The sequence below is a fragment of the Phascolarctos cinereus genome, unplaced genomic scaffold, assembly GCF_003287225.1.
Source record: "Phascolarctos cinereus isolate Bilbo 61053 unplaced genomic scaffold, phaCin_HiC Scaffold_3;HRSCAF=262, whole genome shotgun sequence".
Taxonomy (NCBI): domain Eukaryota; kingdom Metazoa; phylum Chordata; class Mammalia; order Diprotodontia; family Phascolarctidae; genus Phascolarctos; species Phascolarctos cinereus.
Window position 1 is genome coordinate 73,863,448 of NW_027555736.1, and position 71,644 is coordinate 73,935,091.

The 71,644-nt window shown below is 44.3% G+C and overlaps 3 protein-coding genes across 7 annotated transcripts in view; 1 reads left to right on the forward strand and 2 right to left on the reverse strand.

The window, feature by feature from the left end:
- The first annotated feature begins 14,617 nt into the window (after positions 1–14,617).
- Positions 14,618–21,137, forward strand: SFRP5 (secreted frizzled related protein 5). Its single transcript, XM_078150936.1, is given in 4 exon segments — positions 14,618–14,864; positions 14,866–15,385; positions 17,584–17,661; positions 19,874–21,137. Coding segments are annotated over 4 exon segments (1,041 nt in total). The 5' UTR covers positions 14,618–14,768; the 3' UTR covers positions 20,221–21,137.
- Positions 21,138–32,587: 11,450 nt separating this feature from the next.
- ZFYVE27 (zinc finger FYVE-type containing 27) lies at positions 32,588–52,227 on the reverse strand. Of its 5 annotated transcripts, XR_002326510.2 has the most exons (14): positions 52,029–52,227; positions 50,790–50,987; positions 48,766–48,836; positions 43,811–43,997; positions 43,418–43,513; positions 42,607–42,719; positions 41,180–41,316; positions 40,758–40,829; positions 40,154–40,174; positions 39,842–39,986; positions 35,720–35,766; positions 34,673–34,754; positions 34,405–34,533; positions 32,588–34,230 (listed from the first exon to the last, which is right to left on the reverse strand). XR_002326510.2 is itself a non-coding variant. In XM_020996878.2 (13 exons), the coding sequence occupies exons 2-13, from the start codon at positions 50,984–50,986 to the stop codon at positions 34,166–34,168; spliced, it is 1,230 nt and encodes a 409-aa protein (XP_020852537.1). In that variant the 5' UTR covers position 50,987; positions 52,029–52,227; the 3' UTR covers positions 32,588–34,165. The 5 variants fall into 5 exon arrangements, 4 of the variants coding, with proteins under 4 accessions (XP_020852537.1, XP_020852536.1, XP_078007063.1 ...); XM_020996878.2 differs by lacking the exon at positions 34,405–34,533 and having other exon boundaries at positions 41,180–41,313; XM_020996877.2 differs by lacking the exon at positions 34,405–34,533.
- A 17,400-nt stretch (positions 52,228–69,627) lies between these two features.
- Positions 69,628–71,644, reverse strand: part of MARVELD1 (MARVEL domain containing 1) — an 8,290-nt gene continuing 6,273 nt past the window's right edge. Inside the window, exon 2 of the mRNA XM_020997024.2 lies at positions 69,628–71,644. This exon is cut by the window's right edge and continues 2,213 nt beyond it. The gene's annotated coding sequence lies outside the window, so the exon portion shown is untranslated.

Here is a 71,644-nt window from a genome sequence, read left to right on the forward strand (position 1 = left end):
TCAACTTGTCTTTGGCTGAAAGAAAAAAAAGAAAGAAAGAAAAGACTTGGAGATGTAGTAGCCTAGTTTAAGGTGATTCTTTATGTTTGCCCATTTGTCTCAAGCTTCTTCAGATCTACACCTGAGCCAGAATTTCCCAGAACCTCATTTCCCATCAGAGTCCCAAGGCTTAGTGTAGAGGCTGATGGAAAGGCTTCAACCAAGTTCTTCCCTAAGACTGGAGTCCTCAGAGGCCACGTTTCAGCAATGAAAGGTTCTCCTCCCTGGCCTAAGAGATTCTAAGGAAAGGAAGGGAATTAACTTCTCATCTCCTCTTACCTCTTCTCCCTTTGGCCCCTTCTTTGGTACCACATCCAGTCTCACATAAGCCAATAGGAAATATGGTTCTTTGGGACCAGGGTAGACTTTCCAGGAAAACAAAATCCAAAGGAGAATAGCAATACTGTCATCACCACCTCTGTGGAGTTACTGGCTCGTTACCATATTTGCAGTTGCCTATGTCCCAACTAGAAATCCACACACACAAACAGAAGCATCTTACGTTTTTATGTGCTCCCACTATTCACCTCCATGCCCTTGTTAAAGATGTTCCCTATGCCTGGAATGCCCCATCCAGTCAACTCTATAGGATGTTGATTCCAGTGTTTGATAGATGCAAGAGCTTATACTATTGGAGAAAGGTGTCTCTTTTTTATAAGAACTCCTAGGAAAACTAAACAGAAAGTTTAGACTAATATCTTACCCCATATGCCACAAGAAGCTCAAAATGGATACTTAACTGTAAATGTTAAAGGTTACACCAAAAAAAAAAGTTAAAAGAACAAAGTGTGATAACTTTCACAACGATGATTAAAGAATTCTTTTTTAAAATTTCAATTCAATTTTATTTTTTCATCTTCAAATTCCCTCCCACTTCCCCTTCTCCAATGAAAAAGCCAAAAGCTTGTTACAAAAATGTGGGGGGGCGGGGCTGGGGGAGAGAGACAGAGAGAGACAGAAACAGAGATAGACAGACAGAAAGAATATGTGCACCTTAATCTACATTCTGAGTCTATAACCTCTTTATCTGGAGGTGGGTAGCCTGTTTCATCATGAGTCCTCTGGAATTGTAGTTAGTCCTTGTGTTGATACAAATTGCTAAGTCTTTCAAAGTTGTTTGTCTCTATAATGTTGTTTTTGTACAAATTGTTCTCCTTGTTCTACTCACTTAATTTTGCATCAGTTCATACAAGTCTTCCCAGGTTTCTCTGAAACCATGCTCTTCATTATTTCTTACAGTACAATAGTATTATATCACATTCAAATTCCATAACCTTTTCAGCCATTCACCAATTGTTGGACACCCCCCCAAGTTCTCCTCCCCTGCCACATATATCACCACCTCCCTTTGGCCCCTTTTTTGGTACCACTTCCAATCTCACAAAAGCCAGTGGGAAATGAAATTCTTTGGGGCCAGGGTGGACGTTCCAGGTGAAAGGGTATGCATAGTTTTGGTTTTTTGAGTATTGTTTCAAATCACTTTCCAAAATGGAAGGCTGGACTAACAGTGGACTAACAGCTCCATTAACAATGTATTAGTGTGTTTATTTTCCCATAGCCCCTCCAGTATTTGTCATGGTCCTTTTCTGTCAACTTTCCAATCTGAGGACAAACCTCAGGATTGTTTTAATTTACATTTGTCAAATTATTAGTGATTTAGAGCATTTTTTTTCATATGGCTAATACTTGCTTGGATTTTTTCCTCTGAAAACTACCTATTTGTATCCTTTGACCATTTATCAATTGGGAAATGGCTCCTATTCTTATAAATCTGAATCAGTTCTTTGGGGAAAATTCTTAATGAAGGAAGATAAACTATCACAAAAGATAAAATAAGCAATTTTGACTACATAAAATTATAAAGCTTTTGCATAAATAAAATTGAAGATAGAATGAGAAAAAATGATAAAGCTAAAAAGATTTACATCAAATATTAATAAAATCTGACATCTAAAATATACAATGAACTGACATAAATATATTATATCAAGAGTCCTTTCCCCAGTAGATAAGTAGCCAAAGGAAATGAATGGTTTCCAAAAGAAGAACTGCAAATACATTTTAAAAAATGAAAACGGGGCAGCTAGGTGGTGCAGTGGATAGAGCACTGGCCCTGAAGTCAGGAGGACCTAAGTTCAAATCCAGTCTCAGACCAGACATTTGACATTTACCAGCTGTATGAGCCTGGGCAAGTCACTTAACCCCAATTGCCTCACAAAAAAAAAAAAAAGAAAACATGATTTAAATCACTAATAGTAAAATAAATGCAAATTGAAACAACTCTGAGGTTTCATTTCATACCCACAAAACTAGCAAAAAAAATTTTTTAAAAGATAGTAAGAGTCAATATTGGAAAGGCTAATGAGAAGATAGGGACATTGATGTACTGTTTGTAAAATTATGAGGCAGTCTGGTCAGTCAGGATATAAATTTGGAATTATGCAAGAAAATGGCTAAACTATTCATAACCTTTGACCCAGTAATTTCACTACTGGGTATATCCCCCAAGGAAATCAAAGAGAGAAACAAAAATCTAATTTATACTGCAAATATTCATAATAGCATTTTTTGTGGTTGAAAGAACTAAAAACAAAATAAGTGCCCATTGATTGGGGAATGTCTAAAAAAAATCACAGCATGTGACTGTAATGGGATATTATTGTACAGTAAGAAATTATGAATATGAAGAATTCAGAGAAATGGGAGACTTGTATGAACTGATCCCTAGAAAAAGGTACGGAATCAAGGAAAACAGGATAGACAATGAATACAGCAACGGAAAGAAAAAGATCACTGAAAGGAAGTTGACCACTGAATAATGGGGGAAAAAACAATGAAGGTCCTAGAGAGGTGATAATGACATGTACCTCCCCTTTCGTGTCAAGAGAAGTGGGGGACTACTAGAATAAAATATTGTATAAGTCAGGCATGGTTTCTCTACTGGATGTTTTTTCTTAATTGCTTTCTTTCATCTCAAGGAGGATTTCAATCTACCAGGAGGGAATGATGTAAAGAGAAAAGGAATATGTGTGTGCATGTATATATGTCTGCGTGTGTGTGTGTGTGTGTGTGTGTGTGTGTGTGTGTAAGTATGTGTGTGTATAAATATATATGAAATTTCCTTATAGTGCTCTGTTGGGATCTCTTTTTGCCCTCATCACATTTTACCTTGTATTGCATTGACTTGTGTATGTCACATCCTGATTACTCAATTATAAACTTCTTGAGGGCAGAGACTATGTTGTTTTATCTTTATATCTCTTCTGGCAATTGGTGCAGTGTCTTGTACATGGTAGGTTTTTAAATATTTTTTGAAAGGTTAAGTTGATTTTCCTCTACTAGAGTGTAAGCTCGTTGGGAGCAAAGATCATATCTTATACATCTTTCGATCCACAGAGCCTAAAACAATACCTCGAACATAGTAGGAGCTTAATCAATGTCTATGGAACGAATGAATGAGCAACTGAATAAACAAATTCTTTCTGGGTACCCATTAGGATCAAAGAATTATTAGTACAAAATCTCAGGATTTGGCCCCTGCTAAAGGGAGGCTCTTTCTGCAAAACTCTGCTCCTTCCACTGGTCCTTCTGTTGCTGCCCCATGGCTCCTGCTCCTGCTACCTCAATATTTCCTCTTTCTAGAGTTGGGCTAAGGAGAGGAGCAGAGATAATTATGTCATTCCTCCAGGCCAGAAAATGGTGGGGTTGGGGAGAGTGGGGTGGGAAATTGATATTTATAGAGACTTTATATGCATTATCTCATTTGATTCTACAACATCCTTATGAGCCACATCATGTGGGAATTATTATCCTCTTCTAACATATGAGGACACAGAGAGACTCAAATAAATCAAGGAACTTGCCCAAGGTTATACTGCGTATGTAAATGGGAAGGCCTTGAACCAAGATCTCCTCAAAAACCTGAGTTCAGTTTCACCCACCAACACCCTAAAGGGAAGCAAAGCTCCATAAGATTAGAGGGGGATGAAAGGAAATGGTGCTAGCCCAGGAGTGAAGATTAGGTATCAATCGATCAATAAGTATTTATTAAGTGCCTACAATGTGCCGAACACTATCTTAGATGCTGGAGATTTTGTCATTGTTGAGTCATTTTTCAGTCGTGTCCGACTCTTTGTGACCCCATTTGGGGTTTTCTTGGTAAAGATACTGGAGTGGTTGGCCATTTCCTTCTCCAAGGTGCTGGAGATACAAATACGCAGATAATGAGCCTGGAAAGTTAGATTGGGACCAGATTGTAAAGGGATTTGAAAGGTAAACCAAAGACCCACTTGTGAGCGGGTCACCCAGCCAGTGGGTGTGTGTGTGTGTGTGTGTGTGTGTGTGTGTGTGTGTGATAAGAACCAGGACATCCTGACTTCAAATCCGGCCCTCTCTTTACTGCTCTAAAAATTGCTCTTATTCAGTAACGATCAGATCTATTCTTTAGTGTTTTCCCATGAAACGAGATTATTATTCTACTTCATGGAGTCTACAAGGCTCTTTCCATCAGACTGGTAATGTCCGTTGAGAGGCAGCCTGGTGTATTGGCTAGCACTCTGGACTTGGAGTGAGGGAGACCTGGGCACCAATCCTTCCTCTGACACCAACTAGTTGTGTGACCATGGGCAAGTCACCAAACCTATCTAAGTCTCAGTTTCCTCACCTGTAAAATAAAGATAATAATAATAACTGCAGTATTTACCTCACAGACTGGTAGTGAGATTCAAATGAATATATATATATATATATGTGTGTGTGTGTGTGTGTGTGTGTGTGTGTGTGTGTGTGTGTGGTGCTCTGAAAATTTTCAAGTTTGCTATTATTACAAGGTTTATTATCCTTATTTTGGAGATAAGAAAACTATGAGCAGCTAGATAATACAACGGGGAGAACTCTAGGCTTGAGTCAAAAAGACCTGAGTTCCAATACTGCCAAGTATGACCCTTGACAAGACACAATTTCTCTTGGCTGAGGGGGATTGGACTTTATGGCCTCTACTATCCCTTCCAGCTCTAAATCCACGATTCTTTGAGGCTCAGAAAGGGTAGGCAACAAGCTCATAATCAAACAGCAATCATTTAAAACAGCATGTGGTAGAGCTATATATTTAAATGTCAGCTATTATTACCCCCCATCCCAAACTGCCTCGTTTCCCTTAGTAACGTACCATGGATCAGTCATCCATGCATTTATTTAACATCTATGCATTTATTTAAATCTTTTTTAAGCCTATATTTTCAGTTTGTGCCACCTCTTGGTAGCACTGAGTAGGAGGAGATTGACTGGGCTGGATCACACTTGGGAGACTGAAGTGATCCTATATGGCTCTTGTCAGAAAAGCCCTGGATTTTAGCACCAGTATTTTTCTGGTAATGCTATATGGCTGTGAATCCAGGAAAGCCGTGATCTTAGAAGCATCAAAATGGCAGCTGACCCACAGGGCAATAGAAAATTGCCTGGGTGTGGCTGCAGCATATTATCAACAATGACTACTGACCCTTAAAGAGTGACATAAAAGGCATCATTAAGGATCTTCAGGGCATTATCAGGAAGAAAAGGAGATGGGCCTGTCAAACAGTGGGAGTTAGAGATAACATGGATAGCCAAAGTGATTGGTTGGTGTCCTAGAGACACTAAAGAAGTAGAGGCAAACCTCAAGCACGTTAGGTGGCTCCTTGATGGAGGATTTACACAAAGTTATCAGCAAGTACAGGATGAGCAGGGCATGATGGTTCATGTCTCTGCCAGGGAAGCTGAGGCTGGTGACTTGATGAAGACCAAGAGTTCTGAGGAGCAGCTGGACTAAAGCCATTAGGGCGTCTGCATTACTGGCACAAATAGGGTGAATCCTCAGGGGGCCAAGGGCTACCAGGCTGCCTAAGGAGAGGCAGACCAGCCCAGATTGGAAAATCCTTGCCGATCAGTACTGGGACTAAGCCTGTGAGTGGGCACTGTGTTTCCAGCCTGGGCAAGATACAGATGAGAGAAAGAGAGAAAGAAAGAAAAAAAGAAAGAGAGAGAGAGAGAGAAAGAAAGAAAGAAAGAAAGAAAGAAAGAAAGGAAAGAAGGAAGAAGAAAGAAGAAGGAAGGAAGGAAGGAAGAAGGAAGGAAGGAAGGAAGGAAGGAAGGAAGGAAGGAAGAAAGGAAGGAAGGAAGGGAAAGGAAACAAAAGGAAAGGAAAGAAAAAAAGGAAAGGAAAGGAAGAGAAAGAGGAAGAGAAATAATGGAGGGTCCATGATCTATATCAGTGGAGGGGCTGCACATCTGAAATCACAGAGCCATCAACATAGCAAACCACCACGGCCCAGGGTCACAAGTTCTATGAATTCTTTCCCCAGTGCATGAAAGAGGATCTGCCATCCCTGTGTTTATCTAAGTCCTCTGTGAGCCAATTTATGCAATCAGTGCGTATTGCCTTTAGGGAAAGTGAGTTCCCTGAGCTTACTATCCACTGTGTCAAACAGATCAATTCAATTTAAGAAGTTAGGCTTTTTATTCTCTCTCTTCCCTCTCTTCTTTTTCTCTCCTCTCTCTTTGTCTTTCTCTCTCCTCTCTTTCTCTCTCTCTCCTCTCTGTCTTTTATCTCTGTCTCTTTCTCTCTCTCTCCGTCTCTCTCTATCTATCTATCTCCATATCTCCCCAAAGTGGTGTCCATTTCGAAGATTTCGAGATTTGGTGAACAAATTCACATTCGCCTCAGATTATAGACTCTGATAACAGCTAACATTTACACAGCATTTTAAAGTTTGCAAAGCACTTTACATACATGATCTCATTTGAACCTCACAATTATGAAGCAGGTGCTATCAGTATCTCCATTTTACAGATAAGGAAACAAAGGTTCCAAAATGTCAAGTGACCTGCCAATGGTCCCACTAATAAAACGTCAGGGTCAGGATTTGAGCCAAAGTCCCACTGATTTCTCATCTAGCCCTTCTTCCACTATCCCATGTTGCCTCTGATGATATACCCCTCCCATGTGAAAAAAGAGTACAATCCCTACTAGCAACCTGATTGCCTTATTTCTCCTCAGGTGCTGAACACTCTGCATGCCTCATTACCCCCGCCTATTGACAGTTTCTCCTCTCTCTTTTGATCTCACCATTGTTAATAGGTCAGTAGTAAAGAACCCAATCATAGCATCACAGGTTTAGAGCTGGGAGGGACCTCAGAGGTCCCCTAGTACCACCTCCTCATTTTATAGCTGAGGAACTCGGGCCCAGGGCAGTTAAGAAAATCAATGACGGCCACACAGAAAAACACAGACTAGAGCCAGAATTAAAACTAAGGTCCTCAGATTCCAAATTTCCTTCCACAGTGCTATTGTACCATTCAATTTACTTAAAATATCAAGTACTGTGATACTGTCAGCATTCAAACTCCCCCCACTGACAGTCCAGACAAGTCCCCTTATTTCCTCCTAACCCCTCTTGGATCATAAGGATGAAGCACGCTATACCCACCTCCTGACAGAGAGGTGAAGGCCTCAGGGCACAGATTGAGACATATATTTTTGGGACCTGGCCAACACAGGAATTTGTTTTGCTTGACTATGCATGTTGGTTATAAGAGTTTTGTTTTTCTTTCTTTTTCTGTGGGGAAGGGGAAGATGGGAAGGAGAGAAGGTGGAGTTTTGTTCATTGAAAAACAAATTTCATTTTAAGTATATTTTTAAAAGATAAGTGATCAGAAGCCCAATCTCTCCCCCAACCTTCCTGCCATTTCCATGAGGGAAGAGAGAATTAGCCTTCCACTGCCTCCACACAAACTCATGAATCTCTCACCCCAGGGAAAAGAGGACGATTTCTCAGTTACTTGTGTTTCTTTCTAAGAAACTTGTCACAGCAAGGTTAACTCAGGAACTTTGGAACTCTTTGCCTCAGTTTTCTCACCCTCAACCAACTGTTGGGCAGAGATCTTGGAAAGTTCCTTCTCTCTGGCTGTTCCCAGTCCAAACCATCCTCCTGGTCTCATGCACAGGACTGCCCTCATGAAGAAGAGGAAATCCCTAAATGCCTATCAATGAGAAGGTAGTCAGCAGGGGTCTTCTTACTCAGACCTCGATTCTTAAGTCCTTGCTTACCCTTCACCTCCCAGTACCACCTTGTCACTGCTGCTCCAGGGCCCTGCAGAGTCATCTGCACCCCACCAGTAAGATCCATATCTTCACCATCCACCATCTACGATGTGTAGTATCAGAAAGAGCACGGAGTTTGAAATCTGGCTCCTCCACCTCGTGCTAACCACTGTCCCTCTCTGCGCCTCAGGTCCCTTAACCTCTGTTTGCCTGTTTCCTCAACCATAAAATGGGGATAATAATAGCACTTACCTCCCAGGGAGGCTGTGAGGAATAAATAAATATCCATAAAGCACTTAGCACAGCGCCTAGTGCATAATCAGTATTCAACAAACGCGTTTCCTTCCTTCCTACTCAAACCCAATTCATCTGCCATTGCCCACCTGCCACTGAAACTCACACCGACCTCTCCCTTCTCCAAATTCCAAGTACACCTACAGGCAGGACCTCTCCATTTGGCGCCTAACTGTGTGTTTGTCTGGCAGGAAGAATCATAGACTCAGAATGCTGGAGTGGGAGGGCACCTTAGAGATCATCTGGTCACCTACCCTCTCATTATACAGCTGAAAAGTGATTCGCCCAATTCAGTAGGACAGCTGGGACTAGGGCACTGAGCTGAGACCTCAAATCCCATTTCATTTTTCATTTGAAAAATAATACACAGACCTTAAATATCATACCAGCTCCCTCACTTTCTACAGCTGACTTTTGTATTTGATTCTGCCTTCAGGGGCAGCTAGGTGGGGCAATAGTCCACAGAGCACTGGGCTTGAAGTCAGGAAGACCTGAGTGCAAAACCAGCCCGACACTTACTAACTATGTGATCCTGAGCAAGTGGCTCAACTTCTGTTTGCCTCAGTTTCCTCATCCATAAAATGGGGACAATGCTAGAACCTACCTGTGTGACCTCCAGCAAGTCACTTAATCTTTGTTTGCCTCAATTTCTTCATCTGTAAAATGGGGATAATAACAGCACCTGTCTTTTAAAGTTGTTGTGGGGAATAAAGTAAGATAATATCTGTAAAGTGTTCAGCACAGTGCCTGGCTCATAGTAGGCACTATGTAAATGTTAGCTATTATTATTAGCATAATATCTAGACCCTAATAGGCACTTAACCAATGTTTCTTAGCTGATTTTCAGCCTGGTTGGTTGAGGTCTCCTTACCACAAGCCTTTTCTGCCCAGCCCCAGTTGTTGGCCCCTTGCTCCCATTTGAATTACTTTGTGTTATACCTATTTGTGTATATGCTAGACTTCCCCAGTAGAATATAAGCTCATTGAGGGCAGGGGCTACTTTGTTTCTTCACATGCTCCACATCTAGCTCCAGGTCCGTAGGGATGCTACAGTCCAGCTAAATGAACCTTCCTATTGTGTGCCTCATACTGAATATTCCTTCATCTGTCTCAGGCTGTGCTGAGTCAGCTAGGAGGTGTAGAAAGGACAGAGTGCTGGGCTTGGAGCCAGAAAGAACTGAGTTCAAATACAGCCTCAGATACTAGCTGAGGGTCTCTGGGCAAGGCACTTAACTTTTGCCTGCCTCAGTTTCCTCAACTACAAAGTGGGGATAATACTTTGCAGGGGTTTATGAGAATCAAATGAGATAATATTTGCAATGCATTTAGCACAGTGCCTGGCATAGAGGAGGTGCTTAGTAAATAATGACTTCCCCCTCCTTCTCAAAATTACCTTGTATTTATTTTATATGCATTTAGTATATCCCTGGGCAGCCAGGTGGCACAACAGATAGAGTGCTGGGTCTGGAATCAGGAAGACCAGAGTTCAAACACATCATTTGTCACTTACTAGCTGTGTGACGCTAGTCATAACTCTGTTTGTGTTTGCCTCAGTTTCCTCATCTGTCAAATGAGCTGGAGTAGAAAACGGCAAACCACTCCAGCATCTTTATCAAGATGGAGTCGCTGAGTCAGACATGACTGAAACGATTAAACAGCAACAGCAGTATTCCTATATACGTACCTATTGTCTCCTTAAATAGAATGTAAGCTCCTTGAGGGTAGGAACTGCTTCACTATTTTCTATGTATCTCCAGAGCCGGCCATGGTGTCTGGCACATTGTAGGAGAACACTAAATGCCTGTTAATTGATAGATTGATTGATAACTACTTAGTGAATTTAATTGAACTGACTTTAGTTCTCCTGACTCTCAGTCTCTTACCCTTACGACAACCTGCCTCGTAGCTAAACTAAGTTCTTGGATTCCCTTAACATGTGCCCTTTTTTTCCCTCTAAATCCTAGTTCGAAAGAGTTCCCTGTGAGTAACTGCAGGCAGTTCCTCTCTGCTAGGATGGGATGAAAAAAATCATTAGATTGTAAGCTCCTTGAGGGCAGGGACTGTCTTTGGCCTCTTTTTGCATCTCAGTATACTGCCTGACACAAAGTAGGCACTTAATAAACGTTTACTTGACTGATCGATTAACTGAAAAATGTATACTGACACCTCCTTCCCTCTCTCCTCCCCCCCCCCAGAAAGCCATAAAGGGAAGACAAGGTCTCAACATTTCATGCCTAACTTTGGAAACATCAATAGCTAATCCAGGCAATCATTCAGTCAACAAACATTTATCAAACACTTTCAATGTGCTAGGCATTAGGAATAAATACAAAGAAAGGCAAAAACGCAGTCCCTGCCTTCAAAAAGCTTGAATTCTATTGGAGGAGACAACATGCAAAATAACTACCTAGACACGGGATGTGTGCACGGTGAAAATGGAAAGTAATCTTGAGGAGAAGCATTAGAAGTGAAGGGAATGGGGAAAGGCCACTTGCACAAAATGGTATTCATGCTGCATCTTGAAGGATGCCAGGGAAAGTACGAGGAGATCAAAGAGAGAGCCACACCTGAGCCCTGGTCTCCACGAGCCTGGTTAGTAGCAGTCTTCCCAAGTGCTCTGTGTCCCAGAACTACACACACCAGGATGGGGAAGGTCTTCCCCTGCAGCCTGAAGGCCCCCAGAGGCTCCATCACTAGGCTAATGAGTGACTTAGACTGAGAACTGAAACAGAGCACAGAGGGGCCTTTCTTTGAGCTGGGGAAAGAAGTCAAGGCCCCAAGTTCAAGTGTCTAACAGTTCCAGGCCATGACCCTGGTTCCAAGGAGAAAGACAATCCCTCCATTGGCCTCCAAGACTTGGGCATCAGCATCCTTGCCCTCAGGAATAGCTCCTCCTCCCCAATTCTCTTATTCCTTAATGAAGCCATTGTTGGCTCTGTGTTCCCTTAACCCCCCTGCCTCCCCCTCACTCTCCTGCCCTCCCTTTCCCTTTCACTTTTTGGCCTTCTCTTCCCCATGAGGTTCTTAATATCTCCCTTGGTCATCTAGAAGAGAACTAACTCCCTGAGTCCTGTGTGACCCAGAGCCTTTCTCCTGGACCCCAGGGCATCAAGTCTGATCGAACAGACCCTAGTCACAATAAAAGGACCCCCCCTTTCCTTCCTGTCCTACTCCTCACAAAGCCTTCCCTTCCAATTGCGAAGAAGAAACAGAAAAATTCTCCACCTTCTGTCTCCATGGAGCCAATATGCTCAAATCGATGTCAGTCACACTACATCCCAAGGTCCACTGAAATCTTTTGAGCTCTTGCCCTCCTCCGCTCTCTGTGGGGCACCTAACCCCATCAGCAACCACCTGGGGCAATCTACACTGGTCTTAGGGAACCAGGACAGCTCAATATCTCCCTTCTATTAGACAGTTTGAATGATTGCTCTGCAGAATGGTTAACAGGAGGGCTGGGCTAACTAATGATAACAATAAAGATAACTAACAATAATATTAATTAATATGAACTACCATGTATATAGCACTTTTAAATTTGCAAAGCAATTTACAAATATTATCTCATTTTATCTTCACAGCAGCTCTGGGAGGCAGATGCTATTATTATCCCCATCACATGATGAGAAAACTGAGGCAGACCTAGATCGAGTGACTTGCCCAGGGCCACATAGCTAATAATCTCTGAAGCAGGCAGGATTTGAACTCAAGACTCCAGGTCACTGTGGCACCTACTGGTCCCTTAAATTACATCTATCATCTCTTCCAACTCAAATATTCCACGTTTTTATAAAACCCTCTCCTCATCCTCTCACACCAGGTTCAATGTTAATTGCAGCACCCTCCTCCCTACCAACTCCTTCTCCCTTGCCAGAGTTATTGGTACTCATAAGGCCTCCACAAGTCAGTAACTGGCATCCACTCAATTCACTCTGTTCTATCCTCATGAGACACTTGAGTGGCAAGGTAGCAGAATGCCAAGGATTTCCACTAAGCCTGGGCATCAGGAGAATTTTGTTTTAGTCCCACTAAGTAACAAGACCTTTTCTGAGCCTCAGTTTCCTCCTCTGCAAAATGAGGAAGTAAGACTAAATGCCATCACACACACACACACACACACACACACACACACACACACACACACACACAAGGTCTAGTCAACTCTACCAGTCTATAGTTTGAAACCTGGATGTTCAAAATTGTTATAAGGGTACTTGCTGCCCTGAAGTGAGGCCCACATCCTCCCCTCCAGGGTAGAGTCCCCCAGAAGTCAGCCTTAGACCTGTTACTCAGACTCCCTCAGAGCTGCCCAGAGCCACCTCCCCATAGAGCATTTGCCTGCACTCCCCTCTGTATTTGCAGGCAGGGAGAGTCAGGGGGGAGAGACTGGTTGGCTCCTCCTACCCCAAAGAGCTTACTGCCCCACAAGGACTGCCAGGTATCCACCCCAGCTGGGGGTGGGGTGGGGTGTTGTAAGCAGGTCTTATGAAACTGCCCAAAGTAACAATGCATCTCTCTATGAGGCCAGCAGGCTAAGAAGCCAAGAACAGCAGAATTGTGGGGCACTGAAGGGCAGCCAGCACCTTACACAAGTACCTGGGTGGCTCCTACTCCCCCAGCTGTCCAAGGCCAAGTCCCCTTGAGGGTGCAGGCCCCAGCTGGTGCCCACCCCTGGGGGTAAGCATGGGCACCTCAGGGGCCCGAGCTACCATCCTGAGCCCTTCAATAGAACCTTGGCCAAAATTCCTGATCAAGGTTGGCAGGACCAGACTTAGTAATAACAACTGTCATTTCTAGACCACTTTAGGTTTCACAAAGCTCTTTCCTCAAAACAAACCTGTAATTCAGTGCAAGTGTTATTATCTTCATTTTACAAAAAAAAAAAAAAGTAAAATGAGATTCAGAGAGGTTGTGGAACTTCCTTATGACTACACAACCAGCCAGTGACAGAGCTGGAACTCAACCCCAGCTGCCATGACTGCCAGGTCTACTTCTCTTCCCATTATGCCATAACAAGCTCTGTTCCTTCATAAAGGCAGAAGGAGCAGTATCTCAGCAGAGGAGAGGAGGAGGCCCATGACCAGAGACTCTTCCTTGCTACCTCGGAAAAGTCATTCAATTTCTTCATCTATAAAATGGAGCAAGCAGTCATAACTAGTAGGAATCTTGCCAATGGCAAAAGAAGCTGGAGAACGGGCATGGAGAATGGCACAGAGGACAGCCAGTCCAACTAGAAGGCAAGGGGATAATGGGAAGGGAGCCACTCATCCTCTCACAACTCCCACCCAGGACCTCATCCCTGCTCATCAAGACAAATGCAGCAATGGAAGAAAGGAATTTCTCTTAACCTATTATGTTGGCATCGTAAGGCAAAGTCCTTATTTCCCATGCTGGTTGTGGCTTTAAGGGGGTCATAATACTTTCAATTCCTACCTCACAGCTCACAAGAACTTGAAGGATCAGGGATGTAAATGGAGATTTCCAAAACTGAAGCCCAAGCATAGGAGATGAGACAAAAAAGATACCCTGAGACATCTATCCAAAGGCAGGCTTTCACTCTGGCAGAGAGAGCTCCGAAATCTGTGCCACAGCAGGACCGAGGCCCAACTCAACCCCACCTCAGGGGCCCATGGATGGCTAATATAAGGATCCCAGGTTAAGTGAAGAAAATGCATCTTCTAATGCTGCCTACTATGACCCAACAGAGGTAAAGAGAACTCAGTAGCAAGGATCCTAATGAAGACCAGTCTAACTTGGACGAGGAGGGTCAGAGTCAGCCAATGCAAGGATGGGGAGAAAAGGGAGGAGGGCAGAGGTGTGAGGGAAGAGAAACCAGAGCGGGAGGAGAGGGCCCGAGGGGATAGAGATAAGAGAGCTAAGTGAGCGAGAGAAGGAACAGGAGGGGAGCAAGATAAGGAGGAATTGATGTTGGGGTGGGGGGAAAAAGGCTCTCAGGGAGACGCACTGGACCGAGGGCAGGAGAATGAGAAGGAGCAAGAGGCAGAAAGGCGAGGGGCCGGAGGCCCAGAAGGGGGGAAGCAGGGAGAGTAGGGGCTCGGGACAGGGCGCGCCCGAGTGTGTGGTGGGGAGGGGGGTGAGGAGGATGGAGTGGGCGAGGGGGGTCAGACCTGCCTCTCTGCTGCCCCGGGGCCATGGGCCGCAGGAGATTGGCTGCGGCTAATCGGTGGGGTACAGCCAGCGCTCCGTGGTGGGTGGCGCCAGGGTTACTCAATCGGGAGCCGAACCTGCTGCAGACACACACTCGGCTCCTGCGCTGCGCTCCGCGTGCCGCTAAGTCACCGCGCCCGAAGCAACGCGGACCACCAGGGTCCCGGGACCCGCCAGCGGGACGGCTCGGATGCTAAGGGGCTGGGGGAGCGGCCCGAGCCCTGGCCCTAGAGGCCGCACAGAGAGAGAGATGCGGGGCGCACGGGCGACGCTGCGGCTGCTGCTGCTGGGGGCTGGGGCTGGGGCTGGGGCTGGGGCTGCTGGTGGTGCCGGGCGCTCCGGCCGCCCGAGCCGAGGAGTACGACTACTACGGTTGGCAGGCGGAACCCCTGCCCGGCGGGGGCGGTGGGCGCTTCTACTCCAAGCCCCCGCAGTGCCTGGACATCCCGGCCGACCTGGCGCTCTGCCACACGGTGGGTTACAAGCGCATGCGGCTGCCCAACCTGCTGGAGCACGAGAGCCTGGCCGAGGTGAAACAGCAGGCGAGCAGCTGGGTGCCGCTGCTGGCCAAGCGGTGCCACTCGGACACGCAGGTCTTCTTGTGCTCACTCTTCGCCCCAGTCTGCCTGGACCGGCCCATTTACCCATGCCGCTCGCTCTGCGAGGCGGTGCGCGACGGCTGCTCCCCGCTCATGGGCTCCTACGGCTTCCCCTGGCCCGAGATGCTGCACTGCCACAAGTTTCCTCTGGACAACGACCTGTGCATCACCGTGCAGTTCGGCCACGTGCAGGCCACCGCGCCGCCAGGTAGCGAGAGCCCCCCGCGGCGCCCCACCCCCACCCGCTCGCTGGGTTGTCGGTGGAACGCAGGGGCGCCAAGGCTTCCTAAATGCGCGCCCTCTCCTGCCTCCCCAGTTCAGTTCCCACTCTCAGTTCTGGGAGCCCCCTCTGCCTCCGACCTTCCCAAAACCTCTCTTTCTCCTGCGCTGAACCACTTTCACGCCAGCTTTTCCCAACACAAGTTCCAATTTCTCTCCACCTTCTCTTCTTGTCCTTTGGAGTAACAATAGGATGCGCCTGAATTCGTGGCTTTGCGCCTGAATTCGTGGCTTTTTGTCCCAGTCATCTCGCAGTCCACTCCCCAAGCCCAGGGCCGGCGTCAGCGAGGCACAGAAATAAGGGGGGAAACTAAGCCAATGAAAAACGAAGCCACCTGGACAGCAAAGGAGCTAGTGCCTTGGCTTGGGTTGGGACTCCACTATCTTAGTTCTCACTCTGGGCAATCCTCCCCAGCTCTCCCCACAACCTTTTTCCTGGGACTTGTGGGCTCAGGCCAGTACTCTGCCACCCACCCCAGGTAGACTCTAAATCCTATCCAAGATTGACCCTGATGGCATGCTAATCCATAAGATCCACCCGCGTCCCAGGCCACCCCGCCCCCATCATTCCTTCACAAGAGCCTAGAAATAACCCTTGAGGTTGAGCTCCTGAGGGCCTTTAATAAAAGTCTAGCCTTAACCTGCCCTGAGGTCGCAGCCCTCTGGGTTGAGACCAGGAGAATGAAGGAAGAGGGCTCTGGGATCAGGGGAGAATAAGAGCAAAGAAGAGGAAGCCAGAAGCAACATCAGTAAGGCATTTTCCCAGCCTAATATCCAAGCTCCCTCCTCTTCTTTCCTTAGAGACCAAAATGCAAACAAGTCCCTCGGCTTAGGCTTCCCTTCTCTGAGTCCCCCTCACTCACCCTCATTGGCCCTGTGGGTGGGGGGAGGGGGAACCCAGATGGAATCCAACCTTGACCCAGAGAAGTTCCCTCCCCTACCCTTTCTCTACCCATCAGTGAAGTCCTATCCTTGCTCCTCTCTTGGGCTAAACCTGGAGTCCTTAGGTATGCCCCCAAGTCAAATCAGTGAGACAATTCCAAGATGGGCAGAACACTCTAGAATGGGCATTCTGCTGGTCGGACTTTTATTTTCCCAAAAACTATTGAAAGGACCAGTCCACTTCCTACTCTTCCTTAACCCTCCTCCCTGGAAGCTCACTGTTATGCCTGACCTTATGCTTTCCAACAATGTCCCCTTAACTGCTTCATAACTCCTTCTAACCAAGTGTAACATTTTTACTGAGCAGAGCTAGGAAGGACCAAGGCAATTCTGTATGTGCTGCCCCACAGTGTTGGGGGAATCAGGTTGCAGACCCAGAAACTAGCCTGGGAGAAGTGGCAGCAGCCAGCATTGGCAGTCCTCGACTCTGCACTGTCTCACTTGGTGCCAGACTCGGTGAACCTGGCTTAAATCCTGTCTCCGATATTTGCTGTCTGTGTGACTTTAGGGAAGTTAACTTTCCCCCTGGGCCTCCACTCCCTCAGATGTAAAATGAGAAGGTTGGATGAAATGGCCTGTAAGGTCCCCTCCAGGTTTAATCTGTGATTCTATGACCTACAGACTAGCCCATGGGGTTAGCCCAGCGACGGTCAATAACAGTGCAGGGAAGCAGTAGGAGTAATAACAAAACCTCTGAAATGGAAGGTGGGGGAAAGGGCCCAGACTGTGCCCCGGGTTAGAGGCTACAAGAGGGATAGCGTGTTGGCAGTGCCCTGCTCACCGTTTCTTACTCACCTTCTCCCTTGGCTAAAGGGATCTGAAGTCAAGTTAAGTCAGCAAGCATTTCTGAAGTGCCTGGTATGTGCCAGACACTGTACTGAGTGCGAGGAATACAAAGGAAGCCAACAATAGCCCTTGCTCTCAAGGAGCTCAGTCTACTAGAGGAGAGACGACAAGCAAGAAGACTGTGTACAAACAAGGCACAGACAGGATAAACTGGAGATCTGCTCAGGGAAAAGGGACTAGCATCAAAGGGGACTGGGTCTCTTTGTACTGTATGCAGTTGTCAGTGCCCCATAGGTCCAGTGATCAGAGGGGACAGCCACGGGAAAGGGAGGTGGTGAGGACGCTCAAAGCCAAGGAATGGGAGAGTCTCACAGCATCAGTTCTTCCTTCTCTCTGCAGTGTCCAAGATCTGTGCCCAATGTGAAATGGAGCACAGTGCAGATGGCCTCATGGAACAGATGTGCTCCAGTGACTTTGGTGAGTATGGCTGCCTCGAAGACTCCCCTCAAATTCAACCCCCACCTGGCTCCCAGCAAGCTCCAAGCCTATATCAGAGATTCACATAGAAGGTATCACATATGCATCTGGCTGGGAGACATATATCACCTACATACAAAGATGGGCATAAAGCCTACTTTTAAATAGATCTGACATTTATTTCACATTTTAAGGTTTCAAAGTACTTTGTATACCCAGGATATCATTTGGTCCCCACAAATCCCAGGAAGTAGAAACTATGGGCATACTATTTCCATTTTATAGATGAGGAAGCTGAGTGCTGCTTACAGAGGTGACTTTATATAGCTCCTAAATGTGAGACACAGGATTCAAATCCAGGTCTCTTCTCACATCACTTTTCTGAGAGGCACTACATAACCTCTCAAAAGTAACCACTGGTGGCATTTATATTAGTTTAGTGTCTGAAAAGTGCTTTTCATTCATTGTCTCATTTGTTATTAACAATTAACCCTATGAGTTAGGTGTTGTTATTGTGCCCATTTTACAGATAGAGAAACTGAGGCTCAAAGATGTTGGAGGACTGAGGGAGCAGCTGGACACCTAGCCCACTGGCCAACTCAATGAGTTGCTCTCTCAGATACATACATACATACATACACACATATATAAATATATATACACAGGTGTGTGTATACACAAAATACATAATGGGTAATTACAAGTAAGGTTTTGGGGGAAGAAGAGAATGTTAAGAATTGAGGAGATCAGAAGTCCCTCTTGTCAGAGGGGGTATCTGAGCTATGCTTTGCCCACTGAGGTGTCCAGGTGATACTGTTAGTTTCTGAGGGTAGGCTTGAACCTTGGTATTCCTGACTGCAAGTCCAGCATCCATCTATATACCACACTGCTTCCAATAACTTGACCCAACCCAGATGTTTCCCACTAGCTACCTACAGATGAAAGGGCTCATATGGGGAAACTGAGGCTTGGATCAGGAAAGTGACTTGGCTAAGGTCCTACAATAAAATAATTCAGTTACCTGAACCCAGCAGGTCTAACTGCTGGCACCTTTGTGCTCTCTACCTATGCACCCCTCCTCTTTGCCTGAACAGCTTTTTGTCTCTTTAGAGTTTCCTTGTACCAGGTTTCCTGAAAGCCCAAGACTTTTCTGCAAGCAATCTACACTTCCCCTAAAACATCCAGGACTTTGGCTGCTCAGTAGGAAGTCCTCTGGAGACTCTCAATTTACATAGGCTTGCCTCTAAATAATTCACCACACCTTCCCCAGAAGCAGTCAGCATCAGAGTTAGATGGGAGTCAAAGCCAGGGCAGTGATGGGCATCTTCAAAATAAATACCATAGGGGCAGCTAGGTGGCATAGTGGATAGAGCACGAGCCCTGAAGTCAGGAGGACCTGAGTTCAAATCCAGCCTCAGACCAAACACTTGACACTTACTGGCTGTGTGACCCTGGGCAAGTCACTTAGCCCCAATTGCCTTAAAAAATGAATGAATGAATGAATGAATGAATGAATGAATGAATGAACAAAGAAACAAACAAAAATGTCATACTTCAATAGGATGGCTATGTGTGTAAACCTGGGCAAGTGACTTTACCCTCTCTCTGCCTCAGTTTTCTCATCTGTAAAATGACAATAATAACAGTGCCTACCTCCCAGGGTTGTATGAGTTAATATTTGTAAAGCACTTGGCAAACTTTAAAATACTATATAAATTATTATATATTATCAATGCTTGAATGGATTATTTCATCAGTGCAATTTATTCCCTCCATCAGTGCAGATAGCAGCCCATGCAATCCCTCATCCTGTATATTTCCTATCCATGATTTCCCAAAAGTCCCCCCTTTTTTTAATAATGGCCCCTGACACTTGTATGGTATTTTACAAAGCTACAAATCACTTTCACATCCATTATCTCATCTGATCCTCATGAGTACCCTGCAAGAGAGGGACAGGACCAATACTATATTCTCATTTTATGGATGAGGAAACAAGTTCAGAGAAACGGGGTGATTTGTCCAAGGCCACACAGCTTACAGCTGACAGAGCTAGGACCCAGGTCTTCTGACCATCAGTCCAGCGCTCTTTCCGATGCACAATGCACAGAACAGCATCTCAGAGCTGAAAGGGACTCCAGACACTTCCAGGATGTAGATTTCCTCCCTCCCATGAGTCCTCCTGACCTCTTCCCTTCCATCCTTCCCACAGTGGTCAAAATGCGGATCAAAGAAATCAAAAGTGAAAATGGCGACCGGAAGCTCATTGGGGCCCAGAAGAAGAAGAAGCTACTCAAGACTGGACCCTTAAAACGCAAGGACACCAAGAAGTTGGTGCTGTATATGAAGAACGGGGCCAGCTGTCCCTGCCCCCAGCTGGACAGCCTGACTGGGAACTTCCTTATCATGGGGCGAAAGGTGGAGGGGCAGCTTCTGCTTACAGCTGTCTACCGCTGGGAGAAAAAGAACAAGGAAATGAAGTTTGCAGTCAAGTTCATGTTCTCCTACCCTTGCTCCCTGTATTATCCCTTCTTCTATGGGGCTGCAGAGCAACACTGAAGGGCAGCCCTTCCTTCTTCCCCACCCAGTCTCAGCTGGTGCCTTCTCCTCCCAGCCCTGTGGACTAGCTGCCTCTTCCAACAGCCCCCAGCCACCACCTTCCCTCCTGCTCTGACTCGCCGTGCCTGATGGAGCCATTGAGTGGGAAGGAGAGCAGTTTCCATGTGGGAGGAAATGACAAGCAAATTGAGGCCCATCTGGCACAATATTACTGCCATGGGCCAATAGGTGATGTCCTGGCCTTAAGGGGAAGGTATGAAGTCAGGGGGTCACCTCCATTGGCCAAGATATACTCTGGTACTCCTGGTTGGTACCAAAGGAATTGGTTTCTATCCCGCTAACCCTGTCTTCTCATGTTGAGAGAGACCTGTGGATCTCAGCAAGCAGGTGGTGTGGGGGAATGAGGAGAGGACAGGTTGGTGAGCAAACTGAGGAAGTTATTTCCAGAGGGAGGTAAGGTGGGGCAGCCTCTCTCACTCTCAGTGATGGAAGCAAGGACTGGGAGGTCTCATTTTGAAAAAGGATAAGCTGCCCTGAGTAGCATCACATTTCTCTGTTCCTCTCCTCAATTTCTCCAGAAAGGAAAAGAAGTTAGAAACATCAGGTAAATGCATTGGGGGGTTATCATTCAAGCTCCAACCTCTCCTCCTTCCCCTTTTACCACTGACCTAGCCTTCCCCCCATTTCCCTACCCTTCCACCTAGGTCTACCTACCATTGGCCTTGACTTAGAGGGGAAGACCAGTCCCCAGATCTATGCAATTACTGCCCCCTACAGAATTTCTCTTGGGGGTTCATTCACCATCCTTAACATTTCCTATAAATTATTGCTGGTGCTGAGATCATAGGGGCTAGAGAATTTATGTCTTTTGTTTTTTTGTAAGTTTCTAATTAAACCAGAGAAACCAACCAGTGGAACTGGACCAAATAGCTTCTTTGCCTGACAGGTGGGAGGGATAGTTTGAAGGAAAGAAGCCTTACTTCGGCTTATGAATTCAGAAATACATACATTTCACCCTTAGCAAATTAAGAACAATAATCTAATTAGCATTTACATGGGCCTTTAAGGTTTGCAAAATGCTGTTCCCATAAAAGTCCTCTGAGTCAGGCACCGGAAGTTATGGGATCTCCATTTTGTAGATGCTCAGAGGTACTAGATGGTCAAGCAGATAGAGCGATGGGACCTGGAATCAGGATGATCTGAGTTCAAATCCAGCATCAAACACTTACTAGCTGTGTGACCCTGGGCAAATCACTTCACCTCTCTGCCTCAATTTCCACATCTGTAAAACGTAATAATAACAGCACCTAACTCTGAGAATTGTCAGGAGGATAAAATAAATTCATACATGTAAGTGCTTTGCAAACCTTAAAGTGCTATACTAATGCTAGCAACCATCATTATTATTACTATTAAACATCTACTACATGCCAAGCACTGTGCCGGATAGTGGGAATACAAAGACAGAAATGAAACAGTCTCCACCCTCCAAGCCACAGATAAGGACATATGAAACCTAGGGCAAAGGCCTGTACCTGTGATTTACAGACGGAGGAGCTCCTGGTGAACAACTTATTCTACCAGGCTGGTTGGCATCTTCTCTGCAATCTATAGTCCTAAAAAAGTACCTAGAGCAGTGGGGTCAAACCCAAATAGAATCAGAGGCAGCTAAGAGGATCCCTGCAGGCCACAGATCGACTGTTTTTAAATAAAATGTTATCTACATTTTACTGTATTTTTATTTAGTCACATTTTTCCCAGTTACATTTTAATCTGGTTGGGGCAGTGCTTAGAAGTGTAGCCCATGTGTCCAGCACTCTCACGTAGAGCACTGCAAAGTTGTCTTACCCAGGGTCATACAGACGCGATGGGTGTGTCAGATCAGGAGGCTCTTGAACCCAAGTCTTCCAGGCTCTGAGGCCAGCTCTGGCCACTCAGCTAAATACGCAAAACACATAACAGGGAATTACAAAGTATTGGAGGCAGGAGAGAACCTTGAGATCGAGTCGATGAGGAAACTCCTCTTTTCAAAGGGGGAACTTAAGCTGTGCTCCCCCCAAGATCACAGTTAATTTAGCAGTAGATGCAAATACCCCAAGCAGGTCCTCCATTTCCAGACCCTGTGCTCTTCTCTTTAAGCCAGCTGGTATTTTTTGTGAAGTCTTTAGATCTCCAAGGCCAGTGCAAATGTCACCGCTTTCATCACACAACTCCTTGGGAAGATAAGTCAGTGTCAGAGGTGACTGTGTAATGGAGTAAATGAGGAGGTTCAGTTACCCAGCGACTGGGTACATGTAATCAAATCCTCCTAATCAGAAGAGCCCTCTTACAGAGAGGCAACACAGTGTAGTGGAAAGGGGGGGAGGACTTGGAGTCAAGAGGCCTGGGTTTGAATTCTCTCTCTGGCACTTCCTAGTCGTGTGATCATAATGAAAATTATTGTTTTGCTATTGAGTCATTTCAGTTGTGTCTGCCTCTGTGTGACCCCATTTGAGGTTTTCTTGGCAAAGATACTGGAGTAGTTTTCCATGTCCTTCTCCAGCTCATTTTACAGATGAGGAAACTGAGGCAAACAGGGTTAAGTGACTTGCCCAGGGTCACATAGGTAGTAAGTGTCTGAGGCCAGATTTGAACTCAGGAAGATGAGTCTTCCTGACTCCAGGCCTGGCGCTCTATGCACTACGGCACCACTCAGCTACCCTATATTATAAAACGCTATAATACAGCTACCCTATATATATAATATAATATAGCTACCCTATATCAAAATGCTTTAAGGTTTTCAAAATGCTTTACATTTGTCATTCCATTCGATCCTCACAACATCCCGTGTGAGAGTTGCAATTAACCCTTTTTTGCGGAAGAGGAATTCATGAGCTAACTATTGACTTACTTCTCTGGGCTCCAATGTTCTCATCCATAAAATGGGGGTAATAATGTGTCTCCTGGCTAACTCACAGCTTTTCTGAAAGGAGAATGTTTCACAAACCTTGCCCAAAGATGGGGAGGACTCATGCTGAACTCTGTGTGTGGCAATGCTGGGCAAGTCATTACTGGCTTCAGGAGACCCTTCTAAGACTTTGGAGACAAGCCCTGAGGGAGCTGTCTGTGCCTGCTGTCACACAGCTAGTCAGTGGCAAGATCTGAACCCAGATCTTCCTGACTCTCAGCCTAGCATTCTATGCATTAGGACACACTGCCTCTACAGGGTAAATAAATATGAGCTATTCTTATTCTGCTTATTTGTCAGAGAAGAGCAAGGGAAGCCAGGACTCAAGCAAATTTGCCCAGAGGGTTTGAACAATGGCCCCTCTCATTCTTGACCTTCAGATCCCGGCATCCCTACAGATGGGGAATTCATGGTTTAAGAAGCACACTGCAGAGGCCAGGATACGTGTGGGGATTTGGGCGAGGGCAGAAATCGCTCAAAGCTAGACCACTAGGTCTAGAGAGCTGAACCTGGGGTTTGGGTCCTGGCTCCCTTACTACTAAGTCAAGTCAAGAGGCATTTACTAAAGTGCCCACTATGCACCAGGCACCGAGGAGACAAAGAGAGGCAAAAACGTGACCTCCAGGCAAGTAACTTCAACTTTTCAGTGCCTCAGTTTCCCCATATATACAATGAAGGGGTTGGACTAGGTGACTTTCAGGCTCTAAATTAACAATTCTCCACCCGACCATGCTGGAGATAACCTCACCGCTGAGAGGGAAGCTGCTCAGGTGTGCAGTGGCAGTAAAGTGGATGACTACTGGGAGACCGATTAGGCCTGGGAGCTTACTTTGAAAGCGGGCGCTGTTGTGCCTGTGAGGGGTATAAGGCGTGCATCTGGGAATTCCAGGGATTTGGCTTGAGGAAATACATTATTATAATGGCTAACATTTACACAGCACTTTGTGATTCACAAAATGCTTTACATAGACCATTTCATTTGAGCTTTACAGCCACCCTGGGAAGTTATTATCTATTACTATTATTATCCTCATTTTGATACAGATGAAGAAACTGAGGCAGAAAGAAGTTGCCCAGGGTCACACAACTGGGAAGTGTCTGAAGCAGAATTTGAACTCAGGTTTTCCTTACTCTAGGTTACTCTATCCCCTATGTAGTTTGCATATAAAAATGTAGGTGGACTGGACGATCACAGACTCAACAAACTTTGAACCAGTGCTCCAAGGTGGACCCTTTCCCACTGGGATTAGTAAACAGAGTAGGGCTTTCTGAGGTTGGCCAAGGCAGAAAGTCTGGCTGGGCATACTTACTTTGAGCTAGCATTCATCTGAGCTAGTACAGCCCTCTTCCACCTTCTCTCCCTGTTCCCAATCCCAAAAGGAAGCTTTGTTGCATGTTCTCATGCCTTTGAATTTTTCCCACCCTCCTTGAGCTCTCGGCCTCCAGGAATGAGCACAGGGAACAGATGGTAGATCTGACTGGGGCTCCTTCTAGAACAAGGGTTCTTAACCAAAGGGTCTGTGGATAGATTTTGGAGAGTCCATGAACTTGTGTGTGTGAAAAAATATATATCTTTATTTTCACTAGCCTCTTATAAATTTAGAATTTCCTTCAACTATTAAAAAACATTATTCAGAGGAGGGGTCCACAGGCTGGCTTCACCACAGTGAAAGAGCCAAACAGTTCTATGACAAAAAAGTCTCATTCTTGGGGATTAATCAAGGAACTGCAATGAAGATGTCTCAGCTGGAGGAAAGGAGAAACACCAATGACCATTCTTCTTCTGAAGAAGAAAAGCCCGGCCTCCATTTTCTTTCTGTCCAAGAGCCTTTTCCACTCCATCCCACATACCCCCCAAAAAGGGGAAAAGCAACTACAATAGGAAAAACATTAAAAGAGGGAGAAGGAAAAAGGGCATAATCCCAGGAATTCTCCCTCTGAGGAAAGACAGAGTTCTCTAAATCCACACCAACAGGTGGGGCATAAAATGCTTTTGGGCTGGCAGCATTAGGGTATAAATCACCCTCCTCAAGCAAGCAGGTGGGCCGGCCACAAAGTAAACACTAGGCAGGGACAGCTTCCCCTTTGTTTCTACCATGGAGGGAGAAGACACTGCCGCCTTCCCCGAAGCGCTGCTCCCGGCCCATCTGATGTGAATCTGCTCCTTGTCTCTTGCCCTTACTCTGGTCAAATATTTGTGGATACCTTCTGGCGAATTGGGGCCAGAGATATTTTTCCACTGACCAGACAAATCGGCCTACCTCTCCTCTTAGTCCCGGCATAGTACCTACCTCTGTTAGGCACTGGCAGCTCAAGGAAGGGCCCACCCAGCTTGCTCCCTCACCCCATCTGACACTTGCTTCTCAAGGAGCCCTAACTAAGCCTTGTAGTCAACATCACCAGTTCCTTATTTGCGTGTAACACTTCAGTCTACAAAGGACTTCACATCTTCTCTCCCACGTGGCCCTTACAACTACCCTGGGAGGTGGCTAATGACAGCAGCTCATGTTTATGTAGCACTTTACAGGCAGCTAGATCGCGGGTGGATAGAGAACTAGATGGGAGGTGAAGATCTGATTTCAAATTCTGCCTAAGCCCCTTATTACATATTATGACTTTGGCCAAGTCTCTAAACCTTTCTCAGCCTCAGTTTCCTCATCTATAAAACAGGGATAAATAATAGCACCTACTTTGCAAAGTTGTTGTGGGGATCAAATAACACATGTGAATTGCTTTGCAAACCTTAAAGTGTTACAGAAATGCTGGCTATTAGCAGTTATTATTGCAAGGCATTGCCCTCAAAATAAGCTTGTGAAGTAGATTCTACGAGTTCTAAGAGCAGGTGATGAAACTGAAGCTCAGAAGCTGGGTACATGGTAATAACTGACACTTTAAAATCTACAAAGCACTTTACCTACATAATCTCAGAACTTCAAACAGTCGTGAGAGACAGGAACTACAGGTAGTCTAATCATCTTTTTATTGAGGCGCAATAAGGCCAAATGACTTGCCCTCAGCCACATAGCTTGTATCAAAGATGAAATCCGAACCCAGGTTTCCTGACTCCAAGGGTACACTCCATTTACTATACCACAGTGCAACCAAGATCCGAGTCCAGGATCTCGTGCCCTTTCCACTATGACACACTGCCTCTGCTGTGTACCTAGAGGACAAGTATAGTTGGGGAAATTGAGGTACGTACAAAGTATTTACGTGCAAACAAAATGGTCTGTCCAAGGTCACATCTAATAAATGGGAGAGCTGGAGCTCACCATCAGATCTTCTAACTCCAAGTCCAATGCTCCTTGAACTATGCTAGGCTTACCACCATTTTCTGGGAAAGTAAATTCAGTCCATAGGCTAGGGAGTTTCTCCTAGCATTGTGTCTTATTCTTCCCTTCCCCAGTGCCCCATCTCTTTTTTAATACTCATGCTACCTTCAGAAGCAGCATGGGAGAATACAAAGAGCTGGATTTAGAGTCAGCAGCGACCTAGGCTCCACACATACCTCTGTCATTTACTAACAGTGTTAGGCCACTGGACAAGTCACTATCTTCTCTGAATCTGTTTCCTGAGTTTCAGAACTGAATGCTTGCCCCAGAGTATTGAAAATTACATAGCATAATATATGTAAAGTGCTTTTGCAAACCTCACAGTACTATATAAATGTCAGCTGTTATTGTTATTTTATTATTACCACATCTGTCAAGGTGGGACTCCTTGCTTGGCTCCTTTCAGCATCTGCGATCAGTTCCTAGGACTGAGCTACTGAACACTTAAGTGGGCAACACAACAACGTTCTCAAGCTTTCTGATAACGGGCCTGGTTGGACCTAGTTCTCCTTCTGCAACATTCAGTAATCAAAAGAGGCATCAAATGCTAACACCAGAAGGGAACTTAAAGATGGTATAGTCCAACTCCCTCCTTTTACAGAAAGAGAAACTGAGGTACAGTGAGGAAGTGATTTGCCCAAACTCATACTGCAAGTCTTGGCAAACTCAGGACTAGAACCAGGTCTCCTGTCTGCCAGCACAATGCTCTTTCCACCACACCCAAAACACTTGGATGGGAGAGCATCCTGTATTTGTGCAGACCCTATGGCTCAGGCCAACCCAAGCCTCCCTGCTGGGGTTCTCAGGGCTACAGATGTAGGGGCCTGAACCCTCCTTCATCCCTGACCCTGTCTGTATCCTGCCTCTGTTCCCAGCAAAGGGGGTCACATTCCTGAACCACTCTGCTGTCTATAATCCTGACGAAAGTTCATTCCTTGGGAAAACCCACATGGGAGTTGTTGTGGCTGGAATGTGTGGCTGGGTTCTAGCTCCCCAGTCAGGGCAGCAGAATACAGTAGGGTAGAGGGAAAAGCTGAGGCTGGAAAAGTGGGGGAAGGGGCCTGAAGGAGTCTGGAATCCCACAGCCCCCAGACAGGCTGGGCGTGAATGGAATGTGCTGCACTCAGTGCTGGGCTTGAGGCCCAGCTAGCTAACCCATCACAATCCCTTAGCTGAAGGAATAAGACTGGAAGGGGCAAACAGAGGGGAGGTTACCAGGGGCCACCAGGAGCTTAAAGAAGATTCATCCCAGAGGACTGGCACTGATCCCCAAGAAGCTAAGTCCAGTCAGAGGCGATCCAAGCCCACTTCTATCTCGTTCAGCATTTGTGAAGTTTTGGGGAAGAAGTTAGGATTACTGTTCAACCACCTCCGAGACACTGAGTAAGACTCAATGCCTTATCTGATTTCCATCAGCCATAAGATGGACGCTTGGTCCGAGCGGTGAGTAAGTCACTTAAAGCCTCTGAGCCTCAGTGTCCTCATCTGTAACACTTGTCCTTCCTGGCTCACAGGACCAAAGTGAGGAAGGTGCCTTGTAAACTGTGGAGGCTCCCTAAGTGTGGGTTGTCATCAGTATTCTTCACCAAAGACAAAACGAAGGCTCCAGAATGGGGCTGAGATTTCAGTAGAGTGCCAGGCAGAGTCAAGGGCATCAGCTCCTTTTAGCAAATGTCCTGACAAGTTATAATAAAAATAACCTATATAGCCCCACAGTGTTTATAAAGCACTTTCTTCACAAACATCCTGAGGAAAGTAATTAAATTATCAGTCCCATCTTACAAACTGAAGTATAGGAGGTTAGGTGACATGCACAGGGTCACACAGCCAGCATGTCAGAATCGGGACTTGGGGTCAGGACACCTAGGTTAGTAGGCATACTAGTTCAATCGCTTACTAATTATGTTGTCCTGGGCATCACTTCCTCTCGTTTCCTCATTCTTAAAATAGCCATATTAATATTCATACTACCTACCCCAGAGTTATTGAAAAAGGAATTCTGCAGCCTTAATACCTTCTGTAAATGTGAGCTATTATTTAGTTTTTATTATTAATTACACTCATTTCCTTCTGTTCATTCTTCCAAACATAAAAAAGATCTGTCCTCTGTGACCTTCATAAAAACCATCACACACCTAGACAGTAATCAGATAAACCCTTCACCTGTCCCTTCTCCTAGCAAAACAAATTCCTTTTCCTACAGTACATATGTTCTTTGCTCTTTTTGCTGCTCTTCTCGGAACCTTTTCCAGTTTCAATTCAACTACAATGTCCATAGGACTGTTCTGGGCAGCTGGATTTCTCCATATCCACTTGATGGTGATAACCAAAAGTGAACACAATCCTCTCCTATCAAGGTCCAACTAACAAAGCCCTGGATGGCACTTCGGGAACAGAGGAACAGAGGAGATGCTTCTGGTGATGTGAGCAAAAGAATGACCTTAGCAGCTGATCCTTCTGCTACCCCTCTGTAGCAGAAGGAAATCTCTTGCTATGAGAGCACTCAGTTTTGAGGCAGAAGACAGGATCTTCATCATCAGAGGCAGCTAGGTGACACAGAAGTTTGTATCCTGGACTTGGAGTCAGGAAGACCCGAGTTCAAATCCTAACACTGATTAGACATGTGACCTGCTCCCTCATCTGTAAAATGAAGATAATTATAGTGCCTATCTTAGGGGTTACTGTGAGGATCAAAGGAGATAACATAAAGTTCTCTACAAACCTGAAAGCACTCTACAAATGCTAGCTACTGTTAACACAACTAACTCACATGGAAATGCTTTAAGGTTTGTAAAGTACTTACTTACAACAACCCTATGAAGGAGGTAATACAAACCTTTTATACTCATTTTACAGGCTCTAAGGGGTTAAATAACTTGTCAACACCATTTGTGCCTGGGGTGGGGCTTCCAACCCAAGTCCAGAGGTCTCTTCACACCACTCTCTCTAGTCAGGGCCGATGACATCACTTTCTCCAAACTAAGGGTCCTAGCAGCAGCTAGATGGTACAGTGGATAGAGCACTGGCCATGGAGTCAGGAAAACTTGAGTTCAAATCTGGCCTCTGATACTTAACTTACTAGCTGTATGACCCTAAGCAAGTCACTTCACCCCAACTGCCTCACCAAAAAAAAAAAAACCAAAACTAAGGGTGCTAGTCCTTGGCAGTATAACTTGGGCATGTAGCTAAAAGTAGTAAATTCCTTCAGGCAAGAAAACCAACTCCCCCACACTTTTATATACTCATTATCATGGAAACTTAATTCACCAGTAAGGGAGTGAATACCAACCTAAGTGCTCAGAGTTCACTAATAGCACGCTCACAACTCTGTGAGGCAGGGAGGGTTAAAAAAAAAAATCACACTGTACAGAGAGGTGAAGTGACTTGTTTGTCCATAATCACCCAGACACAAAGTTTTAGGGGAAGCACTTGAACCTGGGCCTTCTGGTTCCAATCCAGTGGTCTTTCCACTGAACGGCCCACAGTGACACCAGACAAACAAGTGCCAGGCCATAGGGTGACCCAAAATCCAATCCAAATCCAATCCAATGGGGTAGACAAAAAGTGTGGTCCTTGTCTTCATGGAGATTACAATCTAATACTCCAAGGACTTCTACTCTTGGTCCCCTTGAAAATCATTTTTCAGGAAATTAGGGGAAAAAATCTTTGCATCAAGTTTCTCTGGCAAAGGTCTCATTTCTAAGATATACAAGGAACTGAGTCAAATTTATAATAAGTGCCATTCCCCAAATGATAAATGGTCAAAGGATATGACCAGGCAGTTTTCAGAGGAAGAAATCTAAGCTAGCAATAGCCGTATAAAAATGCTCTGAATCACTCATTAGAGAAATGCAGATTAAAACAACTCTGAGATACCAACTTATATCCATCAGATTGGCTACGATGACAAAAGGGGAAAATGACAAATGCTGGAGACGCTGTGGGAAAACAAATACACTAATGTGAACTGGTCCAACCATTCTGGAAAGCAATTTGGAAATACGCCCATAAAGCTATTAAACTGTGTGTATCCTTTGATCTAGTGATATCATTACAAGGTCTTTACTCCAAAGAGATCAAAGAAAGAGAAAAAAGACCCATATATACAAAAATATATTTCTAACAGTTCTTTTTGTGTAGCAAAGAATTGGAAAAAGAGGATGCTCACCAACTGGGAAATGGCTGGACAGGTTATGGAATTTCAATATGATGAAATACTATTGTGCTATAAGAAATGATGAATAGCATGGCTTCAGAAACACCTGGGAAAACTTGTATGAACCAATGCAAAGTGAAGTGAGCAGAATCAGAAAAATAATTTATACAGTAACGATATCATAAGGACAATCCACTGTGAAAAACTCAAGAACTCTGATCAATCACATGACCAACCACCGGTCCAAAGAACTCATGATGAAATATGCTTTCTACCTCCAGATTGGGAACTGATGAACTCAAAGAGATTAAAGCATTTTTTCTTTTCCTTTTTTTTTTTACATGACCATACATATTTGTAATGGGCTTTGTTTTTCTTGTCTTCTCAATGGGTAGGAGAGGGGCAAGGGAGACAATCTGGAACCGAAAATAAAACTGAACTAAAAAAAAATCACTTCAAATGATGGTAAGCAGGCAGCCCATGAGATTCACAAACTATAACAGCAGGGGCCTGTTCCAAATTAGCTACCCTAGGCATGTATGCCTCAATTAATGAATGTCCTTTATTTAAAAAAAAATAGTAAGGCTGGCTTTTGTCATAAGGCTCAATGACATTCCTGATAAGCTCAGCATGTGTGATGAAAAAAAAATTCTCCAATCCCAGCTTCTGCACCTCCAAAAAGCTTGAAGATAAACAGGGCCAGTTTTAGACAAAACTGCAGGTTTGTCCTTAGGGTCTACAGCTCTTCTTTCTGCATTCCTCCCTCCCACCACCTCCACCACCCACCAACAGGTACCTCTTCTGACATCCACTGCCTTTTGCTCTCCCAGTGTTAGAAAAGTCCCAAGTGTAATATTAAACCAAAAAGAGGCCTTCTTTACTGCTGCCCACTTGAATTCCCCACTCAATCCAATGATTATGAGGAAATCACTCGAGTAGCTCCTTCATAATTATGCCCAGCCTCAAGGTGAAAGCTTCTTGCATAAGGAGGTCAATGGAGGACTTTCCAAAGAGGTGTGAATCAGCTTTTGAGCCTTGCTAGGAAAAACAGTGCAGATAATATCTGTAGGACAGACTTTGGGGCTCGGTGTCATCCAGTCTGAAATTTCACATGCTCCAGGTTTCCTCATCCCAATCCAGAGACCATCCAACCAGAGACCCCATAACCAGCTAAGATACCCCCTTACTCAATCTACTCTCACCACACCTTCCCTTTTGGCCCAAGCTCTTGTGATACAGAGACAGATCAGGAGAGTTTCAGGAAGCTACCAAGGAGCTCACACTTCCCCATTATTCTTCCTTTCCATGCTATAAGAACTAGAATTCAGTGTTAAGACAAAAGGCCACCCCCTTCCTGATCTTCATTTCTACTGCCCACAAACCCAACCTGACACCCAACCCTGCTTTCCAGCATCTGCTGCTGACCAGTGTCTCCTCAGCCCCCAGCCAATTCTGCTTGGCCTGTCTTGACAAGGATTAGCTCTTCTTTTCACCACTCCACAGCCTGCATTACTTAGTTCTCCTTTTCTGGCCCCAGCCCCACATCTTATTCTTAGAAGGCCACAAGCCTGGCCCAAGACTGAGCATCTAGGCCCGCTTCTTCCAGTTACCCAGAGAGAGGACTTCAAACTTCCTCCCCTGCAGCATTAGAGATTACCTTCCCTAGGCTCCAGCCCAAGCCAGATGGCTACTCTGCCTACAGTCATGTCATGGTGGTAGCAGCTCTTTAAACAGGGAAACGGCAAAAGGAACAAGTCAGTAAAAGTCTCAGCTTAAGCAAAGGACAAAATGCCCCTGTTGTCCAGATGGTCCCAGCACAGAACAGAGGGCGGGATCAGAAGAATCGGAGTCGGATTGGAAGCATTTCGGGTTAGACTTACCCAGCCTCAGGAGTAAAGGTTTCGGAAGAACTGAGAGGAGTAACACAAATGGCTTGATGTAGTTTTATTGTTGTCTCCCTGTACACAGAGATTTCTTTAGCACACCTCCAGTGTAAAGCACAGTATATTCAAGTTCTCACTTCCAAGGGGAAAGAATGGAAGAGGTGGTACAAAGGGAGGCACAAAGATCTGGCTGACCCCTGGGTATCCTAGGGGAGCCTCCAACTGAAGGGGTGAGGGGCAAGGCAATGGGGTGGGGAAGGTGCGAAGTCCTGAAATACCTTATCCTCCTAGGTCCTATGTCTGAAGGAACCTCATCGTTCCAGGAATAGTCTCAGGGTAAGGGCAGTCCCAGGCTCCTCTCTAATCTACTCCCAACGCCCCCCTGTTCCCAAGAACCATATAATAAATAAATAAATATTTCCAAGAGAGGGAGGGAAGTGCCAGTGTAGAAAGAAAACCTGACCAGGCTCACAGCCTGGGAAGTGCCCGTTTGGTCCTCAAGAAACCAGATAACTGCCTCAAACTAACAAAAAAGGTGTGGTCAGCATCAAACAATCCTTTAATGAGCAGGCCACAGAGGGTCAAAGGAATATCCTGGCTTCACCACTACATCTCTGAGCCCATCTATAATACAGCAGAGGAGTCTTGGCAACCTGGAGAAGGGATCCACAGTCCACTTAAAGGGAGAGGGAAAAACTATGGGACTGTGTAGAAGGGAAGTCTACTGAGGCATAAGAACAAATGGTAAGAAGCTAGCCAGTTTCCCAAGCTGCCCCTACACAGCTGAGAATCAATGACAAAATGGGTTTCAGAAGTTCCCTTCACCATCTTACTTTCCAAGGGAGCGATTGTGAGAATGGGGTGGGGTGGGGTGGGGTGGGGGCTGCAATGATAAAGGCTTCATCAGTGCCTTTATGTCCAGCTGGCTGACTTCTAACTGGTCTTCCACAGTCATCATTCTGCGCCCTTGACAATTACAGCCCCAGAGGTCACATGGTGACAGCCTGCAACTGCAGCCCTAGTAGGGGCATTGAAATGCCACGGACAGGGAGCTATGGCTACCACCCAACCATCTCTAGACAAGCTCTCCTGGAAGGCCACCTGGGATCAAGTACTCAGGTGTTTCTGTCCCTACAAGCTAATGTGCAATGAAGGTTCCTTTATAGCTTTAGGGGTCCAGTTCCTTCCACAACTACCAGTATCATGAAGGCCACAGGGTGAAGGTTAAGCCCTACTTACAAGTAATCAGGCCAAGATTTGGAATTCACTCACTGCTGCCCACTCTAATTTCCCATTCAATTTTGCTTCCCCTACAGTCCACTGTAGCAGAGGACACTTTTAGCAATCCAGGGGTTACCCTGCACAGAGATTTGAGGGGAGCTATCATTCTAGTCATCCAGAGGAATATAAAGAGAAGCTAGAAATGTCATCAGTGACCCTAGGGCAGGTATGTCAAAGGTGATGAAAGGAAGGGGAGGCACCCATCCAATGTTCACACCCAGCTCTGCCCAGCTACACTGGAATGAGGTATCTGGGGAGACTCTAACTGCTAGCCTCTGGAGCAGGCTCAGGAGGGGAGGGTGGGCAGGATGGGCTCACGAATGCCCCTCCTAGGACTCTCTTCTCACTTGCTCAGGGTCTGGTTACATGAGCCACACACAAATACAGTCTCTCTCTGTGCTTCAGGGGCTGAAAAGAAGAAAGAATTCAGTGAGAGGCATCCCACACTTCCATCTTAGTCCCAAGGCCACAGGAAAGGGAGACACCCTCATCTCTTACTTGCTCCTGCAGATGGCTAGGAGGATCAGCCGCTCCCTATCACTAACTACAGGCCGCCCCACTGCCCCTCACTTCCTTACTAACTTGGCATTTAGAATTTCTTTTTCCATGGAAACAGCAGTTCTTGAGAAATCCTGGGGATTTCATGGCCACCATGACAACAATGCTCTCTCCCAAGGAACCAGAGGCAACTTCAAGCACTCACACTATCCACTGTTAGAATTTAAAAAACAAAACCCAATGTAAACAAGGGCCCTGTAACTGGATCCAAATCTCTCTCAGCATGCGCCTTAAGCCGTCTCCATCTTCACCCTCACCCTTTCCATTAACTCACCTCTGGACGCTCACTCACCTGTGGCTCCCATGGAGGACTTGGGGACCTTGAAGGAGCAGCACCGGGAGCAAAAGCTGTTTCCACAGTTACTGCAGCTGCGCTGTGAAGAGATGAGCTAAGTCAATCATGAGAGGAGTCTCTCCCTCACGGTCACGGCCCTGTTCCCTAGCTCCTATGCCATTAAATTTGCCCCACAAGCTCCCAATACCTGGATCTTCTCCAGGTCTACCTTCGAGCCCCCATGTTTCAGGTTCTCCCCCACAGAGAGCTCACTGAAGGAACCAAGGATTTTCAGTCTCACAATAAGGAAGGAAGGAACCATTAGGGACTTCAAGTCCCAAATGAAACAGGCCAGGGAGCTCAGTGTCCAGAGATCTCAGGAGCTCTCAGGTGACATCCTAACCCTCTGATGCTGGCCAATTTGAGTGTCCTCTTAGTCTTTGGAAATATGCTTACACATAAGAACGACAGTAACAGGACCCAAACGTGACCTCTACTCCCCTTATCTGATCGATGGACATCTTGATGTTAAGTCTTACAAAACGACCAAGGAGATGGCAGGAAGGAGATAGGAAGGACAAGAGCATCTAGGGTTAAGGAAACTATAAAATTTTCTCATCATATCCAATCCAACTCAATTTCTAATTAAGCTAAACACCAATGCTTAATTAGTACAGTACCTAGGTGCTTAACAAATTCTAGTTGACTGTTTTCAAAATTCAAGGTAAAGACATCAGGTCTTTGCCCAGGTGAGGCTAGCAATCACCCTGTGGGAGTTCTGTTTCCCTTGCTCCTATGTTTAAATATCTTTCCAGTGGCAAAGGGGGAGACTTCAAATGCCCAGATGCTATATGAGGGTATCCAAGGCATCTGGGCATTAGACTACATCTGCAATCCTAAGGAAGATAAGGCAGACACAAATGTTAGAGAAACGTGAAGCTATGTCAGGAAAGCAATACACTCCATACAGAAGCCTGGGACCAGCTGGGGAACCAAGCCTAGGACGGCCTGAGAAGAGGTCACCACCTCCTGTGGCCCACAACATCACAGGAAAGGAAGACTCACCCGCTTCTTCAGCACTGAGAAGGTAGCCGAGCAGCTTGTACAGTTTCCTAAGAAACAAGAGACAGAAGGTCATCCTCTCGCCTGACCCAATCCTCTTGACTCTCTACTTACTCCTCTGTATCCCCTATTTTCCCTGAACGGGTTACCTTCAGAACAATTTCTCAAGCTAGTCATATTGGCCGGCAAGAGGTGGCTAAAAGACGCACCTTTAGTTCCACAGGTGAACATATCCTCCTCAAAGGGCCAAAGGAGCGATTTAAGCCGAGAAGGAATGAGTGGGGCTTGAAGATACTGTATGCCCCCCAAACCCATTTCCCCCGCCCTCAAAGCACCTGCCCTAGGCCCTGCTCACCCAATGAACCCTCCCGCCCACCATGAAAGTCTCTTTGTCGTCATGGCCTAAAGAAGTCACTTGCCTACCAGGTTCCTGACTTAAGGTATCTACTTTGGAAAGCTGTGAGCAAAAAGGAGGCCCTGACAAAATGGGGTTTCTGTCTGGGAGCAAGCGGCATTTCAGAAGTACAAAGTGTGGAGAATGTGTAGGCTTCTCACACAGAAGGAAAAGTGTCAGCAACCTTGTCTGCCAAAACTGACCACTTCCCAGGGCTGCTCCTTGCAGACCACTATGCTTATATTTAAGGTGACAATCCCCCCACCCAATCTGAGGGTCCCATTAATCCCTCTCACCCTGAAAATTCCCAGAAATAATTCAAATTCTTTGTGATTCAAATTCCCAAATATCTTTGGGAAAGATATTCCTACACTGGAAGAAATGAGGGTGAGGGAAGAAAAAAGGCCGGAGGGGAGAGAGCTACTCTAAGAAGTCAGAATCAAGACAAGAAGAGCACAAGGTTCCAAGGTACAATAGATAAGTCTATCAGTAATAAAGAAGAGAAGTTAAGACTGGGAGTGAGATATCCAACTGGCCAGAGGAGGGGAAGAGTCCTTCTGCCCAGGCTACAACTGATCAACAGTGGACTAAGAAGGGCAGACCTGACACAACCATTCTCAGTGCCCACCAGTCCCCTTGTCCCGTGGGAAGGCCGATGAATGAAGGCAGAAGTAGACTGGAGCTGGAAGTAAAGCCTGTAAAAGGGTGCCAATCAGCACTCAAGGAAGACCCAGGTAGAAGGGCAGGATTAAAAGGCCACACCAGGATAAGGTCTGGGGTGAGTTAATGGGGCAGTGACTTTCAGTTACAATAACTCCAACGAGGAAGCAGAAATGAAGACATGTCAGAGGGTTGCAAGAGGGAGAGCTGCCTATGAATTTCCTCCTGAGGATCACAGCACTAACTGTAATGGAAGGCAAGAGCCAGGGAAGCAGGAGATTGGTAAAAGGCAGCTGGGCCCCACCTCTCAAGAAGAAACTGGAGACCAGAAAGGAGGGTACCACAGGTGCAGAATGTGGCATGCACTGTCCGATGGGGCCACTGTCGAAATCAGGTTCACTTAAATGTTCTTGCTTAGAGGATTCATTGGAGGGAGAGAATGGAGACGAGGGACTTCTATCCAGAAACGACTAACAAAAAACCAAGGGCATCAACAAAGCTTGCTTTAAAAAATAAAAAAAAATGGAACCCCAGTTTTCTTGCAAGCTTTCTCACACACAGCCAGAGAGCTCCTCCTGATCCACCCACCTGACCTATGGGGTCATGCTCCTGCCACGAGGGAGGAAGCACCATGCCCAGAGATGTACTTACTCTGAGATGGCCACACTGGATCTGTCCCTAGAGGATGACCAGAAACCCATCCAGTCCTAAGGGCCCATAAGACCAGAAGAAAGGAGAGTCTCCTTTGGAGAATTCAGTCTAGTGGCAAGGACACAAGGACAGATTCGATGCCCCTGACAAAAATGCTGACTCAGCTCTCTCTGATGCTCCACAGCAGCTTCTCTACCCTAATGGACAAGCTCGCTCTACCCTTGGAAATACCATCTGCCCCACAGATCTCCATTTCTGATGGACTGCTTCCTCCCAGAACCGCCAATTTAAAGAGTCCTGGGCCAATCAGGTCTTCATTCCTTCCCAGGCTGCCCCAATTATTCAGCTCCACAGGACTCTCTATAATGCTAACCAACCCCACCAGGCCCCTTCTACAAGGTCCTGTCTTCCCCTGCTTTTCAGCTCCCTTTTATCAGTTATCTTTCCCCATTAGAATGTAAGCTCTTTGAGGGCAAGGACTATGTTTCTTTCTGCTTGTATTTGCACTGACAGTGCTCAGCACAGTGCAAGGCAGACAGTAATAATAATAATAACAATAAATGCCTGTTGACTGGCTGGCTCACTACTGTCAGTAAACAGTTAGCCCCAGTAGCAAACCAGGGAGGAGACTGATGCTAACATGTGATGCCAAATTAGGAAACCACCCAAACTTCTAGTCTAGGCCATGACACTACCACCAGCCACTTAGAAAAGACAGTCCCTCTCTGCCATCACTGATGAAGGGAGAGATAAGGGAACTGCCCTAAGAACAGCCCGTCAGATTCAAAGCTCTAGCACATTTTTCTAGGAATATTCTCCTCACAGGGGTCTGTTCTACGTTTACCAAGGCTGCAAGAACAAGCAGTTTAGTGTAGAGTCAGAGAAGTTGGTGAAACCCCTACATATTCACAAGGACAAGAAGTTCTGGCAGCAGCACAGGAGGGATCAGAGAGGAATAAAAGGTCCTTGGCTTTCTTTCAAAGCCTAAAAAAAGGTTTTGCCCCTATTTGGAAAGACCCTGACTCCAACCAAATAAATATTTCCTATCTCTATTAATCAGTGTGATGACACACAGCAGGCACCAGGAACAGGGAAAAATATGAGGGCCCAAGCAAGACCTCCTGGCACTAAAACAATAACTGATTTTTTTAAGGTAAATATGAAGTCAGAGAGATTAGGAATTCACCCAATTAAGACTTCCTCTCTCTCACCCTAAATCCAGGCTCAAGCCCAAGGTTAGCTCCTGCTCATACTTCCCAAGCAGCTCTAGCACCCTCCAGTGGATGGCCAACCCAGAAGTCGATCAGACCAGGGAGAAGGAGCTCCTCGGCTCAGAACCGAAATAAACCAAGTAGGCCCAGGGCTACTGCTCAAGTGCCCATACAGCTCAAAAGCTGGGGGAGGATTGGGGTGGTGGGAGGGGGTGTGGTATGGAGATGACACAAAAAGGCCTATGCAATAGGATGGCCTCAGAGAGGCTTGGCTCCCCTTGCAAGCTACGTGGCCCCAGAAAGGCCTCTCCTCTCCCAGGGAAGAAACGTAAGCTCAAGGTCACACACACTAACAGGGAAGTGAGATACAAGGCACCTGAGAAAGAAGGGAAAGAGGTCCTTATGCATCAAGCCACTGAAAGGAGAGGAAATCAGACTCTTCTAGTCACTAACTCATTTCCTAAGTCAGCCAACCACTAGCTCGTGTAGCTTGTCTGGGCTACCTCCTCAATCAAGCTCCCTCCAAATCTGCTCCGTCCTGGGTGCTGTGGCTGCTGTGGGTACTAGAGAAACAAGGCTGCCTTTCTGACCTCTCAGCCAAGGCTTATCAACAGGAAGGAACCAAGGTGTGAAGATCCTTCACGTGCCCAGAAACCCGAGCTGCTCTAGCCTTCACCATCAGCGTCCTAAGCCAGGCTCTAAGCAGCACAGCCAGGCACACCCTGCGATTCCATACATACCCCTTCCCCAACAAATTAAGGGCTGACCAAAATACACGGACCTGAGGTTAACAGTCATTCCACAAGCACACAATGAGCTAAGTCCCCGGAGGAAAAAGCTATGTGCTTCACCTTGTTTCCATTTAGGACCAAACAGGTGAATTAGGGTCCTAGGTATTTCTAGAAGAATTCAGGCCTTCCTAAAATACAGTTCACCTCAGAGTCAAATTATTCTACAATTTCTGGGACTGCCTGATCTGGTATTAATTTCCTTACCTCCCTGAAAACTCATGTTCAATCTCTAAGGACAAGTAAAGAGAAGCTAAAATTCAGCCTCCCCACCCCAAACTAGATCTGCCTCTGTCCCAATTCCAGGGTCCCAGACCTAATATTCAAATCTTAATCTCTGGAACTAAATATCACCCACTTTCTCAGCCCCGACTTCCCTCCTCCGCCCCAAACTTTCCCTTGCTCTCTTCCAACCAAATACCGAAATTGTTGGTGGGATAACGTTTTCGGAGCTTCTCAGTGAGTCGAGACACCTTGCTTCGAATCACTTCATTCTTGCTCATAAAACCATTGTCGTGTAGGGCCAGATCATATTCCACATTGCAGGGAGATCCCTCATCATCCTCCTGTGGGAACAGTACCTTTTAGCCCTGCCCAGCAGCTGACTGGGCCCTGAGACACGTGCCTAAAATCCAAAGATGGGGCAGACTGCACAAAGCCAGGCCACAGGTTCCACTAGCCCAATACCCACCCTGTCCCCAGATCCCTTCCCCACCAATACAGTCATACTCACCAGCACCACCAAGTGGGTTTCCTGCCTCCCAGGGTGCAGGGGGGAGAAGGAGAGAAAAGAAGAGGAGACAGACAGCAAGGAGAGGAGAGAGACTGCTGCGAGATATGGACTACTCTAAGCCAAACATCCTGAAGCTCTACATGAGGCTCAGAGAGGTTACTCCATGCTTCCCCATTTTCTAAAACCTACTCTCAGTCTCTGGGAAGTCCTTACTCTATTTTCCTTACCCTCAGAAGCCCTAAGACCCTCCCCACCCTATTCAAGAGGATTCTCAATGGGTTGGTATATTTTTGAAAAAGAAAAAAGTGAAGACATTAAGCCATCCAACTCTCACAAAATAACCACCAAGCTACTGACAAGAAATATATTTGCCCAAAGATTTGGCAAGCTATCCATGAAGGTTGCCTAGTAATATAAAACTGGACAAGAAGACTACACCTAAGACCTCACAGAAGCCAAGAACCAAGAAAATTTATAGAAGGAACAACCCTGGATTTGAGCCCCTCATTTTGGGAGAATAAAAAGAAACTAGACACCAGAAGTGCCCAAGCTATTAACCTATTAGGGACTCCTGGATACAGGGCTCTATCAAAAGAATACCCACCTCAATAGCATCTTTAAATTCTTCATCTGGCTCAGCCTCTTCTGCCTCCTCCACACTGCCTGGTGTGAGGTCCTGTGAAAAAAGGCCTAGGATATCATCTATGAAGGTAGAGAAGCCAACATCACTCATTAAGAAAACAGAATACCTGCCCTTGGCCAGATCAGCATGGCCAAGGATGCCTGCTCCTGCAGCAGACATGCTAAAGAAGCAAGTTTTGAGATAGAAGACTTAGAAAGGCACCTTCATGAGAGAGACAGGAACCAAACCACAATTCAGCCTGAAGAAATTCATGGAGGATGGAGCCAAGTGAGATTAAGGATTCCAAAAGATCCCAGGCAAGAAGCCACACACAGCAGTTGGCATATCACTAAGGGAAGTTCACTGGTGGGCAGGTTCCAAGGATCTCAGTGCTAGACACTCACCTCGGTGGGAGTAGGGGTTGAACTGCAGTCCAGCAACGCTCCTTTTCCTCCGCCGTCTGATTCCAGGCATCCCTCAGTGTTCACTGAAAGCTTAGGGTTCATCCTCTGCTGCAGGGTAGCCCGGTATTCTGCCACTACTATCCAGGGACAAGCGAGACAAAGGTATAGAAACAGAATAAAGTCTCTTTAGAGAGTTCTTCATAGGGACCAGAATGTTAGTGCCTTGAAGGCAAGGCCTATTTTTGCCTTTCTTTGTATCCCCAGGACTTAGCACAGTGAATGGCACACAATAAGCCCTTGATTAATACTTCCTGATTGATCAGTAGCCTATGTGACTCTTAATTCAGCAAACCACCCCCTAACTACAAATAACGTTCTCACCTTTCTCCTCTCACCTCAAAGCGTCTGGGGAAGAAGAATACCCAATGGAGAAAGATAAATCCAGATGCACCTATATACATTTAGATTTTATGATCTCTCATCGGCAAGGATGCTCCTCCATAGGAAACCACAATCCTCTCCCATCCACAAAATTCCTACTCTCAGGCCTCATCTAGATGATGGAAGTGATCCTGGGTCCTTGCAAGTTATGCCAACAGAACTCAAACTGTGGCAAGCACTACAAAACTGGAAGGTTTCAAGTATGGCTGAAGAACCAGTCTAATTTCTCTCTCTTCTTTGTAGAGGAGGGGGACTATGGGTCCATTGAATACACCATCAGGCTACACACAGGTGATATAAAAGCAAAAGACATCAATAAATTTTTTTTTAAAAAACAATCAGGAAACGCTGAAAGGAGAAAACATTGTGTGCTATTACTAACATTCTCTCGGATGGTTTTGCGTAACTGTTTTCAGCTACTTCAGTACTTCGATGGTGGTTTTCTCTAAATGTTTGCTGATGAAATGCCTTGTCAAAATAAAATGTATCAGTAATTATTTTTTTTAAAGAACCAGTCTAGATAAGCACAGAATGGTCCAGCACATTTTTGCTACCATGTGATATTTTTTGGCTCAAACACCTCACAAAACACAAAAATACAAAACCCACACACATCTTTGCACCAGCATACCATGACTCAGAGGTCTCTAGACTGTCTCGTCAGGGCACAAGGCAGCAGACAAACTAGGGTGATCATTACATCGAAAGGTTCTCTAATGTAGGTGGAGTGACTGTTATAAGAAGTAAATCATTCTATTACTGTCAACCTCAGCACAGAGACAATGTGCCACAGGGGGAGGCTGTATCCCAGAGATGCAGCATCCATCCTGGAGCTACGAGCGGAGGGACTTCCTTGATAGGGTGCTGCCCCCTGGTGGAGCAGACACAGGACAGAGGCACAACTTCCAAGAGCTGCTCTCCATAGCATCCAAAAGAGGTACCCCCCGCCCCAGCCACTGCTATACGGACCCCCCTGAAGCACTCACCTCGGTAGAACTCCACATTTCCCAGAAAGAGAGTGCTGTTGAGAAGGGCAAGGACCCAGCACAGGGGTAACACATACAGCACAAAGACGGATCCCAACAGGGCTCCATAGAATCTGCAAGAGGAAGTCGAAGAGCAAGGTCACGTAACAGCACCTGACCACCTGCAGAGCGCCTTCTTCACAATCACGCTGTGAGCAAGGCTAGACAGGGGCCACTCCAGCGCCGTCTGACAAACGAGGAAGCAGGGGCTGAGAGGCTCAGTGATCTGCCCAGAGTCACACAGAGAGTATCAGAGTCAGCAACCAAAGGCAGGGCTTCTGACTTCAAGGCCAGCAAGCTCTCCACTGCACCCGCTGGCCCCAGTTCTGAGTTCACCCCAGCCAGGAGGTCAAAGCCAGAAGCTCAGCTCTCAGCACCTCTGCCCAAGGATACATCATATGGCCACACACACAGTGCGTGTAGATGTGAGAGCTTCCCTTCTCCCCTTACTGAAGAAATTAATCTGCCCTTCCCCATGAGGTAGCCAACCAGCTCTTCCCAGGTCTAAAGCTGAAAACTCATTGATGCTGATTCTATTAGTCACAGAACAAAAGAACGGAAAAGGACCTTAGATCACCTAGCCCAAACGCCCCATTTTTTTGGTGAAAAAACTGAGTAAGAAGAAATAATGCCCCTAAGGTTGCACAACAGTTGTGGCCAGAGCCAGGAGGAGAAGCCCAGCTTCCTGACTCCTAATTCTTATGCCTCTCCAGAGCACCAATGGGGTTGGAAGAGCTAGAGACGCCAGCAAGGAGGGAAAGATGGGACTCACTGTGAGGACACTGCTGGGTTCTCCCAGTACAACACTCGATAGACCGACTCACACCTACAGCACAACTGATTCAAGAAGCTCTCCAACTGGATCAAGCTGTGGAGGCACAGAGAAGCAGCCATGAGGGGCACCCGTAGGTGCCAGGGAGCCTGTGTCTCCATTTCATTAGTGAGCCCCAGGAGCAGAAGTCAATGGCCTTCTTCAAACACAGCGGAAGAGTGAGGGAGCCAGGAACAATCGGAAGGAGGGCAGTGAAGCCATTTCCATTCCGCGAGCTCTCCCGCTCTCGGGCTCCCCCTCTGACACCCGAGAGCCGGCCCGACCATCCTCTGGCCAGGTATCACTCGGCCCAACCGCCCCGCCAGTCATCTCCCTCTCATGTCTCATACTCACAAGCTCTTCACCTCTGCCACGGCCTCAGGCCGTGACAGCCGGACCTTCCGCAGATCATCCTGCCGCACACCGTGACACTTCCTCCGCATCAGCTCGGGCTCAGGGAGGCGGACCCGGCACACCTCCTGCAGGTAGCCCAGCAAGGCAGGCACAGAAATCAGCAGGGCACCCACTGAGTACCAGGCACCTAAAGGCGAGAAAGCAGCAGGTCAGACGAGTTAACTCTCAGGGGTATGGGGCATCCCAGGGCACGGCAGCTGCCTGGGACACCAGTTAGGGTCAGATATTCTCCCTATGGTTTCAGCATCAGTTCCTGTCTTCCAGGAGCTCCTGAATGTCTATCAGAACTCTCAAGGCACTATTTTTGTCTTCAGATGAAAGGGGATAAAGACTGGCCAGCAATGAATTATGATAATCCACTTGACCTGTAATTCAAAGCCTCCTTAACTAAATGATTCAAAAAAGTCAACACTTCTCCTCTGTACTTAATTACAATACAAGTCAAAATATGATTATTTATGTGAATGTGTCTCCTCATCTGGCTCAACTGTTAGCTCCTTGAGGGAGGGGAAACAAATTCTGATAAAGAGACACAAGGAGAGCTATGGGAACGGATGTGGATGCATACGGAACTTATCAAATTAGATTTTTTTAAAGACATACGTAAAAGATGAAAGCAAGGAAGGTCAAATGCAAAAGCATGGCATGGCCTTGTAGGAGCAGCGTCAGGAGTGCTAAAGCTCAAAACAAGCAGAGGCTGGCAAGGAAAGCCAAAAACAACAGAAAAAAGAAAAGCAAAGAAAACCCAAGACAGGACAAGCCCAACACCCAGGGCATGTGCAGCAAAGATAACAACAGACAAAAGGAAGAGCTGCTCAATTCCTACTTTGCTTCTTTTTTCTCTGCCAAGAAAACTATTCTTTTGACTGTAAAGGGCAAAACAAATATGGCTAATAGTGAGGTGACAGCCAAGATAAGTAGGAAAATAGTAAGCAAAACCCTAGAGGCCTTGATGAGACTGAGTGACTAAGCCCAACTTAACAATATCCTGGCGAGCTGAAAAGACAGTGGATGTGTTAACTGAGTCACTATCAATGATCTTTAAAACATGAAGAACAAGAGAATGGCTGCAGGACTAGAAAAGGAAAAACAGTTGTCCCGACATCCAGAAAAAGGGAAGGAAACAAATGGAGACTCCAAACTAAAGGCTGGTAAACCAGTTAAAATTCCTTAATCTGTTATTAAAGGGATGGCTAAGGACCATACAGCAAAGGAGGCAGTCATAACAAAAAGCCAGCATCAAGAAAGAGGTGATCGTTTTTACATGTAACTAGGGAAAAATAAAATACTAAGTAAAAAAAAAAAAAGACAGAGATGATCAAAGAATATGAACACGCAGTTTTCAAATGAAGAAACTAAAGCTACCAAAAACCACAAGGGAAAAAAATGTTCCAAATAAGTAATAATTAAAAGACAACCAAATTAAAACAACTGCGGTTCCACTTCATATCCATCAGACTGACAACAACAACAGACAAAAATGGCAAGTGCTGGGAAGAGATGTGGAAGGACAGGCACTAATGCACTGATAGTTGGTCCAACCATTGCAGAGAGCCATTTGGAACCGTGCCAAGAAATGGCTAACCCGTGCGCACACTCTGACCCAGTGATGTGGCTACCAAGTGTATACCCCAGAGAGATCAGGGACAAAGGGAGAGGACCCATTACAGGCAACAATATTTATAGCAGCACTTTTGGCTGTAGCTACGAACTGGAAACAAAGTAGGTGTCCACCAAGCAGGGAACGGCTGGACAAATTGTGGTTTATGGATGAAATGGATTATTACTACTGCACTCTAAGAAATGGCCAATGTGACCAATCCAGAAGGATCTGGGAAGACCTGCATAAACGGATGAAGGGTAACTTGAACAGAACCAGAAAAACAACTCAAATGATGATGAAAATAACACAAAACAACTTCGAAAGACAGAACTCAGGTCAACAGTTACAAATCACAAACTCAGCAGATTGATGAGGAAGAGAGCCATATACACCTTGTTGGAGAGCTGAGGGACTAGAGTACAGAATGAGACATTTTCTGACATGGTCAATATGCTGACTTCTGTTTTGAATGATCATATTTATGTGTTACAAGAAAGGACTTTCATATGAGAGTTACTGTGTAGTGATAGAGATGCAAAAGAAAGAGAGAAAGAGAAAAAAGGAGAGAAAGAAAGAGAGAGAGAGAAAGAGAAAAGAATGCCAGCAAAGAAAGAAAGAGAGAGAGACAGAAAGAAAGGGGGCAAAGTGGATAAAGCATTGATATTGGAGTCAGGAAGACCTGAGTTCAAATCTAACCTCAGAAAGTTGCTAGCTGTATGACCCTGAGGTAAGTCACTTAACCTCTCTCTGCCTCAGTTTCCTCATCTCTAAAACGAAGATAGCACCTACCTTCCAGGGTTGCTGTAAAGATCAAAAGAGATAATATTTGGAAAGCACTTTGTAAACCTTAAATTATTCTATAAGTGCCAGCTAATGTCAATAAAACATTTTTTTTTAAATACACTCTAAAGGGGACAACAAAGAGAGCAATTTTGTTACTTCTGTGAAATTCAATATACATTTTAAGTTCAGTTTTATATAGTCTTCTTTTTGTTATTCTTTGCACACTGAAATGTCTTATATTTGTTGATCAAGTTAATAATAAAAAAATTTTAATGACACAATCATAACAAATTAATCTTGTTTTCTTTACTGACAGTTATTAGACAAGAAAGTGAGGGAACTGCTACAGTGTTAGTTTACCTGGATTATAGCAAAGCATTGGACAAGGTCACTCGTGCTATTTTTGTGGACAAGATGGAGAGATGAAAGTGAAGTGGGTTAGAAAATGATGAAGGACTAGCCTCAAAGAAGTCACTAATGGCTCCACGTCACTTTGGAAGGTCTCTAGTAGAGTGTCTCAGGAATCTGTGCTTGGCCCTTGTGTCATTGCTAGTAACAATCTGTATAAAATTGCAGGCGGCATGACTATCAACTTTGCAAAGCTAGGAGGAATAGCTAACACAGTAGGGTACAGAGTCAGGATCTCAAATAGAATAGTGGACTAAATTAAATAAAAAGAAATGTTAACAGGTATAAATGTAAATTCTTACATATGGGTTTAAAATTTCAACTTCACAAAGACTTGGGGGAAGTAGAGTGACATGGCTGGATAACAGTTCATCTGAAAATATCTGGCAGGTTTAGTGGACTGCAAAATCAGTATGAGTCAACAGAGACATCTGGCAGATTAAAAAAATGCTAATGCAATACCAGAGTGCATTAGGAGGGCACAGTGTCCCAGACTAAGTGGGCGATAGTCCTACCACGCTCTGCCCCACTCAGACAACATCTGGAGTATTCTGTTCAATTCTGATAACCCTATTTAAGGAAGGACAATGAGAAGCTGGCAAACAGTTGAAGGAGGGTGACTTATAATGATGAAGAGAATATGAGAATCATTTGAAAAAACTGGGAATGTTTAGCTTTGAGAAGGGACAGCAAAACATAGCTGTCTTCAAGTCCTTGAACTGGCACAGAGAAAAGGGATCAGGCAGGTATTGGTTGCTTGGTACAGCACCAAGTGGAAGTTTCAAAGAGGCAGATTTTAACTCGACCTCAAAAAAAAACCTTCCTAACAATTAGAGTATCAGGAGATAGTGGACTGAAGAAGTCAACAGAAGTCTTCAAGCCCAGGATGGATGACCATCTGTTGATGATGTTAGAGAGAGGATTCTTGTTCAAGTATGGGTTGGACTCAGTGATCTTGGGGGCCCTTACCACCCTAAGAACATGTGATCATGTGACTGTGTCACTCCTCACTTTTGTGCGCTCAGTACATCATTCACACTAACAGACACAGGTGCTTCGTGTTTGCTGAATTCATCCACAGACGAGTTCTAATCAGCCAAGCAGATCTCTCAGCAAGGATCAGAACAGAGGAAGAGAGGTCTCCCAAGTTCTAAATTTACTCTTTTCAGTACATTTTATCTCAATTCCTCTCTGTCCCTTTTGACGCAGACTGACGTGTGCCCTAGTTCTCCCTTTTCCACAGTTACCTGGATGAAGCCGGAAGCACTGCTAACATGTGTAAAAAGGTTCACGTACAATAATACCGGCCCGAAAACTCTCCCATAAGGCTGCCATCCAGAATGCAGCCACAACCGGCTTCCGCTATCCTTTTCTGATGTACACTTGTTCATCTGATCATCTATATGCTCCAAAAACTTCAAGCTTCAACTTCCTCTGGGTACATGTGATCAGCGCCTTGCCTGATTCAAGCTTCCACAACTGATGGGCTAATCGACTCTCCATTCAATGACAATCATTCCCTGACCTTGTTCACGTTCTTGCTAATGCACAGACCAATGGCACGATGACAATAGCTAATAGCCAGCATTTAGAGAGCCCTTAAAAAGGTCTGCAAAAATAGCATCTCATTTGAGCCTCACAGTAACTGTAGGGAAGTGAGTGCTATTATTATACCCATTTTACAGATGATGAAACAGAGGCAAATAGAGGTTAAGTGACTTGCCCAAAGTCACACAGCTAGCATGTGTCTGAAGCAGAATTTGAACTCAGTTCTTCCTGTCTCCAGATCCTACTCTGTTTCTATAAAGCAAAAATCCTCTACCTGCTATTCTGAATGCTGTTGGCCTCGATGAATCAGCTTTTTGGAAGCAAAGATGGAAGGAGGCCCTGGGTCCATCCAGAAGAGCTGTTTGGCATAAAAAAGAGCAAGGACAGGACACTGCCCTTGTTCCTCGGCACATTCTAAGCACATTAAATACTTCCATGTGGCAATGACATCAAAGTGAAAGGAGAAGTTACCTCTTATTCACCCCCAACAGGCAGGTTTTCTACCTCTCATTAATATGTGGGCCCTACCTCAGCCCTCCAAACCAGTGCTTACCCTCATTCAGAGTGAGGAAGAGGAAATTGAGGCCCAGGCAGGTCAGCAAGGAACACACTGGTGTCTGCCACCTACAACACAGAAAACCTGGATCAGTAAAGATGGTGTTCCATTCCCTCTTACAGAATATCAGAAAGGAAGGCAAACCCTGCATGGTAGCACCAAGCCAGCAAGCAGCAAAGACAGGACACATGAGACTGAAGAGAAATGGTAAGTAATGAACAGACTTTTCCTTGAGTCAAGTAAGGGGCATGAAGAGGAGGGAGGCCTAGTAAGTATGTCAGGGGTAGGAGAGGAGACCTGTGGGGAACAAGTCACATACTACTAATCCGTGTGATGAGAAGAACAACCATCTCAGGCGACCGGAGCAGGGGTGCTTCAACCAGCGATCTGTGGGTAGATTTCAGAGGGTCCATGAACTTGGATGGGAAAAAAATTACACCTTTCTTTTCAGTAACCTCCATCTGAAATTTGACATCTCTTTCACTATTTAAAAGCATTCTTCTAAGAAAGGGGTCCACAGGCTGACCAGCCTGCCAAAGAGGTCTATGACACAAAAAAGGTTTAGGACCCCCTAGACTAAATCAATGCATACAGGTGTGGTCTATTCAAGAGTGCACTGGACCCGATGACCTCTGAGGTCCGTTGTAATTCAGAGTTTCACGATTCTATGAAGGCAGGTTTTATCATTCTCCTGAAGTAAGGGACCCTAACTGAGAACATTAGGAGTACCTGGGGAAGACAGAGCAGTTACGTGCATTTCCTTTAAAAGGAAGTTCAGTTCCTGTAAAGAAAAGACTCAGAAGAGCAGGATATCTGCCATGTGATATCTTGATTGTGAGCATAGGGTAATCAGTGCCCAGCAGGGATAAAAAGTGGATGAAAATCACTTAACCCCATTGCCGACCTCAAAAAAAAAAAGTAGATGAAAAGAAGCAGAGATGGAAGCCAAAAGCAATATAAACAAATACAAAAAGACATTCAAGATTGATTAGTCTTACAACGTGTACTATTTATTCTACCTAATTGGATCTAATTTTCCAAATAAAGTTAATTTCTCTGCTTTTATGTAAATATAGTTTTCTTTGGGAAAAAAAAAAAAACACTTGAGATTCTCTGGAATGGTATCTCTCTGAAAGCTGTATCTAGTGTCCTGACTACTGCCTGTTATCTTAATCAAGACCCACTGATTATGTAATAGCAATTAACAAGGGTATAGTAGGTAGGACATAGCAATTAACAAGGGTGTAGTAGATAGGACATAAGAAAGCTCTTTAGAACTAATCCGGAAACCTCAACCTCTTTACCATGTGAAAACCACCACATTCCCACTGAAGCTGCTCTATCATTAAAGCTTCTTCCATGCTAACTTCCCCCTTCAGGAAGACTTTTGTGGTGTCAGAGCTACTACCCACAGGAAGGGCTGCTCACAGAAGAGGTGCCTTTTAGGAAACTATGGCTGATTACATGGATCTGATGTCATCACTACAGACCAAAGGTTAAAACCCTTTTAACACCAAGTGCTCTTTACTAGCAAAGGAAGAGGGAGCCAAAGAACAGGCTTATCTCATACCCTCAGGCTCCCAAAGGTACAGAAATCACAGACTCCAAAGAGTTGGATGGAGGGGGTTTAACCCAAGATCCTCCATTAAAAAATCTCTCCACATCCTCAGTTTTATTTCTCTAGGAGGAAAAAAAAGAATCCACTAAAAAAATCAATATGCTATATTGCATGTTGTCTCCCATGCTAGACTGGGATCTCCTTGAGATCAGGGACTGTCTTCTACACCTCTTGGACTCCTCAGTGCTAAGCACAGTGCCTGGCACATAATGTAAGTGCTAAATACATGCTTGTTGACTGAGTGCTTCAGACTAAAACAGGCTACCTGGTTTGGCTGCTCAGAACAAGGAGTCAAATCGAAGCTGTTGTGACATTCAGCCCAGGTTTCTGAACAGCCATTACAACAAAGTAGGGAAGCAGAATGTCCAGGATACTAGATACCCCTACTCCATGAAGACCATACCTGAGCAAATAAAGGATCCCATCCCCTGCATCCTTGAGGGGCTCCAAGTAGAGAACAAGCCTCTTGTAAAACAGGACCAAGTTGAAGAGGTCAAGCACTGGAAGCTTAGGTGGGGCAGGTGGAGGATCAGGTTGGGCCTCAGGCATAACACTGGGTGTCCCCTCAGGCCCACACCCCTCCGGTTCTAGTGACTGCATCCTACATTAAGTTAAAAAGGAAATATTAAACACAACACATTAATGAGGAAAGGAGGAGGTAAGGGGAAAAAATAGGAAAAAAAAATCTGGTTCCTCTAGATAGTCTATTATTTACGTACAGATACTGATATTTTTACATTCCTACTCCCCAAAAGGATAACCTGGTAACTTCTTGGGACCTCTTTGTCATTACTTCAAACAACACATACTCTTTATGAGGTTCAAAGAGACTTTACCAACTCCTTCAAATCCTTTCTCTAGAGAGGAGGGTAACCCATCTAGCACAGCTTTTGCTCCCAACTCCAAAATTCTGGATACCTCCCACGATCCACATACCACCTTCCCTGAATATCTAAGAGCTAAGTTGGAAAAGGTTTAAAAATAGAATTAAAAAATAAAACATTTAACTTTAAAACTCCCACCAGTCACTACCAGTTCTGGGCAGGGGGAAAAAGAATTGGACAAGAAGCTTATGCACCCCTGGTCCAGAGAATCTTAAGAGTTGGAAAGTGTCAGCTCAGAAATCACCTAGTTCAGAGGTCCCTGAACTTGTTTAATATTTTAATAACTATTTCAATAGAATTGGCTTCTTTTGTAATACTATGTATTTTATTTCATGCATTTAAAAACATTCTTCTGAATGTTTTTGATTCTTCACCAGATTTCCAGAGGGGTCCATGACACCTAAAAAGATTAAGAACTGATCCGGTCCAACCCCCTCATTTTAGAGATAGAGAAACTAACAGAGGTAAGCTACTTTCCCAACAAATCTGAGAGCCAGCATTCAAACCCCCAGGCCCTGCGGTCTTTCCAAAACAACAGGGTCTCCACCCGTTTTTATTGGAAAGCAGACAGACCAGGCAGCATTGCTAAGGTCACTCCAGCCCTGAGCCCTAACGACGACGGGGGCCCTCGCCCACTGGCCCAGTGCAGCCCCCCCGCCGAGCCAAGCACAGGGAAACAAGCGGGGGGGGGGGGGAGGAGTCCCCAGGAGAGCAAGCACAGAGTCAGGGCCCGCCGCAGGAGCCTGAGCCCCACGTACCCGACCAGCGGGCGGCCGGCCAGGAGGGCCTGTCTGCGCCCTTCGGGATCGGGACCGGGACCCGGACCACACCCGGGTCCGGTGGGGGCGGCCCGGTCAGGTGCACAGCCCCCCGCCCCTGGGGCTCAGTATCTTCCCCTCCAGAGCAGCTCCTGTCACAGCTTCCGGAAACCTCGCCGACATTGACGTTTACGCAGCGTGCCCCGTGACGTCAACGCGTCTACCCCGCCTCCTCCCAGTCTCCCGATCGTAGACCAGACTCCCCAAGGACAGGGAGGAGGCGTGTCCACAGAGAAACCCTCCCCACCCCCGCCTTCCCCCAAGACTTCTTTGCATACTCCGTACTCCCCTCGAAGGGTCGCCTTGCGGTAGCAATGCGCCTGCGCGTGTCTTTCTTGAAGCCGCTGTGTTTCTAAGCAACTTTCCTCGGGTTTATAGTGACGTCACCAGGAAATCGCCCTGCCTTCTTCTTTCTGGGCTTCTTGAGATTGGATTGACTTTTGCCCTCCAGCCCACATCAAATTAACTCTCCTGGGGAAACGATGACGGAGGGGCAAAGTCGGTACTGAAAGGCGTATCAGAGATACTAGTTAGTCCAAGATCATTCCTTTTCACTTGTTTATTGAAGTCTTTTCACGTCACATGAGGTTAAGTGACTTGCCCAGGGTCACACAGTTAGTAAGTGTTATAAGCGTTATGTGTCTGAGGTCGAATTTGAATTCAGGTCCTCCTGAATCCAGGGCCGGTGCGCCATTCACTGCGCCACCTAGCTACCCCCAACATCACATTCAATTTCAGATTGATCCCTTCACACCTCCCCCTTCCTGCGGCAAAGATTGAGGATAGGGTTGCGAAGGGGCGGAGAGGGAGGAACGGTTTCTCAAACCAACCCGGACATCTACAACAATCCTCACCCTAGGTCCTCCACCTCTGCAATGGAGGGATAAGGGCTAGAACCGATTTCTCTGATAAAGAGATCACCAGGAAGAGGAAACTCCCTAAAACAATTCTGATCACGCCTTCTTTTTACAATTTATAGCCTTTAAGAGTTGCAAAGAGATTTTCGTGTGTTATCCCAATTGATTCTCACTACAACTTTGTAAGTCAGGTGCCTTACAGTAATAATAAACACAAATAACTAACATTTATGTAGCACTTACTAGGCACTGTGCTAAAAGTTTTACAAATATTATCTCATTTGATCCTTATGACAGCTCTAGGAAGGAAGTGCTATTATTATCCCCATTTTACAGATAAGCAAACTGAAGAAGACAGAGGTTAAGTAATTTAGCCTAGGGTCATATAGCTAAAAAAAAAATTGTGTCTAAGGCAGGATTCAAGCTCAGGTCTGCCTAACTCAAGGCAAAGCCCACTTTTTTTTTTTTTTAAGATCCAGAGTTTAATAGCTGAGTTACCCAGATTAGAGAAATCTGGTCTCCTGACTCCCTTGAGTCAGTGTTCTTTCTATTACCACATAGCTACTTGGTGGATTTTAAAGGATTCTTTCTCATCTAGCCCCTCCAAAAAAATTGTTGCCTACTAACCAGGCAACACACTTGAAATTCCACCATCTTCCATGTTTTTGAATCATTTTTTAAAGTATTTATTTATTCATTTTTAAGCTTTTGAGTTTTAAATTTTTCTCCCCCTCCCTCCCTCCTTCCCTCCCCAAGATAGCACGCAATCTGACATAGGCTGTACATATATATTCTTATTAAACATATTTTCACGTCAGTGATGTTCTACGTAAGAATTAGAACTAATAGGAGGAACCACCAGAAAGAGGAAACAAAACACAACAGAAGAGAAAAAATAGCAAATAATATGCTTCGATCTTCATTCAAACTCCATAGTTCTTTCTTCATATGTGGATAGCATTTTCTATCACGAGGCTTTTAGAGATGTCTTAGATCCTTCTATTGCTGAAAAGGGTTAAATCTATCAATATTAGTCATCTCACAAAGTGGCTGTTACTGTACAACATTCTCCTGGTTCTGCTCACTTCACTCAGCATCAGACAAGTCTTTCCAGGTTTTTCTGAAGTCTGCCTGTCCATCATTTCTTATAGCACAATAGTATTCCATTACATTCATATATCACATTCACAGTTATGATTACGATCTGTATCTTTCCCTCCATCCTTTCCTTCCCCCCATTTATGCTTTTCTTTCTCTTTTTTCCTTTTTCCAGCTCCATAATGTTTTGCTTTTGACCACCGCCTACCTCAGTCTCACCTCCCTTCTATTAGCCCTCCCCTTTTCTTCCCCTTTACCTTTACTACTTCTTCCCTCCCTTCTCTCCCCCCCTTTTCTTTCCCCCTTTCCCTCCTACTGCCTATAGGGCATGTTAGATTTCTATACCTGATTATGTTATTCCTTTCTTGAGCCAAATCTGCTGAGAGTAATGTTCAAACAATGCTCATCTCCCTCTCTTCTTTCCCTCTGCTATAGTAGGTTTTTGTGTCTTTTCCGTAAATGTAATTTACCCTTGTCTGCCTCCTCCTTTCCTTTTCTCTCAGTATATTTTCTTAGTTAGATCAGATTAATCCACTTACTTGGATCCATTTAACCCACTTGATTAGATTTTTTTCATCATTACATCAAAGTCAATTTATACCCACCCCCTTTATGCATACCCCTTTAACATGGTATAATAATAATACAGTTCTCAAGAGTTACAAGTGTCATCTTCCCTTGTAGGGATGTAAATAGTTTGCCCTTATTAATAACATATTGTTTCTGTCTGTCCCATTTACCTTTTTATGTCTCTTTTGAGTCTTGTATTTGAAGATCAAATGTTCTGTTGAGCTCTGGTCTTTTTATCAGGAAGGTATGGAAGTCCCCGATTTCGTTGAATATCCATCTCCCCTGAAAGATTACGCTCATTTTCCCTGGGTAGTTGATCCTTGGCATGTTTTTCAATCTTGAGGAATATTTATCTTCAAGATTCCCCTACTAAAATGCAAATTACTGTGGAAAGGGTAATCGAAGATACACAGATTGTCAAGGCTGGCAAGAACTTTAGAAATCACCTAGTCTGTTCTGGACATGTTGAGTTTAATATGTCTACTGCACATCTAATTCAGGATGTCTGAAAGGCAGTTGGAGATTAGAAGCTGAAGGTCAGCAGAGAGGTTAGGGCAGGATGGGTAGATTTGAGAAGCATCAGCATTGAGATGGTAATTAAATCCCTGGGAGCTGATGAGGTCACCAAGTGAAAAAGTATGGAGGAAGAAAAGAAGAGACCCCAAGACAGATCCTTGAGGGCACCTATGGCATGATCCAGAAGAGGAGCCAGCAAAGGAGAGAAAGAAGGAGCGGTCAAATGGGGAGGAAGAAAAGCAGGAGAGAGTGGGAAGCTAAGTGGCAGAATGGGTAGAGCTTGGGCCCTGGAGGCATGAGGACCTGAGTACAAATCACCTTAGACACTTACTAGCTGTGTCACCATGGACAAGTCACTTGAATCCAATTGTCTAAAAAAAAGAAAATCAAGGAAAAGAGGGTGATCAATAATGTCACAGGCTACAAGGAGAACTGAGAAAAAGCCATTGCATTTAGCGATTCATTCTTAACTTTATTCATTATCATTATTAACGATCATTATTAACTTTGAAGACAACCTTCCCAGCCCCTTCCTTATTACTGCACAGGGCAAAGCCATCTTCCCTCAGGCTCACAACACAGGAGCCATCCTGGATTCCTCACTGTCTCTCATCCCCACATATCCAAGCTGTTCCCAAGGCCGCTAGGTTTCACCTTTGTTACATCTCTTGAATATGATCCCTTCTCTCCTCTGACACTGCCCTCTAGTGCAGGCCCTCATTACCTCAAGTCTAGACTGTACCATAATAGCCTGCTAAGGGTCTGCCTGCCTCAAGTCTCTCCCCACTACAATCCATCACCCATTCAGCCACTAAAGTGATTTTCCTAAAGCTCGGGTCTGATCGTGTCACCCCCTACTCAAGAAACTCCAGTGGCTCCCTATTGCTTCCAGAACCGAATACCAGATGCTCTGTTTGGCATTCACTTTGGGGAGAAGACCCTAAACATGAACTAAATTCTGTTTTAAGAGATTTTCCCCAGGACTCCAAGTTGGGGGTGTAATGAGCCAGAGAATATAAAAAGAAGCTTGAGCAAGACAGCTCTCAAATATGTTCCCTTCTCTTCTCAAACCCCAGCCCCCACTCTGATGCCAGCCCTCATCACCTGACACCTGGGTTGTAAGAGCTTTCTAGTGGCTCGTTTCTCCCCATTTCAGTCCCTCCTTCACTCAGCAATCAGTGATTTTTCTAAAGGGCAGGTTCAGCTAAGTCCCTTCCCTTCTCAATAAAGTCCAGGGGCTCCCTACTTCTGTTTAGCTTTTAAAGTTCTTTATAGCCTGGCCCCTTCCTACCTTTCCAGAGCTAGTGTCTTCCTTCTGAGATTATCTCTAAGTTACCACTGCTTGAGAACAGGGTCTCTTTTGGCTTTTCTTTGTATCCTTGGTACTTAGGACAGTGCCTGGTACATAGTAAGTGCTTAATAAATGCTTGTTGACTGATTATCTGACCCCCTCTCTTTAGAGATGGGGCTCCTCCAGGACTGAACACAGCATTTTAATAAACACTTGTAGACTGATTGAGCCCTTTAAGACCTGAAGTTTCTCAAGATTAAAAAGAAGGGTGTAAAGGTAATACCTTCCTTTTCTTTTTGGTTAGGCAATGGGGTTAAGTGACTTGCCCAGGGTCACACAGCTACTAAGTGTTTTGTGTCTGAGGCTGGATTTGAACTCAGGTCCTCCTGACTCTAGTACCAGCGCTCCATCCACTGCACCACCTAGCTGCCCCTCCTTTTCCTTTTTTAAAAGAAAAAAGGACCCCACCCCAGTCATTATAAATAGGTCAGCTTATCTTTAATACTATGGAAAGAGCAATGGACCTGGAAAACCCAGGTCTAGGTCCTAACTCTGTCCCTGGGTGATTTTGAATAAGTTACTTGGCTTCATAGGCATCCGTTTTGAGTCAGTTCAATAGATATGGATTAGGTAACTACCATGTACACCCACAATGCTAAGTGGTATGGATACAAAGATAGACCTTCTATATGCCCTAGTCTCAACATTTGCAATCTAATGGGTTTCCACAGCTATAAAGCAAGAAGGCTGGACTGAGTGATCCCTAAGGTCCAACCCAGCTCTAACAGTGTCTCATTCTGTCTCTATGACTTGGGACACATATTTCTTAAGAAAAAGACTTTTCTTACCCCATTTCATGTTTCCTTGGGGCTTCGTGTCTTTGCTCTGCAACATACACTATTATTGGTACCAAGACTGTTTCCAAGATGGTAAATGAGTGAATGAGATGGAATAGAAGAGAAACAAAATTTAAAACCAAGTAAGTATTTAACTGGAAAATTATCAAAGAATACTATATTTTATGTAGATATCACTAGGTAAATACATTTGTGGCTGTATTAAGTATTACATGGACCTGAGTGTGACCCTCAGGAAAATTCTATTGGAAAACTCAGGGGAAGAGGGCAGGAAATACTTTAAGGATGCCTTCATCTCCTATTCTTCCTTCAAGGTCCAATCTGTGGTTACTTTATCTGTGAAGCTTTCTCTGATTCCCCCCTCCCCCCAGATGGAAGTGATCTTTCTTCTTAAAATAATTGTAGCTAGCTTAATATAGAATTTAAAAGTTTGCAAAATACTTTACATATATTATCTCATTTGATCCTCTCAACATCCCCTTAAGAGTAGGTTCTATTCTTATCCCTATTTTTTACAGATGAGGAGACTGAGGCTAAGAGATGACTTGCCCAGCTCAAAAGTGTCTGAGGATGAGCTGAATCCAGGCCTTCCTGATTCCTAGTCCAGTACCTCTCTCGTAAGCCAACGCAAAGCCAGCCCACTTACTGTCTTTGCTTTGTACTCTTTTATTACACTTATCATCATCTATTTTGTTTTATGGTCTGTTCCTGGGGGTCAGCTCCCCTGCGGGGCTGTGAGCTCTGTGCACACTGTCCTATCTGTCTTTGTTTCACTCCCAGTATGAGCAGCAGCACAGTGAGCGCCTCAAACATAAATGTCTCATAAATATTTGTCAAACTGAGCATTTGCTGAATTTCATCTCTCCAGCAGATGGCAACCTCATCCAGCTCTCTTATACTCGCTCTGAAATGTCAAGCCTTTCAGAGAACTAAGATGTAGAGTTTGCGGGGGGGGGGGGGGGGGGGGGGTTTAAGTGTGATGTACTGTTGTTGTTGTTGTTCAGTCATGTCCAATGCTTTGTGACCAGATTTGGGGTTTTCTTGGCAGAGATACTGGAGTGGTTTGCCATTTCCTTCTCCAGTTCATTTGACGGATAAGGAAACCAAGGCAAACAGAGTTAAGTGACTTGCCCAGGCTCACACAACTGAGGCTGGATTTGAACTCAGTTTTTCCTGACTATCCACTGTACCACCTAGCTGTCTATGGGATATATAGATGGAACTACAGATTTTCTGGGCAATGAGCACATCATTTGGTGCCCAATAAGAATCAAGTCAGTACAGTAGATATAATACTGTGCTCCACTTTGAATCAAGTGACATAGGCAATATAATCATGGGGAAGTCACTTAATCTCTCAAAGCCTCAATTTCCTCATCTGTAAAATGGGGATCATAATACTTACATTCTCTACTTTACAGGGTTGCCAAAAGAAAAGAGCTTTGTGGGCAGTGAGGTAGTACAGTGGATAGAGCCCCAGCCCTGAAGTCAGGAGGACCTGAGTTCAAATATGACCTCGGACACATGACACTTGCTAGCTTGTGACTCGGGGCAAGTCACTTAACCCCAATTGCCTCACAAAAAGAAAAGAGCTTTGTAAACCATTAAGTCTTAACAAAAACATGGGTCTTTATTGTTGCCACATAGAAATACCTGTCCAGAATGTACTGTAGATCAAGTAGTCTTTGAGGATTACTTGAAAACAGTCAGTGTGGTGCATCCGAAGAATCACAGAATTCTATGAGTCAAATGACCAGAGTTTGAATCCTGGCTCTGATAGTCACCTGTGTGACTTCGGTAGATATAATTACCCTCTCTGGGGCTCAGTTTCTAGAAAAAGGGAGGGGCATGAATTTAGGGTTAAATTTTAAGTCAGAGGACCTGGTTTCAAATCTTAACTGCTGTTCACTATCTGTATGACTGTAGACAAGTGGCTCAACCACTCTGAGCCTCAGTTTCCTCATCTGTAAAATACAGGTTGGACTGAATAACCTCTAAGGTTTCTTCTAGCTCTAAATCTATGACCCTAATAAATCACATTTACATAGCACTTTACCTCCTATGACTTCTGCAGCCATATAAAGGTGTTCTATGCATGCTTTTGCCTTGGGGAAATAACTATACGTGCAAAATGTGCCAGTTTAATGGATAGGCATCACAGATGTAGAGTCAGGAAATTAATATCCCCAGTTACATTTTTATGCCTCAAGTCTTGCTGCAGGGAAGCAACTATCCATCACTGACACAAGAGTTAAATGGCTCAGATAGCTAGGTAGTGGAAATCCATGGAGTGAGAGGCATTTTCACCTCATCACCTAAGACCCAGATTTGTCTCCCAGAGAGGAGATTAACAGCCAGTTTGGGGGGAAGATGGGGTGAATACCTCACATGAGCACAGGTACTGAGGATCCCTGGCTTTACTGGAGGGTCTAAGAAGGCAGGCTTCCTCAGGGCCTCCTGCTGCCACCCAAGGTTCACAGACAGATGCTGGCCAATTCTAGTCCTCAGAAGCAACTGTCTCTCTCCTAGGATGAAACCCTACAGTGAAGATTCTTAGCCTTTTTTGAGTCAAAGGCCCCTTTGACATCTGCTGAAGTCTATGGACACCTTCTCAAAATTTTTTTTAAATGCATAATTAAAGGAAATGCTAAATTTCAGGTAGAGGTTACTGAACATAAAGATATATTTTTGTTTCTTATACAAGTTCTCCAACCACCAGGAATCTATCTAAAAACCCCTTCTGAGGAGCCAGGTTATGAACTCCTGCCCTAGAATAACTCCTGCTGAAGAGAAAGGTTGACAGCTCTTGATGTATGTCTCCTGGGGTGGTGGGGTAGCAAGGACTCGAGGGGTCTTAATTGTCAAACCTTCATTTCACTCACCAATGCAGGGAAGGGAAGGGAAGCTGGAAGAAGAAGAAAAATGTCCCTTTCTTCTCTTGCTTTCTCTCTTCTCTGTCCCTGAGGATGATGGGATGATGAGATTCCCTCCCCGGAATGCTTATTCAGGAAGCAGAAAAACAAAAGAAATGCAGAAGCCTGCCCTGGCCTGGATCTCTGTACTAAAACCTCAAACATGTGTATACATGCAAATGTGCATATGTGAGTCATACAGACTATATTTAAACTTTGCCAATCAGAGAAGGAACTCTTTCGAATTTGTATGAAGATAACAACGGAGGTATGACATTGTTCATAGGAAAAGTTACACAAGAATTACTGGCTGACCAATAATAACGACTAGCATTGACAGAGACTTTTTACAAAGTTTTACCAAGGCTTACAAAGTGCTTTACAAACATGTCATTTGATCCTCCCAACAACCTTGGGAGGTGGGTGCCGTTATTTTCCCACTTTACCTATGAGAAAACTGAAGCCAGCAGAGGTTAGGTTACTTGCCTGGAGTCACATGATTAGTAAGTGTCTTGAGGCTGGATTTCAACTGTCTTCCTATCTCCAGCTCCATTAGGTCTATCCGACCTACCATTTATCTGCCTCTAGGATTGTCATCAGCTATATTTTGATGAGGAAGAGGATGGTGATGACAGCAACAACAAACAATTGACACTCCATGACATTCTGCTGGGGGAACTGAACCCCATTAACTCTGACTGGCTCTCAATAAATGAAACCAGAAGATAAAGGGAAGTCACAGCTAAACAGAAGGATGGCGCCCAAGTACGCCTTGAAGAGGCAAATAAAGCAAGTCAGAACAGTGCTATTGCGATGTCACAGTCCTCTTGGAGAACAAAGTACCAACAACAACAAAGTTGATGGCAGAGTTAATTTTATCAAACAGGCAAAGGTAACGAGAAACATCATTTCATGGGGCATTTCACCATCTTGTCTTACCTGACTTATGGTAAGCCTTTGTAAAAAGACCACCATGAAAACAGTTACAGCTTATGTGCCAGCATCTCTTGAGAAGAGCAAGGAGACTGAGAAATTCTACGAAAAACTATAGACCAAAAAAACCCAAACCCCTCTAGACTAAAATGACACGGAAAGAGAGAAATGGCATAGTGGATAGAGGGCTGATTTTGGAGTGAGGGAGACTTATGCTCAAGTTTTGTATCAGATAGATAGAGATAGATAGATAGATGATAGCCAGATAGATATAGATATGTAGATTTTTTTGTGGATTAGGTCTCTCTCTTACCCAGGCTGGAAATATGACAGCCATTGCAAGCTTGACTCCACTGAAGATCAATAGGGAAGTTTTGATCCATTCAGTTTCTAACCTGGACCAGTTTGCCCCTCTTCAGGCACCCTACCACCAAAGGCCTCACCATACTGGTGCTGGACTTAGTGTGAAAACCGAATTAACTTTAGCCCTACTGCAGTTCAGAACTCCAGAGCTCAAGTATCCACTCTCCCCCCAGAGCATATCTACCCTCCCAAGGAGCCAGGACTACAGACTATAGATGTGAGTATACCACCACACCCAGCACATCTGACATGTGTTGACTATGTGAACATGGGCAAGGCAGTTTTAATGTCTCTGGCAACCATCTAAGATTATGAATTACAAATGAGTTCCTGACCAGCCTCAGGAAAGGAAAATCCCATGCCAGGAAGAAAGGCAAGGATGAAATCACAGGTACCAACAAAAATAATACTTTTATATTTGGTTACTTTAGAAATAGTTAGGTTGCTCAACGGATAGAGTACCAAGCCTGGAGTCAAGAAGACTTTTCTTCCTCAGTTTAAATCTAGCCTCAGACACTTAGTAGCAGTGTGACCCTGGGCAAGTCACTTAACTCTGTTTGCCTCAGTTTCCTCATCTGTAAAACAAGTTGGAGAAGGAAATGGCAAACCACTCTAATGTCTTTGACAAGAAAACCCCAAATAGGGTCATGGATATTTGGACACAACTGAACAACAACAACAACAAAATTGGTTTCTTTAATGAAAAGGCAGACATACACACCAAAATATATATATATATATATATATGTATATATATATATATATATATAGAGAGAGAGAGAGAGAGAGACAGAGAGAGAGAGAGAGAGAGAGAGACAGAGAGACAGAGAGAGAGAGAAAGGGAGAGAGAGAGAGAGAGAGAGAGAGAGAGAGAGAGAGAGAGAGAGAGAGAGAAAGAGAGAGAGAGAAAGAGAGAGAGAGAGAGAGAGAGAGAGAGAGAGAGAGAGAGAGAGAGAGAGAGAGAGAGAGAGAGAGAGGAAAATATGGTTCAGAAGTAAGGAACAAGAAAGGTCAAAGGCTTATCAGCTACTCAGAAGCATCATACCTATGTATATCATGAATGCTTTCTTTAAGAAATTAGAAGGTTCTAGACATAGTGAGCAAGAAATCAAGTTGATTACATTTTAACAGACTGGAAGCAAATCATGACTGATTTGAGAACTAATCCTAAATCAGTGGTCTGTATGCAGTCAGACCACCAATTTGTTTGAGCAATAATAATAACAATAATAGCCAACATTTGTATAAATGATTCAAGGTTTGCAAAGTCTTTTATATATGATCTCATTTGATTCTCCCAACATCATTGTGAGGTAGGTGTTATTATCATTCCTATAAGTTCTATGCAACCTATGAAGTTTGCAAAACACTTTATACATATTGTCTGATTTCCTAGGCCCAGTACTCTAGCCACCAGAAATGAGAGAATGATGAAGATGAAAAGAAAATGAGAGAGAGAGATGGCATGCAATTAAACAACTCCAGCTTGATCTATTTAAACAAACTATTGATGCCAAAAGAAAAAAGAAAAACAATAAGCAACAGATGGAGGAATGGGCATTAATACAGATTATAAATATTTCCTTAAAGTTAAACCAAAGTAAATCAGTTGCCATGATAAGGAATATAAAAAAGCCTAGAAACTGTCATCCAAGAATCCGTTGATCTCCTTGCCAAGCAAGGTGCTACTGCAGCTAAACACATCAATTTAGAATATAAACTCATTTGTAAAATCTTAGGGAAGAAGGTGGTGGAAGATCGTAAAACATATCACCTCCAACAGTGGAATGCATTTGAAGGGAAAAGAAAGTTTCCAAAAAAAAAATCTTGGCAAACTGAAAGGAGGACAACAAACAGATGAGAAATGACAATCTGTAAAAACTTTCATAATCACCTATTCCTCAATAAGGACAGTGGAGCCACAACATAAAGATTTCACCATCCTTGTCTAGAATGTGGCTGCCAAAGGAGATAGAAATGACCCTAAAGAAACAAAAGGTGGGAAAAGTGGCTGGACTAAACCAGAGGAGGCCCCAGCTAAAGACGACACAATGTTTGGTCACCAAGAAATACCAAAGGTGGGGGGGGGAAACCTCAAATTGTATTATTATCAAAAAAAAAAGGTGACCAAGAGAATATTAGTAACTACTGACCCATCTGACCACTTTCCTGTCTCTACTCAATTTTTATGAGTTTAATCAACACCTGTATTGAGAACATCCTTGATACTTGATGAAGACTTGAGAAACTAAAAGGCAGAATATCACCAACAATATTTTATAGCAGAACTCATCTTTACAATCACATGGTTGATAGGAAAGTATAGAGAACATAAGACACCACTGTGCATATTGTTTTTATACTATTAAAAAAACGCACTTAATTTCACGAAGTTCTTCTTCTTCATCAAGGTGTCTCCCATGCATATCCTCAAGAGATCAAACAATAAAGATAACTTTGCTGAATGACTCTCTGCTTACTACTATAAAGTAAGGCATAAAACAGGAAGACATATGTTCACCTAAGTTGATAACCAATGTCAAAGAGGACAGCCAAGGTAGAATCTGAATAGAAGAGGGAATCCCTATGGATTGGTTCAATTCTCCCTATGTACCTATTTGCAGATGCCATTGTGCTGATTGCATCAAACCTGGTAACATGGCAAAACATTGGAAGCAGAGATCTGTGATCATTCAACAGAATTCAGCCTGATTGAAGAGTAGGGATTTGATATCTTCCAGTGACAGAACAGTAACAAGGAAAATCAAAGGGGAGAGTGCTCCAGCTGACTGAATCTTTAGCTTATTTGGCTATCAATGGAACAGCCTTTGAAGGGATGCCTGCTAGTGCCTGTAGGAGAAGCTGATGGGAGGTCTGAATCTTAACTCCTGAGCTGTGTTCCTTGAACTCATCAGTATTTAGGTATGACTATAGAATGGTTTGGAGATAGATGGGATGCACAGTGGCTAGAGTGCTGGTCTTGGAGTCAGGAAGACTCATCTTCCTGAGTTCAAACCTGGCCTCAGACACTCACCAGGTGTGTGACCCTGGACAAGTCACTTAATCTTGTTTGTCTTCAGTTTCCCCATCTATAAAATGAGCTGGAGAAGGAAATGGCAAATCACTCCATTTCCTTTGCCAAGAAAACTCTAAAGGGGATCATGAAGAGTTAGACATGACTGAACAACAAAATAGAATGGTTTTGGACTACCAAGGTCTTTGAGGAATTGAGGCAGTCAAATTACAGAGTAGCTTTATTGACATTTTTTTCCTGCTATGAGTAAAGAACAGTTATGCTGTGTTTTGGGATTTTTTTTTCAGGCATAAGAAAACAATTTATTTCCTTCAAACAAGCAAGATGCCTGAAACAAGGGATTCCCAAGTGAGCATTGACAGAAAAATCTTAAACAAACAAGAGCAATAACATAACTGTTATAACAATAACTACTATCATAATCTCCTAGGAGGTTAAGACTTAAGACCATCAAAACAGAAAGCAGTATTTAAGGCTGCTAAATCAACATTTCATATTTCCTTTTTTCTTAATTTTTTTTATTATGAAGTAGAAAATCATCAAACCAATACTTCCATATATGAAGCCCAGAAATGAGGATTATATATGAAACTATAAATTACATACTATATCATGCTTTTTTGATTGACTCAAGCTGTGCATGAGAGAGAGAGAGAGAGAGAGAGAGAGAGAGAGAGAGAGAGTGTGTGTGTGTGTGTGTGTGTATGTGTGTGTGTGTGTGTGAGATTGGAATCTAGCAGCAAAGAGAAGAGATCAGAGTGTCTTAGTGGGTGGAAACTCCAGAAGCCACAACAGTCTAATTTCACAAAATCTACACACACACACACACACACACACACACACACACACACACCCCATCGCTGCACTAACTAGACAAGTCCTATCACACACAAAAGTAGCAGAGCTTAGAGATAGTGGTAGTCAGCTCTCAAAGACAACTTGTATAGTACTTTAAGGCCAGTAAGGCATTTTATATAAATTGCCTCATTGATCATAATAAGAATTAGCACTTATATAGCACCTACTATGATATGTGCTAGCCACTGTGCTAAGCATTTTATTTCTTTTTTTATTCTTTTTATATGATTTTAACATTCATTTTTTAAATTTTGAGTTTTAGATTCTCTCCCTCCTACATATCAGTTATACATGTGAAGTGATGCATGTTGCAAAAAAAAAAAAACAACAACAAGAAAAATAATGAAAGGGGGAAAAGTGTGCTTCAATCTAGTCAGACCACAGTTGTGAAAGAATTAGCCCTCTATGCATTTTACACATATTATCTCATTTGATTCTCACAAATAGGTGCTATTATTATCCCCATTTTACAGATGAGAAAACTGGGGTAAAATGACTTACCCAGGATCACAAGGATAATAAGCACCTCAGAGCAGATTTGAACTGAGTCTGCCTGACTCTAGGCACAGCCGTCTATCCACTATACCTTTAGTTGCCATTTGATCTTTACAACAAGCCAGCTGGGTAGATAGTATAGTCACTATTATTCCCCTTTTGTAGATGAGGAAACTGAAGATCAGATAGATTAAGTAACTTATTCAAGTAGAACCAAAAGGATGAGGAGTTTCTCTTGTTCAGTTGTGTTTGACTCCTTGGGATTTTCTTGACAAAGATGCTAGACTGATTTGCCACTAGTGGTTTGCAGTTTTTCTACTTTCATAAATACCTTGTCTACCTCCATAAATCTCACACTCATTCCCTTCCCTTTTATGGCCACCACCCTAGTTCAGTCTCTTATTAACTATCTCTTGTACAGCTTGTACAGAATTGTAATTCTTGTGTACTGAGATTATATAAAGACAATTTCACTGCCCCTATGCGTTAAATAACAGAACACCCCCCAATAATTCTACTTCTAGTCCCCCAGAACCTCCAAGTTCTTTCTAGGAAGGAAATGTCTGAACCATCCCAGGAGAAAGGAGATCTGCCAATTAAGGGTGACCTGAACCATTTCCTGAAGTTGTATATAGCCCTCTGTGGAAGCAGAACCCCGAATGAACTAGGTGACTCTACAAGGAAGGGCAGGAAAGTGCTAACTGAGACTTCATCCAAATGTAATCTGTCTTCATCAGATAAATCTTCCTGAAGGCCAAATGCAAAAAGTCACTGGACCAGAGCACCTTCTTCCTTCTTGGGGTATTGATGATTTATTAAAGACACAGCTTCTGGGAGGTAGAATGTCTAACATCTTAATCAGGGATATTATTTTAGAAGTCCATTCCAACTTTCAATGATATCTACCACCTAAATATGGATTATGGCTGTTTTTGGCATATTTATGGATAAACATGTCTTATGACTATTTTTCTTCATTGTGGTAATTAAAGGCCATTGCTTTGATCTAATTGTGACCTCTGACTGAATATTAAGGGTAAAATTATTGATGGGAGCTTATGAACTATGGTTTAGTGAATGCATATCAAAAGACCACCTTGAAGCTAAGGTAACCTTACCTGTTCTTTGAGTTATTCAACGGTCATAAATAACTGCATTTGTACTTGAATACACTGTGATTTTGTGTCTATGTGTTTTGGCAAATCCCTTCATATCTGGAGGTCTGTTTCTTCCTCTATACAATGATGTGGGTAGACTAAATGTTTTCTAAGTTTCCTTCCCACTCTAGCTCTATGATCCTTTAAAAGTAACAAGGTGACATTGTAAAGTCCCACTGTGGACTTCTGAATTAGTGAAGTCATCAGCTAATAAAGGGAAAGGTGGAAACAGTGATCTTCAATAAAGTAAAACCAGAGCAAGGAGGACCTCTTCATATCTAAGGGATATCAAAAAGACATTCATTAAAGTAACGAAAATACTAGAGATGAGGAGGAGTAGATGAAGAGGGAAAAGGAAAAGAAGAGTCAAGTCATCAAAATAGAAATAAAGACAATCTTCTCCAGGTGAGTGATAAGACCAAAAGCTATCAACAAAAATTAAGGACAAAAGGAGTGTATAGTTAGGGACAAAATCGTCGCTACTAAACCAGGATGCTCAGCAGACTTGGACTGGTTGGAGGATAGAACACCAAACACCAAGGAAAAGAGAGGTCAGCAACGACCTGAAGAAGAGGTCGATTCCCAAGTAGGGAAGCTCAGCCCAGCTTCCTCTAGAAATTAGAGAAGGTCTTATGGCTAGAGAGCATGCTTCAGTCCATAGGACACAAAAGGAGACAATAAAGAGTAAGGTTTCCCCAGTCCAGTATATAGCAAGCCTGCAGCATTGATTCATTCAACAGCCATTTATTAAGATCTTCTGTCTACAAGACTCCGACAGGTGCTCACGAAGGCACAAAGTTTAGATAAGACAGGGTCACTGCCCTCATAGAGTTTTCAGTCTAATAGAGAGGTAAGACAAGAACCCAATCAGCTACCATAGATACTGTTACATGGTAAATGCAAAAAAAAAGAGGGGATCACAGCAGAGTGAGCTGACTAAAACAGTAGTTGTCTAGCTTCAATGTAACCAGATGCTAGACAAACTGCAATATTTTGGTTACTTAGAAACTTGTAACCTCTTCATATACTCTCACCTTTAGGCAGTAATAAATAGAGTAAATTACAAGGGGAAGACTACATCTGCCTGGATGTCTGAGGAAATCGAAGAAAACTAGTGTAGAAAGACGGGGCTGGAAACTCCAGAACACACATCAGAATTAATGAAGACAGGAGTGGCTTCAGCCTCCTACTGCCTTCCCATATTTCACTTCCTCCAGATGGCAACCCAGCCTTCCAGATCAATCACTGATGCCCCTAACTCAAGGACTAATTCTTTCACAACTGCAGTCTGAGTAGAATGTAAGCCCCTTGAGGGTAAATACAGGTATACCTCATTTTATTGCATTTTGTGGTATTGTTCTTCTGTTTTATTGTGCTTCAAAAATACTGCTTTTTTTTTTACAAATTGAAGGTTTATGACAAGCCTGCATCAAGCAAGTCTATCAGCGCCATTTCCAACAGCATATGCTCACATTGTGTCTCCATGTCATATTTTGGTAATTCTTACAATATTTCAAACTTTTTCTTTATCATTATGTGTGTTATGGTGTTATGGTGATCAGTGATCTTTGATGTTACTATTGTAATTGTTTTGGGGCACCACAAACCAGACCTACGTAAGATTGTGAACTTAATCAATAAATGTGTGTATTCTAACTGCTCCACCAACCAGCTTCTGATTTCCCTATCTCTCTCCCTCTCCTTTAGCCTCCCTATTCCCTAAGACACAACAATATTGAAGACTATTACATAAACTTAGTTGATAAAGCAACAGCAGGGTTTGAGAGGATTGACTCCAATTTTGAAAGAAATTCTACTGTGGCTAAAGTGCTATCAAACGGCATTGCATGTTATGGAGAAATCTTTTGTGAAAGGAAGTCAATCGATGTGGCAAACTTCATTGTTTTTATTAAGAAATTGCCACAGCCACCCCAACCTTCAGCAACCACCAACCTGTTCAGTCAGCAGCCATCAACATTGAGGCAAGACCCTCCACCAGTAAAAAGATTATGGCTCGCTGAAGATTCAGATGATGGTTAGTATTTTTTTTTAGCAATAAAGTATTTTTTTAATTATGGCATGTACATTGTTTTTCAGACATAATGCTATTGCACATTTAGTAGACTGCAGTATAGTATAAACATAACTTTTGTATGCACTGAGAAACAAAAAATATATGACATATTTTATTGCAATATTCACTTTATTGTGGTGGTCTGGATCCAAACCCTCAGTATCTCTAAGGTATGCCTGTAATCTTTCATTTTGTTCTTATATGCCTGGCATACAGCACAGTGTCTGGCATAAAGGATATGCTTAACAAATGCTTATTGGATTGGATTGGATGCAGTATCTAATTGTTATTTCAGAGGACTAATGGGGAAATGTGCCTCCTACTTCTCAACAGAGAGGTAGTTGACTAGAGGTGTGGAATGAGGAATACATTTTCAGATATGTAGTAATTTGTTTTGCTTGAATGTATCTATTTGTTACAAAGTTGGGGGGGGTTCCCTATGAGGAAGTGGGAACAGAAAAGAGAAAAAGTCATTGGAAAATAACTGCTATAAAAAGAAAGCAAGAAAACACATAAATGAAACATTTGAAAGGGAAAAAATGGATTTTAATGGATTGCCCTATAAGCTATTGACAAAATAAAGTGAGGTCAGGGAACTAGGAAGGAAAAATTACTCATTCCTCCTTCCCACTATGAAAATTTCCATTGAGGCTGTTTTCAGTGAGGTGATTATCCAATTAAAACAAATAAAAATAAAAAAAATTGAAAGCCTTGTAGGCTTAACCTTCCCTCTAATGAATTTCCCACACACACAAATAGATCTCCAATTAGGGATTTTCAAGCAGGCAGCCATCACCCACTCCTTGTGCTTCAGGTAACCCTCTCTCTCTCCCTCTATCTTTCCCCACCCCCCAAAAAAAAATCCTTTTTTTTTAAGCTTTCCAGAGTGCAAACTCAGCTGTGCAAAGTGGCCCTGCCCCTCCTTGGGCTCAGTGCAGGGATTTAATAGGCAACTCTGTGAATGTGAAGAGTCTCTGGTAGGCACCTGTGGTGTGGGATTGACTGAGAGAGCCAGGCAAGGATCTGGATCATTCATCACCCAGGGTCAGCATCTCTGGGAAAAGTTTTGCCTGCCCATGAGTCTAAGAGATGAACTCTCTTTGTCTGTTGGGGTAAGGAGAGATCCCTCAATTACTGATTAGACAGAGATCAATTGGGCACATTTCTAGTTTCCTCCTGTCAGCTGCACCCGTACAGCACATGAGTTGTTTCCTCCACCTAAAGGAAAAATCTAGGATAAAACCTTGCTCTTCTCCTTGTTCTATCCCTTTCAAATGATCACATATCCCATGAGAGTGAGTGTTAGTGCTAGAAAGAGTGTCACCCCTGTCTGACTACTGGTTCAAGTTCCATGTCTCACAAGGGTGACTTTGAGCAAGTTACTTCACTCTGGCCCCAGCTTTCTCTTCTGTAAAATCAGAGAGCAGGTTGTATAATATGATCTCTAAGGATTTTTGACTTTTAAAAAAATCTCATCTAAATTGACTATGACTGTTAAATTACCAAGATCACCTCGAACAACCCCTGGGGATAGGGAAATGGGCAGAGAGAAGAAACATTGTTTACATTTTTGGATGAGGTCACTATATCTTGCAGGCAGCCAATGGTATGTGTGTGTGTGTAGGGGGCGTTTCCTTCCAACCCAGTCCCAGTTCTTCCTATCCTCAGGGACTTTGGAAAATCCAGATCATACATCCTACTTATGGTAATGTTGCAAAAGGGCAGCAGTCTTGGGTTAGCAGCATCAGTGCCCTGGAACTGTGGGCTATTGAAATTCTTTTCTCTAGGCTGTCATCTAGAGAACATAAAATGGGGAGAACCAGCTGGAAGAAGCCTCTCTCCTCACTCACTGCCGCCACCACCACCACCTTCCCCCACCACACACACACACACACACACAGAGTTCTAAGGTGTGGTCTGGATTTTTCAGCCCTCTCCTCCACACCTTGTTTTCCTCAATTAACTACCCTCAAGAAGCTGATGTTCTACTGGGGGAAATAACATGTCCAAAGATAAATAAATACAAAGCATAAATGTAGCACTCCCTCCCCTGGCTATTTTACCAACTGGTACATTCATTGAAGGCTGAGTGGCCAGAGGGCAGCTGCCACTCTTAGTTTCTAGGGGTATACCTCTGTGGGGATACTCCAATGGGCATAAATGACTCTTAGCAAAGGCATTTACTAAGATGGCGCGATGCAAACAGTAGCCGGTAATTACAATTTGGGTTAAGGAGGGGAACAGACCTTGAAAATCCAACCTGCCCAGCAGAGATGTTGTACTCATCTAAGTTAGCAGTGACTATTAAATTGTCATCACCTTGAACAACCCCTGGGGATACTGAAGTGGATCTGTGAGGAATCTGGAGAGAGAAAGGACTTCCAAGCCCTTTGGAACCAGGAATAATATGCATTCCCTTTGCCACATGTGTATCCTACACGCATGTCTCAGCACCATCTTACTCTAAGTTTGAGGCCACTCTTCCCATGGATGCTATGTGTATTTGTAGAAGAGTAAGCCCCAGGTTTGGGGGGGGGGGAA

What these genes read in the sequence shown, in the direction of transcription:
- ZFYVE27 (XM_020996877.2), bottom strand. Translation starts at nt 50,986, where the DNA reads ATGCAGTCACTAGAACCGGAGGGGTGTGGGCCTGAGGGGACACCCAGT. An exon ending in AATTTAAAGATGCTATTGAG is followed by an intron (nt 40,175 to 40,757) that starts GTGGGTATTCTT and finishes CCTGGGAGGCAG; the next exon opens with GAAACCCACTTGGTGGTGCT. An exon ending in TCTCAGTGCTGAAGAAGCGG is followed by an intron (nt 34,755 to 35,719) that starts GTGAGTCTTCCT and finishes ATCTCTTCACAG; the next exon opens with CGCAGCTGCAGTAACTGTGG.